The 70,082-nt window shown below is 34.4% G+C and overlaps 11 protein-coding genes, 1 long non-coding RNA gene and 1 other non-coding gene across 19 annotated transcripts; 9 read left to right on the plus strand and 4 right to left on the minus strand.

Moving 5' to 3' along the window:
• The first annotated feature begins 2,016 nt into the window (after positions 1–2,016).
• LOC102627890 (calcium uniporter protein 2, mitochondrial) lies at positions 2,017–4,920 on the plus strand. Its single transcript, XM_006466652.4, has 2 exons — positions 2,017–2,819; positions 4,274–4,920. The coding sequence occupies exons 1-2, from the start codon at positions 2,247–2,249 to the stop codon at positions 4,796–4,798; spliced, it is 1,098 nt and encodes a 365-aa protein (XP_006466715.1). The 5' UTR covers positions 2,017–2,246; the 3' UTR covers positions 4,799–4,920.
• A 5,914-nt stretch (positions 4,921–10,834) lies between these two features.
• Positions 10,835–12,047, minus strand: LOC102627597 (elongation of fatty acids protein 3-like). Its single transcript, XM_006466651.4, has one exon. It carries the CDS (start codon positions 11,885–11,887, stop codon positions 11,030–11,032), a length of 858 nt encoding a protein of 285 aa, XP_006466714.1. The 5' UTR covers positions 11,888–12,047; the 3' UTR covers positions 10,835–11,029.
• A 5,620-nt stretch (positions 12,048–17,667) lies between these two features.
• Positions 17,668–21,556, plus strand: LOC102626834 (uncharacterized). 6 transcript variants are annotated; one of them, XM_025098839.2, is made up of 4 exons: positions 17,671–17,981; positions 18,378–19,071; positions 20,988–21,076; positions 21,193–21,552. In XM_025098839.2, exons 2-4 carry the CDS (start codon positions 18,407–18,409, stop codon positions 21,204–21,206), a joined length of 768 nt encoding a protein of 255 aa, XP_024954607.1. In that variant the 5' UTR covers positions 17,671–17,981; positions 18,378–18,406; the 3' UTR covers positions 21,207–21,552. The 6 variants fall into 6 exon arrangements, with proteins under 6 accessions (XP_024954603.1, XP_024954601.1, XP_024954607.1 ...); XM_025098835.2 differs by having other exon boundaries at positions 17,668–17,981; positions 18,404–19,071; positions 20,988–21,556; XM_025098833.2 differs by having other exon boundaries at positions 17,670–17,981; positions 20,988–21,554.
• A 5,280-nt stretch (positions 21,557–26,836) lies between these two features.
• LOC102626537 (probable galacturonosyltransferase-like 1) lies at positions 26,837–28,436 on the plus strand. The gene has a single exon (XM_006466647.4). It carries the CDS (start codon positions 27,037–27,039, stop codon positions 28,105–28,107), a length of 1,071 nt encoding a protein of 356 aa, XP_006466710.1. The 5' UTR covers positions 26,837–27,036; the 3' UTR covers positions 28,108–28,436.
• A 7,869-nt stretch (positions 28,437–36,305) lies between these two features.
• On the minus strand, positions 36,306–40,033 carry LOC102626245 (probable vacuolar amino acid transporter YPQ1). The gene is made up of 11 exons (XM_006466646.3): positions 39,415–40,033; positions 39,112–39,138; positions 38,232–38,330; positions 37,985–38,088; positions 37,644–37,833; positions 37,444–37,548; positions 37,265–37,360; positions 37,131–37,151; positions 36,980–37,038; positions 36,779–36,869; positions 36,306–36,645 (listed from the first exon to the last, which is right to left on the minus strand). The coding sequence occupies exons 1-11, from the start codon at positions 39,682–39,684 to the stop codon at positions 36,541–36,543; spliced, it is 1,167 nt and encodes a 388-aa protein (XP_006466709.1). The 5' UTR covers positions 39,685–40,033; the 3' UTR covers positions 36,306–36,540.
• Positions 40,034–44,332: 4,299 nt separating this feature from the next.
• Positions 44,333–45,350, plus strand: LOC112499318 (uncharacterized). Its single transcript, XR_003066965.2, has 2 exons — positions 44,333–44,618; positions 44,930–45,350. It is a non-coding gene; the product is annotated as an uncharacterized LOC112499318 (long non-coding RNA).
• Positions 45,351–47,130: 1,780 nt separating this feature from the next.
• Positions 47,131–48,026, plus strand: LOC102625955 (probable calcium-binding protein CML41). Its single transcript, XM_006466645.4, has one exon. The coding sequence runs from the start codon at positions 47,294–47,296 to the stop codon at positions 47,906–47,908; it is 615 nt and encodes a 204-aa protein (XP_006466708.1). The 5' UTR covers positions 47,131–47,293; the 3' UTR covers positions 47,909–48,026.
• Positions 48,027–52,046: 4,020 nt separating this feature from the next.
• On the plus strand, positions 52,047–54,463 carry LOC102613212 (lysM domain receptor-like kinase 4). The gene has a single exon (XM_006466685.3). It carries the CDS (start codon positions 52,222–52,224, stop codon positions 54,190–54,192), a length of 1,971 nt encoding a protein of 656 aa, XP_006466748.2. The 5' UTR covers positions 52,047–52,221; the 3' UTR covers positions 54,193–54,463.
• A 756-nt stretch (positions 54,464–55,219) lies between these two features.
• On the plus strand, positions 55,220–56,694 carry LOC102625665 (cold-regulated 413 plasma membrane protein 4). Its single transcript, XM_006466644.4, has 4 exons — positions 55,220–55,634; positions 56,034–56,141; positions 56,222–56,292; positions 56,416–56,694. Exons 1-4 carry the CDS (start codon positions 55,534–55,536, stop codon positions 56,640–56,642), a joined length of 507 nt encoding a protein of 168 aa, XP_006466707.1. The 5' UTR covers positions 55,220–55,533; the 3' UTR covers positions 56,643–56,694.
• An 809-nt stretch (positions 56,695–57,503) lies between these two features.
• LOC102612603 (lysM domain receptor-like kinase 4) lies at positions 57,504–60,577 on the plus strand. The gene has a single exon (XR_003064016.2). It is a non-coding gene; the product is annotated as a lysM domain receptor-like kinase 4 (transcript).
• A 151-nt stretch (positions 60,578–60,728) lies between these two features.
• Positions 60,729–62,927, plus strand: LOC112495563 (protein LYK5-like). Of its 2 annotated transcripts, XM_052444349.1 has the most exons (2): positions 60,729–60,865; positions 60,989–62,927. In XM_052444349.1, exon 2 carries the CDS (start codon positions 61,000–61,002, stop codon positions 62,788–62,790), a length of 1,791 nt encoding a protein of 596 aa, XP_052300309.1. In that variant the 5' UTR covers positions 60,729–60,865; positions 60,989–60,999; the 3' UTR covers positions 62,791–62,927. The 2 variants fall into 2 exon arrangements, with proteins under 2 accessions (XP_052300309.1, XP_052300308.1); XM_052444348.1 differs by having other exon boundaries at positions 60,733–62,927.
• Positions 62,928–62,975: 48 nt separating this feature from the next.
• On the minus strand, positions 62,976–65,439 carry LOC102624645 (serine/threonine receptor-like kinase NFP). The gene has a single exon (XM_025095497.2). It carries the CDS (start codon positions 64,934–64,936, stop codon positions 63,089–63,091), a length of 1,848 nt encoding a protein of 615 aa, XP_024951265.1. The 5' UTR covers positions 64,937–65,439; the 3' UTR covers positions 62,976–63,088.
• A 746-nt stretch (positions 65,440–66,185) lies between these two features.
• On the minus strand, positions 66,186–68,611 carry LOC102624931 (pentatricopeptide repeat-containing protein At5g66631). The gene has a single exon (XM_006466641.4). It carries the CDS (start codon positions 68,190–68,192, stop codon positions 66,240–66,242), a length of 1,953 nt encoding a protein of 650 aa, XP_006466704.1. The 5' UTR covers positions 68,193–68,611; the 3' UTR covers positions 66,186–66,239.
• Positions 68,612–70,082: the final 1,471 nt, after the last annotated feature.

Below are 70,082 nucleotides of genomic sequence, written 5' to 3' on the forward strand. Positions count from 1 at the left end.
GTAACACCACCATTCAATGGTGACTCATCTAGGTAATCCACCATTCGGTTTCCCATCTTCGGTAGCTGATGAGATTGATGTGGGTGGTGGTGCATAGGGATGGCAAATTTTTTTGATGCAGGATCTCATCTCATTTTGGACAGTGTTATGACATATTTTTATCCCATAAAAAAAATATAAGGATGAGAGTGAGACTTTTTTTCTTCCACCTGCATATACATGATGGGGCTGTATTGGCAAATCTCGTTTCATTGTCGACTAACGATGAAAATTTTTTCAATTGAAATGGGATCCTACATTTGGGACAAAATTAGGACATATTTTTATCCAAAAAAAAATATATAGACAGAAATAAGATTTTCTTATTTATCCAATTTACATGTACAAGAAATGACTGAAATTAATAAATCTCATCTCATCCTTCACATTGCCAACCCTAGTGGTGCACCTCATGGAGTCACCATATGGCGTATTTTTCGATAAAGTTACCCTTGTTGGACAGATTGATAAATTTAAAATCTAATGGTATGTAATTTGTCACTCTAAAATCATTTTTTGATTGTCGACGATGGCGACGTTGCAATCATTGGCGTTGGAATATATAAGAGTCCAATGGTAAGGTCTTTTAATTTTAATTTTAAATTTATAAAATATGAAATTAAACTAAATTTGTCATAAGGTTATTTTTAGAAATATATACTATTTTAAGGGTACAATTGGTATTGTATCTTATAAATTTTGGTTTTCAAAAACCACTCAAGGTAACTTTTAAAAATCAATACAAAATATGATTTTTAAAGAATCGGATTTGTTAACAATCACTTTCAAATTGAATTCAACAAACACTTTTTAAGTTTTAGATTGTCAAATAATTGATTATTTAACAATCTAAAGCAATCCCAAAACATACATGCAGTTGATTTTTGATATTTGCTAGCACAAACAAAGTGAAAATTGTAATTTTAATGAATATTTTATACAACTATTAGGATGATATATGACATTTTCTATTATCAATTTTGCCCATAATTAAAATGTGTTATTAATTTAATTCAATGACTAAGGATGTATACATAATTTTACTTGATTCATATATCCAAAATATTTAAGTATTACGGCTGATATTCTAATCAAACAATTATTTCCCCTAATATAATCTCCATCCCCATTGAGGAATATAGAATATAAATGATATTTGTAATTTGTCCTCCTCCATACGTAAAAAGAGATGGGATTTTTCAAAAACATATTTCAATTAAGCAAACCCTAGAGATTAACTAAATTTAAAAACAATAATTGCAATTAATTTATTTCCATAAAATAAGGTCTAAAATTGTTCTATTGATGGCAGCTCTATCTTAATTACAGAACGTTCCAGACATTTAAACCACCCGAACTGCGAAGTTAACTAACCGGGGAAGGTCATATCTATCTTGTCATTTATAACTAACGCCCACGCGGCAACACTACTGTGTGTAATTAATTAGCCTCTACGTAAAATAAAATCTCTCTCCGTCTTCAATGGTAATCAAACTTTGATAGATATGAACAATATGTGGCGACACGTTTGCGCAAACGTAAGACCAATCAATGACCAGTTCTCGCATAGCGGCCGTATGAGCGGCATTACACTACATGTAAACAAACAAGCCTATTATATTATATATTTTACTTTTGACCCTTCAAAATAAATAACCATCGCTCTCCAATCTCTCCCCCTCACACGTGTTAAACGTGTGATTTCCAACATCACCGGTTAGAGTCAACGTCAGTTGCCTACTCTGATCAATAAATTTTCATATGATCGGACGGTTGTGGCGGCTTTGGTTTACAATCCTCAGCCAACCACGTGTACCTTGCTCAGCTTAAGTTTACGATGTACATGTCCCCAATTTATCGAGAAATTGTAGCAGATGGGAATATTTCACAATGTTCCTTTGAGAGAGACTCAAAAAAATTGATAGAGCGAATATTCGGGAACGTGGGGCATTAATAATTTATCGTCCGTTGAAGTTGTCTCGGTTTGTCATTCTTAAAATATCGCGGTAAATTGAATATCAAAATTTTAATCTTCCTCTCGTTTGGGACAGCTATATAATGATTCCAAACAACGCTGAAACCTTCATCGGAAGACAAACGCGTCATTTTTTATGAATTCTTGGAAGCTCTAAAACGCTCGCGCTTTCTCTCTTAATTCTTTTATTTTTTTTTTAATTTCAAATTTCTTTAAAAATTTTTATTCACCAATGGCGTTGAGGAAGACATTAGCTGAACGTCTCTTCAACATAACGAAGACCTCAAGGCGGGCGCTAACCAATTACCGCATTTCGTCCACCGCAGCGGCGGCAAGCCGAATCTCTCAAAACCCGACCCGAAACAATGCTCCGGATCCGGGAGACAACGGCGTATTCCGGAGGTTTCTCCACAAGGCAGCGATGTTCCAACCGACAATCTCGCCGGTCGGGGGCGAGAATCTTATGGAGAAGCTGATAACAATCGATATTGCTAGAGATAGGATCCGACTGGACGGGTTGAGTCCGCCGCCGACGATGAAGGCGGCGGAGAAGGAGAAGGAGAAGGAGAAGGCGGAAGGATTGACGGTGGAGGAGGCGAAGAAGGTGCTTCGGGCGGTGAAGATGGAGATGGTCAAGGATAGGCTGAGGATGATCGAGAGAAATTGGATTCCGTATTCGGAGTTTGTTAGGGTGTGTGAAGAGGCTTGTTCGGATCGAGAACTAGGGTTGCAGTTTGCAAAATCGCTTGATGATGCCGGAAACGTCATCGTTTTGGGAAATGTCGTTTTTCTAAAACCTGAACAGGTAAATTTCGTTTCAATTCTTTTACCCCTTAAATTTTTAATAGTACAAATAAAGTTAATCGAAATGTAATTAATATAATTAGCTGTTATTACTTGATTATTTTTATGACAGCAATGTTTTGTTTACAGATTAAGGTTAAAATTATAGCATGCATCATGCATGGTCATGAAGAAATAGGTTCTGGATTTATGAGTGTTTTTAATTTTTAATAATTTGGGCGATGCTGAGAACTGATATGGGTTTTTGTGGTTATTTTTTTTTGTGTTTTGTGTGTTCTTTCTTCCACAGGTCAGATCTTGAAACAGGGTAGCCCGTTAGAGATGGTAAATTAGGGGCTTGAAGGACCATAGAAGCCCCCTTCTTTGTCCTTTAAATGATCAAATTCAAGATTTTTTTCAAAGTCCCTCTCGGGTTAGGTTTTGGGGTCACGCCCATGCCTTTGCCTGCCTTTCGTGTATGGTTCAACTACACATTTAAAGGATAGAATAAGCTAAATTAATTAAATCAAAGGAGATTTACCTTAAAAGGAGTTAAATAATAAATAAATATATAATTAGCTTTAATGAATAATTTCATGAAATAATTGATTGTATTTTTAGGGCCTTTTCAATGTTATTTTATTCAACTATTGAATAAATCATAACATTTTAAAATTTAAATGGTTATTTTTTAAAAAAAAAAAAGGTATACTTTTTTTTTTCTTAAGTCATTATCAGTATCAATTATGAAATAGATTCTAAAAATTATCTTATTCTATGATTATCTTTTTTAAAAAAATGGTTTAAATAATTTGAATCAACGTTACTGGGGCTGAAAACTGATTGTTGTGTTCTAGTTGTTTTTCTTGTCTTGTGGTCATGTGATGTAATATATATATATATGTATGTATATCTTCAAAACTTTTGTTGGTAACCTCTGGAATTAGGATTAGATGAAGGAAATCAATTAAATGTTAGATGCCTAGATTATTCCTTCTCAGTTTTCATTCAGTGTGAACGGTCTAGCTTCATTTGTTGACGCATCCTGGATGGTCCTTTAACAGTCATGGGTTGGCTACAGCTTTACATAATATTAATATCTCAACCTGTTTGATCCTTGTCCACAAGATAATCTCACCTTGAGTCACATAAATGGGAAATTGTGAATAGACTGATGGACTCCCATTGGGTGGTGGTGGCCTGGTGGACGTCAGCTTCATTTTTCATATTTATATATATATATATATATTCCCTAATTTAAAAAATTTTCTATAGCTCAATTCATTTTCCATTTTAGTTAGTTTTGGAGTCTAGCGGCTGGTCGAGGAAGTGTTTAACGTTTTAGTCCAAATTATTGGTTGGAAAATGCATATTATTAATTCATTTACTTTATACACCATGTATGTAATAGCCCGTAAAAGAAGAAAGCGTTACCCAAAAGTTGTTTTTTTTCCCTTCCCATTTTGCTGATTGCAGGTAACAAAAGCTATCGAGGGTGTAATTCCTCTGCCATCAGCCAATCCAAATCAAAACCACCCAAGAAGAAAAGAATACGAAGAAATGGAGAAACAAAAAGCGGTGATTGACAAAAAAGCGGACGCCCTTGTTCGTCGAGAGCTGTGGTGTGGACTCGGTTACTTTGTAGTACAAACAGCCGCGTTCATGAGATTGACGTTCTGGGAACTCTCGTGGGACGTGATGGAGCCTGTGTGTTTCTTTGTCACATCCTCATCCGTCATTGGCAGCTATCTTTTTTTCCTCAAGACAGCAAAAGAGCCTACTTTTGGAGGGTTCTACAAGAGCAGGTTTAGCACCAAGCAGAAGAAGCTGATGAAACTTCACGATTTTGACGGGGAGAGGTACAATCAGCTGAGGAAGATTTTTTATCCCCACTACTCCCCACCGTCGACAAAAGTTCCTTTCTCCGATACTTATACTGATACTCATACTTCTTCTGATTATGACGAAAATTTGAAGATTAGTGCTTTAGATAGTCATTGATTAGGCAAACACTAATTCGTAAACAAATTGAAAATGTACAATTTTGTTTCATTTGTATGTACACTGATTAACTTATCCTGAAGAGGGCGGCGTTCTTAATGGAGGTACAATTTCAGTCGTAACTCATGATTTAAGCCAGCCATCGGACATCCTCAAATTTCAGTTGATATACGTATATGTGTGTATATATATATTCATGTGATTTCCATGAATAAGTGTCTCTAACTTGCCGTCGATGTCGAATTTAGGAAGAATAAACTTTTGGTTTGTCGTTAGCAGAAATAAAATAAATATATGAATACCAATGCTGTACATACATAATTAAACATTTCTTAATTAGTCCCTCAACTGATAAGTAACGGTCAAAAATGGCAAAAAAAAAAAGGGAAAAAATGTCCAAACCCTCCCAGGTTAGAGCTTCACCAAAAAAATTTTTAAATAAGATTTTATTATTTATTTGAAGAGGTATATCAATATTTAAAGTTTAAAAAGACATTTCAATTAAGATTTTTTAAATAAAAATTGATTTTTTCTCTTTAAATTTAGAGAGTTAATTTTTTTCTCTTCAATTTATATTTTATTATTTTTCAATAAAGAAATAGAGAGAAGTGTTTTAATTGTTATTGATTTTTACTTAAAAAATAATTATTTAATTAAAATAATATTAATTTATTTTTATTTAAAATTTAAAAAATATTATTTTTTATTTTTTTATTTACTACATAAATAAATATTTAAAGAATAAAATTTATAAAGAATTTTAAAAATGCTCTTACCAGTAGGCTCTAGGCAAGCAGTGTTTAACTGAGGAAGGTGCTCGTGGCAAGGCCCAAACCAATGTGTGTTTCCTTGAACTCTGTACAAGGACAGACACATGATGCGCATGGTCAACAAAAGCATGCTGCATTTATTAATTATGAATCATGACGTATGCTGTGATGCGTATGGTTAGGCCGTCCAAGTTGGGTGGTCCTCTTTGAATTTGAAGGGAGAGGGGTACATTTCACATGATCATGTGCCGAGAAATTTTAGAATATATTGAAACTATTACATTAATTATATAATAAATAATATTATTAATATATATATATTAATTAATTAATTAATTAATTGATTAGATTACTTTTGATGTATTTTAAATTAACAGGGTTAAGGTTCGTGTTATTAGTTAAATATCAAACAAGTCCCAGCACTGTCAGCTTGCATGCTGTAAGAAGTGTCCGAAAACTTGATCTTGGTGGGGGAAAAAAAAACCCTGTTACTCAAAAAACCAAATTAATTTAGAATCTCGATTGGGTTTCTGCTACCCACCGACTTAATGCAAATAAAATGCTAACCAAAACCAGTAGAAAAAAAAAAAGGATGTTTTGTTATTTGTGTATATTTTAAGAGCGACTTATCTGACCAACTTGAATTTGAAGTTGCACACAACTCAATCCTCGTGCACTCGCATGTTTGGGTCTTGGCGATAGTCTCCACTTTCCAAGTCCCTTCCGGCCACTGTTCAAGTCTAGATGTAAGGGACGACCAATATTTTATATTTTTATTGGGCGAGCGTGTATGATTATTTATTTTATAAGTATTCATTTGTTTGTGAATTGATTTTGTTTTTTTTTTAAAAAAAAAAAAAACCACCAAAAGGTGGGGGTAAGGCAGAATCTCTACCTGTAATATAAATCAAAAACTGAAATGTATACATAAGAAGGGAGACATAGAGCATGAGCTCCAGAATTGATTTTGTTCGATATGTATCTCTCACCAAATTTGTTTTTGCTCCCAAGAAAACTCACTCTATTATTCTAACTTTTTAACCTTTGGAATGCTTGCATTACTGCCTGGCTGTTGGAAAGAAATAGCTGACTGAAAATATTTGGAAATTGAAACTTTGACCAGATAATCTAGCACCCAACCCAAAAACAAAAAAAAAAAAAAAAAGAAAAGAAAAAGAAGAAGAGAGATTTGTGTTCTGCTAAATGACAGAGCTCTTTGCAGTTTGCAATTAGAGTGGTGCTATTTGGCACAACTCTAATGACTAATATCCTCTCAAAACGCACGCGTGTTTACTTCTGTTTACAGTATCAACCCTAACTAAAATTACCCTCCCTGCACAGTGCACACTTACAGGCAACACAAAGTCGCAAATGAGGTTTGAAAGAAAACACCTCTTGCAGTTACAGCCTTGCATATGTTTTCTTTTACTTCTCAAGAGTTTGATGAGTACGTGAGAAGGGAAAAAAAAAAAAAAAAAAAAAGGGATTGTCTCTTTGCCCGTGGCAACACTAATTAAAATAAATACATGGTATTGATCTAGCAATTGTTCTTGATTATCTATGAAAATGTCAATGTCGCCACTGTGTTGATCCACGGAGGCGTCCAACTCTAAAATAGTAGCCTTTTTGAATAGAAATAATGATGAAGATGAAAAAGTATTAATCTTTTTTTATATTGATTATTTTTATTTTTGAGAATTTAGTGTTTTTGAGTTTTGTAAGGAGAGAACGTATGATGAAGGAAAAAAAAAATTATATATATATATATATCAGCTTCGATGCAAGAGCCGCCGCAAATAAACTGTTTTTGTTCTCATGGATTAGGCCCAAACGTATCAGCATCAATCCTGCCGACAGGCCTGTTATGATTAAACGCACTCCAATTTTTGTTTGGATTGGTTCTGTTAGCACCCTTTTAATTTCCTTTATAAAACCACTTGTATATTTACAACGTCATCCCTAACTAAAATTACAATAAAAAGACAAACAAAGCGCAATGATAGTCACATCAGAATTTTCCAAAACAAAACATCATTGGGAAGATACATGAATCATTAAATGAAATTTCTCTCAACTTATCCAAAAAATATAATAATAATAATAATAATAATAATAATAATAATAATAATAATAATAATAACAACGTAATTCTACACTTAAATTTGAACAGTAACTTTTTATTTTCTAGTGAAGAATTATTATTAAAATTCTTAAAATTTACAGTAGAGCTGGCAAAATTTGACACGACCCGATTACCCGACACGAACACGACATAAATAAATGGATATGGGTCGTCAAATTTAACACGATTATTAAACGGGTCGGGTCCGGGTCAACACGATTTTTTTCTGTGTCGGGTTTGGGTTAAAATTCTTGACCCATTTACCCAATCAATAACCCGATTATATTTTTTATTTTAAAATAATTTACATATTCTTATCATTAAAACTCATATATTAGTAATGATTTTCTTTTTTTATTCTTTAAAAGGGTGAATATAAACACAGTGTTTTATTTATAAAATTTTAAATACATTTAGATCTTCAATAGTGTAAATGTGTAAAAATTGATAGACATCTATATTTTATAATATTGATAGATAATATAATATTATATATATATATATATATATATATATATATATATATATATATAATTAAAACCTCAATAGTGTAAATGAGTAATATATTGGTAGATATGTATATTTTATAATATTGATAAATTATGTATGTATGTATGTATGTATGTATGTATGTATGTACATAGTGTATGTATGATAATGTGTAAATATTTGATGTAATTTTTGTTCAATATATAGATATTAAATAGGTTATTGGGTAACCCGATTATTTTTCCGTGTCGGGTTTGGGTCTCAATATTTTGATACGATTATTAAATGGTTCGGGTTTGGGTCAACTTAAATTTGACACGATACGAAACTGACACGACACGAACACGACCCGATGACCCGTTTTGCCAGCTCTAATTTACAGTAAAAGAATCTATTTGTAAGGAGGCAATATCTGAAAGTTTTTTTAGTGCAGTTTTTAATACTGAGTAAAAGAAATTACCTTTTTCTTTTTCTTTTTTTTTTAACTTTAAAAATGAATTAATAAATATAATAATTTTCTTCGTAGAGAGAGTGCAACAAATTTTGTAACGTTGAATAATTAAGTGTTTTGTAAGTAAAAAGATAAAAGAATTTAAAATTTCCTTTGAAAAACTAATAATGAATTAATAATTAAACAATGCTATGAATTACAGCTTTTTAAGTTATCAAATGTAAAATTAGTATAAAAATCTTAATTGTAATTATCAATTTTGGAGAGGCTTAAAAAGTGCTTTTCTAATATAAATAACTTCAAAAGTCTATTAACTTGAACATTATTAAAAAAAATGAGGTCTTTCTATATATGGACCTTAGCCGACTGACTGATTCACAAATTCTTGAAGCCATCCCTATCTGATTTAATCATAATGTTAAGGATTAATTAGTGTTCCTTGTGATCAATGGACATGCAAATATATAATAACTCATCGCAAACTCATGATTATTAATCAGTTATGCAGTTCTTATTGTCATTATCGAACAGTCCAGTCCATTGGTCCAACCAGTTTTGCCAACGCAAAAGGTTGGACTCAATGAAATTATGACGTGTACGCAGGTTGATGTGACTTGAGATTGAGAAGTGAGAAGCTAGTTACCTTGCCTTAACGGCTTAACCTGCGGTTGGTGACCCAATTTGGATGCTATTTATTGGCTCATATTTGCTCCAAATTTCTCACGAATCATGATTCTTAATCCCGAGTCCTGACTCCTGACTAGGAAGTAAAAACTTATTTGTCAAGAAATACGAGGGAGCTAAAAAGGACTAATAAGAATAATATTATAATTATAGTGGAGTTTGTTAAGTGTCCATTTTCTTGTGTGCTGGTAAATGGTATTATTGACTGTGATACTGATGGCTGATCAATTACCAAAGTTTCTTGACTTCCTCAAAATTCAGCAGCACTCACTCACCCATCACTATGTAAATTGGAAATTGTACATCTTAATCGCCGGGCAGAATGTCAGGGATTATGGGTCTGGGAGTGGTAAATATGGCATAGCAGCAAGCAACAGGCAGCAGCTTAATATGTATGCTTTGTAGTAAAGACACTTGTCATTCTAGAAACTATAAAATACATATTAGAGATACTATGTCAGTCATGCAATAAGTAAATGATATTATGGTATGTATATATTTATCTTGAAAGACCAACGTGTAAGTGGTAATTTTATTAAATTCAATTACGCATATCATACATGCATTAGTGATGTATTCTAAAATTCCTATTTGTCATACACCGTTACCACTTTCCTCTCTCAAATACTTTATTAACTTTTATTTTTGTTTATACACAAGAATGTGAAGTAAGATAGATTTTTTGTTTCTCTCTCTCTCTTTATAAGAATATATTTTTAAATTAATCTCAACTAGATTTTTAAGTTATATTATAAATATATTTATCTATGGTCTCAATACACTCCAATTGTAATATCTTTGCAGATTGTAAATCATTTAAAAAAGATCTTCTCTAATTTACATTTAACGTAACTTACCATCACTAAAAGTAAGGTAAAAATAAGACGTTGACCCCACATAATTCACTTACATATTCCTCAATTTTGTATTATTTTTATTGATTATAAGTAATAACGAATATAAGTTAGAGATTTCTTTTAGAAACAATAGTTTTGTTTTTGCCCGAGGATTTCTCCCCTAACTCACTCCCGCGGACATCAAGCTGATTAACAGTAGTGTTGGTAGGAATGTGGGATGCCAAAAGTTCGTTTGGCATTAAGATCCTCTAGAGCCCCAGAATGATATGCAATTATCACAAATAAGAACTACGTTTATATCAATAATTGGGAAAGATTACTATGCATGATTTCTAATTCTAGAATAGGTAAAAATATTTAATGACGACAAATTAAGGACAGTTATCAAAATTGATCACTCTGCCCACTTCATAAAATGGTAAGAAACCTGAGACTTGCGAGAAGAGAACATGCAGTTCATACGGGTTGATTTTTTATCATGGACCAACAAATTAATCACTCCATGAAGACGACAATCATTAATTGCTTTATACACACACACACACACACACACACATCTATCTATCTATCCATAATTCTTCTATATATTCATTCAGTAATTAGGAGAAAAAAAAAACTAATTACTTAATAACCTACGAACTCGTCTAGAACTAGAGAAATATATATATATATATATATATATATATATATATATAGCCTAAATTTCACACGCACAAACTTTTCAACCATTTACAAGGGAAGTTTCCTAGAGTAGTGAGTAAAGAGAGAGACTTAAAATTTGAGGGAAAAAGAAACAAAAATAAAGTAAAACACGAAAGAGAGTCCAGGACGCACTTATGGAGGTGCTGTGAGAAGCGGTCAAAGCTCCTTTGTGGCTAATTTGGCGAATTTATTCTTTCTCTTGTCCGAAATCATCTTCACATAAAACTTGAGAAACAGCAACAAAATGGCACCATTCAACACAGAATTAAAAACCCAAGCACGGATTCCATTGCAGCCACCATTCTTCATGAAATGAAGCAAAAGCACACCCACATGGCATACTAAGTTGCACCCCATCAAGACCATCTGACAGTTGACGACGAGTGGAAAACACGCGCTCGGCAACCCTATCCCCGTCCAAAACCTGTACCCGTATACCACTGAACCAACCAGCGTCGTGAAAAGTATTGCCAGCACCTGAAACGACTGCGAAAACTCCAGCCACAGAAACGACGTGAACGTTAAGATGGAGTTGTAAAAGAGCTGGAAGAAGACGATTCTACGACGTCGCAGGATTGTGAAGAAAGTACGCAGCATGTGGACGAAGCGGGAGAGGTAGAAGATGTACGACCAGAAGAAGACGCGGCCCGAGGGGCGCGTCCCCAGTGGGAAACAGAGAAGCCACTGGAACGGCGTCGTCTTCGTTCGGCGGAAGAACCATCGGGTTTCGCGGATTTCCGAGGCGGATGAGAGCAGGATGCCGGCGAAGATGGTGGCAGAGATGACGGACATGGAGAGGCTGTGAACGGCGGGGATGGGGCCCAGCGAGACGGACCGGTTACGGCGGAGGAAGAGCGACAAGAGGAAGTGGAGCAAGAGGGCTAGGGTGAGGTACAGGGCTATGGAGGAGAAAAGGAACGACCACGTCGACCCCCATGATTGGGCGTGGCTCCATCGGAAGTTTATGATTGAAGGGTGTTCTGATAGGTAGTAGGTTAAGGTGCTGATCATCATCGTTGGCCGGTCAGGTGATAATGATCGGATGGTGCACCTTGCTTTCTGTTCGATCAGGAGGTCATTTTGGTAAATACGGATGTTTTTTTAAGAAAGCAAAATAAGAGGTGGGGAGCGACACGGGACAATGGGAGATTAAAATAGCAGGCAGGAGGGACGTGAATGACCTGACTGGTTGGCATCAAGACTTGGAAAATCAGTTGTGCCAACACGTGGAGCAATATTATTTCATGCACGCGTGCCTCGAATATAATTCGCACGTTTGGTTTAGTCTTAAGAATTTATTTCAGATGGATTAAATTAACACGAATGACAACATGCAGTCTATGTCTATGATACAGTAATTTTCAGTTGTAAAGCATTGGATTATATATATATAAAAGTAGTGCGACACATTCTAAATTTTTTTTCTCAAAAAGTTATCCCAAATGATATGTTATTAATTGAGTGGTTGATAATTCTTTACAAGATTTAAGTGAATTAATTGTATTATCTCACCAACCAATTGATAAATGACACATCATTTGGGATAACTTTTTGAGATACATATAATTATCTCTTAACTTGTGTATGACTATAATTTTAATATGGTCATGAATCTTTGATTGGTCCGGAGTCTTAAAACTTTCAAAGTTCAGAAAAGTTATTAAATTATATAGTTTAATAGTGTAATAAATAACATTATACAATTAAATTATATCACTTAAAAGGTTTTTTTAATTCTAATAAAATTCAGGATCGTAGACGACTATACCAATACTCTAGATATACAAACAATAATTATTATTATTATTATCTAACGAGAACATTCTTACTTTAATAAGAAGATGTCCTCAATAAAGAAAGATTATATATATATATATATATATATATATATATATTGTGATCTCTACAACTAATTCCTAATTTCTAATTCCTAGATCATAAGCACAAAATCGGAAGGATATGTCCGTAAGAAATTAAATTAAAGAGTTGGCTGGTTGGGTCATTGCAATGATGCGGAGGACACGCATGGGCGGTGCCCGTACCTGCAAGAGAGACGTACCGTTACCCCATCCTATTAATGCTTACATTTCAACCCGTAAGATTCCATTTTTGCTGTCTCAACAAGTAATGCATACATTTAAATTACTTTTTTTTCCCCCTTTTTATAAACATCCACTTACCACCTAATGTTATAGGCTTTATTGAAAATATATCTTCTTTTTTTTCTTTTTTTTTTGGCTTTTGCAGCTTTCCACTTAAAGTTTGCAAAGTGGATCATTTTTTTCATTTTATATTAATACTATTAGATGATTTAACAAAATATTGACAAAATAACTATTTTGCTCAGGATTGTAAAAATATTATTTATTAGTTTTTATTTCAGATACTTTCATAATGTATTGCTATTTTGGATTAATGACCCAAATTATAAACTTTAAGTTCTTCATAACTGATTTTATGTTGTTACTTTTTTGTGATAGGAACAAACTATAATATACCAAGTTTTTCATTATTGGTTATATGGTTGTTTTGAATGTATTTTGGATAATTATGATTGCTTCCGTTGGTGATTTATTATTGTTGAAGATTTGTTATTGTTGTTGAAAATATATTATTCAGGATGAATTATATGAGTAGGGATTCTTAGTTTATATTGCAAATATGTTATAAATAAGTTAGGGTGTTTATTTTGATGATTCTATATTAAATTAGCAGGTTTGATGAGTTTATATGACTAATTTTGTAATTTATTATTGGTTCCCACAGCTCTACAATTAAATGATTTTTTTACATTCAAGAGTAAAAAATTATTTTTTTAATATTTTGTTAAATCATCTTATATTGTTAATGAAAAAGCAACAAAATAATATACTTTATAAACTTTAGCTGAATAACTATTAAAAAAAATTCTCATATTTTTTATGAAATGCAAAACTTATTGATGGATATTTTTGACATTTCCTTTTTGGGGACAGGATATTTATGTTTTTAAGGCCGAGACAGGTATGCGCGACCAATTCGAATACTAGTGAACTCGTTTGATTTGATGTGATCTGAAGTGACAACAGCAGCTTCCTCCATTGGAGATTTGGAGGTCGTCGATGCCATTATATGATTTTTTCTCAAAGTCATATAAGATGTTTATTGTACTAAAAAATAATAATAACATTATAAACAATTATGTCCATATCCTACCAATTTACATTTGTTTTATTTAACGTGGATATTTTTTTTAACATGGGTCTACTAAGATTAGTGTCATTTTTAAAAAAATTTTAAGCTATTTATTTGATGAAAAATACAATGAATTTACTAATCAGTAATCAGAATAAATTGGAATTAGAATAGACTAAAATTAAAATATGTTAAAATTAAAAATGAAAATGAAAATCATAATAAATTATTTTCTTTATCTATAAAAATTAAAATTAAAATAAGTTGTATTATCATTTGTAATCAGAATGAGTTTTTATAAGTTATTAAAATATTCTTTTAGTTTATTATTATCATTATTTTTATTAATTATTATAATTATTATTATTTAAGAGAATTATCGTTAATCATAATAATAGATGTTATTGTTATTATTGTCGTCGTCATCGTCGTCGTGGTTATCACCATCACCATTATTATTATTTTCTCTTTTTTTTGTCTTTTCTTTTTGTCTTATTCTTCATTACTTCTTCTCTTTTCATTTATTTTTATTTTTCTTTTCTTTATTGTTTCGTATTCTTCCTTTATTCCTTTTTTCTTTTATTCATATATATATATATTTTTTTCTCTTCTTTATCTATTCTTCTTCTTCCTCCTCTATTCTTCATCATCAAAGCAACAAGTGAAAGATACATACAATGCTGGGCGATGATTGATGACGTGATTCCAACATGCCGCGTGACAAGATCTCAATTTTGGTTGCTGTGACTTTCAATTTTTATTTTATTTTTTATTTTGTATTATTTAAAAAGAGGATAAAGTTGTAATAACACAATTTAAGTGAGGGTGTTTTAGAGAGCTCTGGGAATGTAAGCCTGATTCCCAAGCTCAAATTCTCAATTTAGTGTGGAGCTCGCCAAAATGAATCTCTTTCCCTTTTTTATTTCAACAAGTAAACATATATTTGATTCCAATTTTAAATTTTGATTCCCCAATCTAAGAAGTAAACGCACCGTTAAACTCATGACTCTTTGTGAGTTAAGTTTCGATGTTAACTTGAAGTTCATTAGAAGAGATCGAGTACTCCAAACGAGCCTGGTTATTGTAATTACGACATGAATAGGGCCATTATTTTTAATTTAACTTGTACAATTATTCAAAAAAGAAAAAACGATTTGAACAAAACATAAAATGCATCTAGCTTAATTAATCTAAATTTGATTTCAGGCATCAATAAAACAAAGCGAACGCCACGCATGCAATCAGTACCCGCGTAAAAACAAAAGGGGAAATTAAGATGTCATTAAGAAATATAATTAAGAGGTTGTCATTGCCTCTTCAAGTTTCAACTCTCTTTATTTTAGAAAGAGGTCGGTGAGAAGAGTTTATCTATATTACGTTAGTAATATTTGGTATTATATCCTCTAATAATATAATTTGGGATATGTCACCTTTGTTTCCCCTGCCCGGTTATGTCATTACGACTCCGGGTAATCCTCGCACCAGCCGGCCCAGACCAGTAACTTGTTGTGAGTAGGGGCATCGAGATAGAGGGAAAGAAACCTTATTGATAGATATTTTAATTTTTTATCCTAAATTTGATGGTCTATATCTCCTTCCAATTACATGCATCAATAGTATTTTTAGTTTACCCGAGTCATTGCTATTTGTGTAAAGAATAAACTCAAAGGTAAGAGAGTTTTTTTTTTTTAATTACTCCCCTGAAATCCTTCTAAATCAATCCAATATTATTTTATTCAAGTCCTCGCAACTGAAATTTAAGCTAGTAAATATGTTTACACAATCATAAAAAGACGATAATATCCCTATTTCTCACATTTGTTTTAAAGTTTATTTTATCTTCATTAATTAATTTTATATATATATATATATTTCCAGGTTAGAAATCTAATTGTCTATTCAATGATTAGCATGTCAAATTATTAGTGGGACAAGTTTGCTGTGGATCCGCAACCGCTTAATTATAATTATCATAATGATATGACTATATTGGAGTAGATTCACGGTGAAGCACGAATCTCAGCCACACACGTAAAGTGATAAATAATAAAAAAACTCATTATAATTTTGATCATGTAGTTATGAAGGGGTGCTCTATCTTAGAGCAACTTCAACATAACCAAACTCTTATCATAAAGTATGAGGCTGCTATATTTATATATGTGTTTTTTGATACATTTGTAAAATGTGCTAAACGGGAACGTAAAAAACAAATATGGGCATTCAGATTGACGGTGCAATTTAAAAGAAAAAAGAAAAAGAAGCCAATCAGTGAAAAACATTGTGATTACGACAGCCGGTGGAGATAACTTTGGGGAGACTTGTTGGACTGGGTTCGGTGGCCTTTGAAAAGGACTTTATAGTTTACATGGCCCCATTATTAATTACATATTATTCGCATTGTTGTTGTCTACAGGTACGTGAAATTAAGTGAAGTGAGCATGACAGGGGCATTATACATACACGGAATCCTTTTAATTATTTTGCAATCAAATCAACTCGCAAAGGCAGTTGTCTTGATCGGCCATTAATTATTATGATCGCAACTTTGCTAGTTACTTTCAAAGTCTCAAGGAGCAAAGGGCCATGCATCTATGACTGAGGACTGATCGCATTTTCAACGTTTAGCTTTTACTTATCAAGTTGATTACAAAAATTAACCCCACCACAAACACGTGACACAACATGATTCTAACGTTCTTTGTGTGTTAAACTGATCTTGTTAAACACCAATCGTATGACAAAGAGTTATTATTATTATTTTTTTAAAAAAAGATAATAATAATAATAATAATAATTAATAATAAATTTTGGACAAGAGAACAGGAATGACAAGTTACCTACCAGAGCCGAGCAAAATTCAAGTGCTTTACGCCATACGCAACGTGTCTTTAAATCCTAAAACTTCCAACTAAATTCTAAAGAAAAATGTAAAAAAGAAAAAAGAAAAAAATTGTGTAACCGGACTGGTGGTGCAGCAGGGTGAAGGAGAAGTGGCATGCAGAAAGCAGAGGCAGTACACTTTCCTTTTTAAGTATGTTATCTGAAAGTGAAAGGGGTTCTTAGCTTTTTGCAAACAAAAGAGAGTGAAGTTAGTACCTGACACCTTTTAAAACTCTTATGAAATCTCATTTATTATTATACATGTATGTAACTCTTATTTTAATGAAAATTATAGAAAAAAGGACAAAAATTGGTTGCATTAGAGTTTAATTAAACGTTAAACAAAATTTTCTGTAATAAAAATATGATCATTATATAATTTGTTATTTTATTGCTTCAAAATTATTTTGATTTTAAAATAGTTATTTTTTTTTTATACGGATTTTAAAATAGTGACTTAAATCATCTAAAGAAGGAAGGGTTCATAAATTTAATTAAATTCATATGTTGTGGTAAGCAAAACTCAATAAAAGGGCAAAAAAATAATAAGTCGTTCGGTTCGACCCAAAACTGAGTGAGCCCAATTACTATCGGCCCACCAAATCAGTATCATCTTCTTGTTGAATGTTGAGCCTTAAGGCGCTAAATAAGTGGGCAAGTTATTTATTAATGATAAATAAATAAATAAATAAATAAATAAATTTATATAGATCGGACGGTGAGGGAAAAAGAGAAAAACCCATTAGATCTGTGTGGGTTCTATCTAAGAAGAATACGACACGATCCCATGGAGCATAGATCACGACCGACCAAGTCAAAACAACAGATCCAGCAAGGACTCTCAAATTAAAGAATTAAAGTGACAAAATTGAAAAAATTAAAATTAAAATAAACGAAAGGGTTGGTAAATCCGAACACCCTCGAATCTTCCAGGGCAGCAGTATTATTATTATTATTATTAATCAAATTGCAGGCGGTTCGGGTTTTGTCATTTATCCAATATCACCTGTCTTTCGTTCTCTCATTTGAGACTAGCCGATCAATCTAATTGGTGAGTTTCAATTACCTAACCTTTACAATTTTGTATTATCATTTGGCCTTTTTTTATTTTCCCCTGTGTCGCTTCCATTGAATTCAAGATTTTTTTTATTTTAAATGAATTCTAATCCTGGATTCGTGTAGAATTCTTAAAACTGATGTCCTTGTCAATCAATTTTCAAATAGTTTTAATTCAGGTTTAGGGTTAAGTGATGGGTGATTTTGTTTGATTTTCCAGCATTAGTTAACTGAATCAGGTTGATGAATTTCATGTCACAACACTTACTCAAAACTTGGTTTTTTGAGATAACCTAGTTTATTTGTTTGCCGCGGACCTAGTCTTATTGTGGGATTGTTCTGCATTCTGACTTGTTCCGGACTTTTAATTTAATTATCTGCGTGATTATAGGAAGTTGCATTTACTCTTGATTTTAGGAGATGGCTAGTGGTTTTTCGGAATCAACAAGTGTGCCGTCTCAAAACCCATCTTGCGTAGGCAATAGTGCCAATGATGCTGGTGGTTTTGAATGCAATATCTGCTTTGAATTAGCTCAAGACCCAATTGTTACTCTTTGTGGCCACCTCTTTTGCTGGCCTTGCCTATACAGATGGCTGCACCATCACTCTCATTCACAGGAATGCCCCGTGTGCAAGGCTGTTGTCCAAGAGGAGAAATTGGTTCCTCTTTATGGTAGGGGCAAAACCCAGACTGACCCACGATCAAAATCCTATCCGGGCATTGATATTCCTAGTCGTCCCGCAGGGCAAAGACCCGAGACAGCTCCGCCTCCGGAAGCGAGTTACTTTCCCAACTTGGGATTTGGATTAATGGGAGGATTGATGCCGATGGCGACTGCAAGGATTGGTAACTTTACCATGGGTTTTGGTGGTCTTTTCCCTTCATTGTTTAATATTCAGTTTCATGGGTTCCCTGATGCCACAGTTTATGGAACCACCTCTGGTTTTCCCAATGGCTTTAGTGCTTTTCATGGTGGTCATGTTCATGGATTTCCTCAGCCAAGTCGAGGGCAGCAGGCCGACAATGTTTTGAAGAATCTTCTTCTGTTGATTGGCCTCTTTGTGATCCTTGCTCTGCTTTTTTGGTAAATAAATTTTTTGATTGAACTCAATGTCATATTGGTTGTTTTGACTGTCTGTAAATACTTTAGCTGGTGACTAGTTTTGTGTTTGCGAAAAAATTATTTATAAGAAACTATGTGTTGGCGCACATTTGCATTTGTGTTAATTTTGGAAGCCTTCTTTCTTAACGTAAGGAGATTCATCTTTATGATTTTTTTGTATTAGTTTTTTTAAAATTTAATGTGTTGTGTTCATTTGCAGTCGATATATATATATGAGTTTAGAAACTGAATCATGTAAAGGATGATAAGAATATTTCACATTATTGACACAAGAGTCATATATGAATTTGTAATCTCCCTTTCTTTTCTTCTTAAATTTGTTTTTAAGGTTAGTTCTTGTAATTTAAAAAAAGATAACCATAAGAAAATTTTGCTTGCAAAAAGTGTTGTAGACTGACTTCTCTTCTGTTTTGCCTATTTTCACAATTTTGACGTTGGGATAAGGATTGGGAAAAATTTGTGTGTATGGCACGTTCGTTAGCTAAGTTTGGCTAGGCTTGTTACTTGGTTTAGATGGTTTGGATAAAGCCAAGGGTCTATTGCCTATTTGTTATATACTGATTGACTGGGCTGTGTTTGAAATTGGATGATGGAGTGAACTGCCATCATCTTGTAACCTATGAGCTATTACATAAAATTTCTTTCTCTTCTTTTATGTTTATGGCAGATGTGAACAGAATTCAGCATCACTGGCCCTAGTGTTAGTCCTAACTAGTGGTAGATCTTTTCCGTTTCAGTTATGATATGAGGATTTGTTTCCTTTTCACATGTCGCCAGAGTTATAACACAGACTGAAAAGTTCAAAAAAATGATAATAAAGAGAAGAGTTATCCATAGAAGCCTTGGATATATTAGGTGGGAACACTTGGATTTCAATTCTGTGAAGGTGTACTTGCTAGGTTTTGTTAGTTTAAAAAAGTTGATGGCTTTTGCCAGAAGTCATTTTCTTTGGATTTAGATTTTTCCTCAGATCCAACATATTTGGTTTGAACTGGCATTAATGCGACGCTTCATTCACTAGACGGCTGGTTTCAAGCTCTGTGGTACATGTAGTTGGAACTTTGAACACATCAAATGGAAAATGTTGGTTTCATGTAGAGATGTATTTCTTCACATCCCAGTGAATAGTGATAATTTTTTTGGGTATCATGATGTAGACTGTTTGATGTTTGAAATTAGGTGCCATGGCCCGGTAAGTATGCTAAATAATCCATCTCTTGCATAAGTTAATTTACAGTTCTATTTACTTTCAATAGTTTGTTTGGCTTTGGCCGATCGTGAAATTGTTTTCCCCTTGTTCAGTTGGGAAGAATTCTGGCTGTATAACATTTGGTTTTTCCTGTCTAGGCATGAGGCGTCTGTCTTAGCTTTGTTCTGCGTCGTCTAATATGGGGGACATAGTGATGCAGAACGCAATTGATTGTGACATCAATTATGAACCTGAACACTCAGCCCAATTGACAACAGACTTGACCGTATGCCTGTTTTAATATCTATTTTGGCCCAAGAGTATTTACTGTTAAAATGAAGAGTGGCTTGGTTTGAGTTGAGCACCCAATGATTGACGGTGAAGCAATGTGCCGTGTTATCGGCAATCTTGAATGTGGCTTCTGATTTTCTTTCGTGCAAGGGCTTAGTAAAATTATCATCGTTCAGAAACACATATTTTATTTAATGTGCACATAATTAATCCGCCTTTGCTGTTTTCCCATGGAAGCAAAAGCAATAAGCTTATTAGCGACTAGTAGATATCATATTAAACATTAATAACTAGTTTGATGTTGTGTTAGAACATTAGTTAGAATTCCAAAATTGAAATTTCTGATATTTTGTTTCTTCAACGATTTGTATGAACTCTGATAATCATTAAGCAATAGGACGGCGGTGACGAGCAAGCAAATTGTAGGAGTATCTTGCTGGCTCTTCACCGACCTAAAAAGAGGTGGGGATTGGCGAGGGAACAACGGTGAGCCTCTGCTGCTGTTTGCGTATCTTCTTCTTTTTGGTTCTTTTGACAGCAAATTTTTTTATTAATTTGACATCATCACATGGATTTGTGGACACACTCATTGGGGATTAAAGAATGGAAAATGTAAAGAATCTCGTCTCTATGTAATGAAAGTGATTATGAGTTATGACATTTGAGTGTGAAAGCGGTCTCCGCTATGAAAAGTCGTTGGGAGTTCACTGGTGGTGGCCGGAACAAGAAGAAAGGCGCATAACATGGGTACGGATTTGAAAGGAGCCCGATAAGTGATAATGATACATGCTATGGCCCCAACAACAAACAAAATTCTTCCCCCACATTTCTAAAAGTTCCAACTCAACTGTAGCACCTATTTAATATTTCTCCTGTATGTATATTATGACATTGAATTGCTGCCCATTTGTTTTCGTTGCCCGTGGCAGGCCAATTAATCTGATAAAGCAATCCCACCCACCAAATGGGTCTACAAAAGCAGAGTACACAGTACTCAAGTTTCTTTTGGTATAATATTTTAAGTAAGTTGATTTCATTAGTAGAGCTGTTGTAACTAATATATTAAAAGTAAGTTTTACTAAAAAAAATAATTTAGTTGTTTAATTGTTAATAAGAATTTTTAATTAAAAATTATAAAATACTCTAATAGATAAATTTTAAAAAAATTATATTATGAAAGAATTGAAATAAGATTGTTAAATAGGTTATTTTAATATTTTAAAAATTTTAGCATTTAAGAAAAAAAAATTAACCTCGACTCCCATTTGAGTTTTGCTAATAAAGGCAATCTTTAGAATCTCTACTCAGAAAATAACAAAACAACAAAAAAAATTAAAAAAAGAAAAAGAAAAAACTTACGCAATTAAATTAGTATTCATAACCGTTAAATGTGTCATACCAAACAAGCATTTATTTAAACCATTTTCTCTTTATCTGTCAAAACTCCTGGGCCTAAACGTTTGGTCGCCTTTGGTTGATCTTTGAGAAAAGAGAAGAATGTTGCAGTTCATTTCATGCAATAGCCAATAGATGACTTAAGTTTTAAGGCATAGGCATTAAATAAGATTGTGTGAAATCGAAATCAGATGAGCTAAAGATAGCAGCCAGCAGGGATACAGGCTCTAGTTTCTTTGGGAGAGGACAGAAGAAGAAGAAGATGTATGATATTTAACTGATGGTATAAATTCCTATCTATGTAGTATGACCAAACCTAATTTCAATTTTCAGTGCAGGATTTGCTGATGAGGTCAAAATGCAGAATACTTATATGCTTAAATCTAACTTTTAAAAACCTATTAATTATTTTCAATGCAAGGTCTTTGCTACCATGAAAATTAAGACGGCCTTGTCTCTTTTCACATCATCAGAAGAAGCTTTTGTCCCTTAAAGTTCTCAGCTTTTGAAAGTCGATTTATAAAGAAAACAGTGTAATTAGAGCTAGAAAGTCTTCGATGCATTCCGGTAATGATTGCAATGTCAATGTAAATGTAGGGAAAATACGAAGCAACTCCAAAACCAAAGGAGTATCATCAATTAGACAGATTCAGATGGTGGGGCAGAATTCTTTGGCTCGGTTTGCCAAAAAACAAAACTTGTACCGATGAGAAAACAGGTACCGAGACTTTATGCGACTAAGCTTAAACGTTAAAAATGCCTTGATTGCTGTCCATGTGGCCCGGCCTCTGCAATAATACTGTGTGTCATCCTTTTTTCTTTTGTTATGCTCCACCCCTGTTACTCTTGTCGAGTTTGGTTGTAAATTGCATAAATTATTATAACCTTGATACAACTTGAATGGACCCTACGCAAACGCATTCAATATTTTTACGAGTTCTTGCGGTTAATTAGGAATCATTTCACATCACGATTACGGGTTAAATAGATTTGAGTTAAAAAAAAAAAATTGACAAACATAATAAATGGATCAAATTTGCATCACTTACTTAGTGTTTGTGTGAAATACTTATTGATTTGTTAATTCATTTATGGATATATAGTAAGGGTTTCGGAGCTTCAAATATAAAAATATGTTGGAATTTTTTTTTTCTTAGGATGATATATTTGTGATTGTTTTTGTTGTTTATTATTAATATTTTATATGTAGATGAGTTTTATTATTCAGGACTGTTTAATTAAACCTTTAATTGATATTGCATATAATTTTTAAATTAAATTAAGCTTAAAATAAAATTTAAACAAATCGAATTTGGGTCATTTCCTATTGAACAAGTCTAAACGAATCAAATCACGTTAAGGTTGAATCCATATTTTAATATTAATTCTAACATGATTAATAAATGGATCAAATTCTTGAAATACAAAATTTAACACTATTCTTTTAATAATGATATGAATTCATGCATCAACCTATTTAGGTGACATTGGACTGGGGTTGCCATTTTCTTTTAGAAAGGATGAAAAAAATAAAATGACATGCTTAGGTGACGTTCAAGATACTAATCATACAGTCATACATACATACATACATGTATACACTACACATACGCCTATTTTGTGCAAACAGACGACACTGCGGCAATCAGCTTACATATTTGAGCTGACTTCTTTCCCGCCCTCGACCAAATTCGGGTGTCGGTGACAGAGTGTAGGGTCATCCATGATTGATTGATGAACATTCAACCACACAGAAGAACAGTTATTTTAATTTTTTTTTTTTTGTGGTCAAATTTTTTGTCAAATAGTTGATAAAAGCGGCCCAAAAACGTGATTGCGGGTCAAAGGTGGCGTATGTGGAGCTCGCCATTTGCCATTTTGCTTTCACGAAAAAAGATAAGAAAACAAGAGAGGAAATTAAAGTGAAGGCCCCTTATAATTGGGATGTTTTCTGGGGGGCTTGTCCATGTGTGGCACATGCTTCTGGCCATAAAAAAAATGTACTTCTATTAAACCCTAATAACGGAGCAAGCATTTCTCCACCCTGTTCACGTTGTGTGTGCATATATAGTCAAGAACTTATTAACGAGCATGTGATGTGCACATGCCATATTCAATTATGCGGTTGAGCTTGTATTTTTGCTAAATGGAAACTACCATTTCTATCTGGCAAGACATTGAATTAAAAAGAAAAAATGGTCATAATATGCAGATATCTTTTTTGCATAGACACATATCCTGCATGTCTAATCTTTCCTTCTTTTGTCTTCAGATTGAAAGTCATTTTCTGCTTAAAGCTTGGTAATGAATTAAAGTGTTATTAGATCACATGGAAAACAAAGGAGAGAAGTTAAATGTAGCTTTAAAATTAAGCACTCACAACTAATTTTAAGCTTCCCTTCCCCGTCTTTATCAAAATTCCGGACAAATCTTTACTCTTTGTCCATGCATTAACAATCTTTGTTGCAGGTGGCACCAATGTATCAATCCCAGCTTTGTCATTCATCCCCGATAATTAAGTCATTTGGCAGATGGGGCCCAACTTTAAGGTGATGTGGCCTATACTCTTAACGTAATTTTTGGGGATTAATAAATTGATGAACTGCCCTGTCATGAGAAATGGTTGGTCAAAGGAAGAGCTTTGTATTAAATGCTGAATTTACGCAACATGTTCTTTTAAAATTGTTCATTAATCTCCAAACCCGACTGAGAGTAAGAGATTGGGAGCCTTAAATTGTTTGCTTCTATATATATATATATATATATATATAAGAACGGAACAGGGTCTCTCATTTTTGGAAAGATTCGTGAAGTATAATCAATGACCTGATCACCCAACTAGAAAATAAATGACTATGATCCAATCTTACAGGTGATGATATAATGATAGTTAGGGAAAAGAAAGTCCTCGATAAAGATAAAATTTGCTAGATGATGAAACTGATGGTGATGATGTGGTTGTGGTGGGAAGTCGATAGTATTGATTTTGAAAAAAAAAATTGTTCTTGACTTATTTGTGTAATTGATAGGCTTTTGGTAGAGTGGAAGAGTATTTTTATCTCATAATTTGAGCCTCTATAAAAGTATTATTGGGATTAGTTATAGTCTTCTCTCTAAAAAAATGTGAGTTAAGTAGATACTCCTATATTAAGGAGGATAAAAAATCTAGACAGATTTTCAGAAAATTAATGTATACTAGTTTCAATAGTATAATCTACGGTAATATCAATAATTGTTCTATATATCAATATTTAAAAAAAAAAACTTCTTTGTGTAAATGTATAAGATTATTTAGAGCGTACATGCTAAGTCACAATATGTACATAATCTTTCATAGATAATCAATATGGGTAGAGTTTTTAATTTATTGTTTTCTAACTATTCTATGTAGGATTAGCATTAGATAATGACTGACTCTATAGATACTTCTAACAATATTTTGAAATTAATTTCAATTTAAAATATTAGTATCGGGTTAGATTCGGTTAGAGAATTAATAATTATAGTGCCATGAGTCGTATTAAATGTGTACAAATATTTGATAAAATTTCAACACTAGCTATTGTTCTATTTTGATAATTAAAAAAAAAAAATAGAGGAAAGGAAACAAAATGTCTTGGGATCTCCTAGTTACTGCCAATAAGTGAAACTTTGCATGGAGAATCACGGAAGTTTGGATTTTTTGGTTGGTACACGTTGCATATCCAACTAGTCCAAGTTTCCAACCACCAACATAAGGCATCCTTTTTACATTTGATCAAAAGCCATCCCTTCTTACAGAAACTTTCACTATATGATTAATAAATTAATTGTAAACCTTAGATGTAAGGTAAGAATGCTACGTTTGAGCTTTCATGGACATGGATTGCTCAACTAAAGACACAGAGAGTCAGTTGATATATCAATAAATGTTGAACCTTTCAGATGATTGACTATTGAAGCAAAATTAAGCTCAACCAGGCTACCCCTAGTCAGGTATTTTGTTCCAATTTGAATATATATAGAAAATATTGTTCGGCAATAAATGGCTTACTCATTTAATTTGTATTCTGAGAAAAAAGAAAAAAGAAAAGCAGAATCCCATTAATTAAGCTACCCGTACACGATTGACCAAAGAAATACAGTGCGTGCTTTAAATGATATTTCATCATAGCTACCACGTACTGATTTAAGAAGAAGATGTAATACAATTAATTAATGGAAATTTTTAATCTATTCTCAAATGAATTGACATTTTATACGGTGTCTTCAAAAGATTTGATTCGTTACACTGTGCCTCTAATTTCGTTTATTTTTTAGTTTTTTTAACAGTTCCGTCTAACTTTTGATTGAATGATAAAAATATCCCTCTATATGAAATTTTTTTAAAGCTCATTTAATTTTTTAAAGGTTTTTATTTCAATTGCAATAAAAAAAAATTCTTGTTATATTTACATTGTTACCACTATTATTTTTTCTTTTTTTAAGATTTTTATTTCAATTACAATAAAGAGAATTTTCATTAAAATTATTTGAAGGAACAAAATTTTAATTTTACCCTTCATCTGAAACTTCACTAAGAAAATAACGGAATTAGGGGCGCGGTGCAACGAATCAACTTTATTGAGTGTGCGATGCAAAATATCAATTCATTTGGGGATAGGTTAAAAATTTCTTCTTTAATTAATATATGCATAAGTGTTTTTGAATTTTATATAACTATTATTTATATGTTGATTTTTAAAATAAATACGTATATATTATAATATTATTTATTTATTTCATTTCTGGCATTAAAACTTTTATTTTGAGAGAGAATAAACAAATGAGTCGAGGTCATAAATTAATTAAATCAGAGGGCGGGGGAGCTAGCTGGGTTTTCTATGAGCTCTCTTTGAGTTTGAATCAACAACGTGGGTTCAAAGTGAAGTAGAAACTAGAAAATTAACCAACAACAACAACAACACTAGATGTGTCCTATTCTCTTTTTAAAGCTCTCTCTTTCTCTTTCACCTACCCTCTGATATACTTTCATAATTTCATTCTCATCTCATCTGCACAAATAAAAAAAAATGTCCAAAACCAAACCTCCACATCACCAGCAGTTCCTCCTCCTCCTCCTCCTCCTCTTCCTCCTCATCGTCACCGCCACCAATGCCGCCACCAAATACAAATTCAAAGAAGCCCCGCAATTCTACAACTCACAAAACTGCCCAAACATCATCATCAACCAGCAAGGTGATGAGGATCATCTCATAAATACGTGCTCTGCAGAAGCGATCCACGTAGCCATGACTTTAGACGCCCCATACCTCCGTGGGTCAATGGCCGCCATTCACTCCGTCCTACAACACTCCTCTTGCCCACAAAACGTCCTCTTTCACTTTGTCTCCTCCGACAAAGACGCAAACAACCTTCTTCATGAAACAATCTCCCACTCCTTTCCTTCCCTCAGTTTCCAAATCTATCCCTTCGACGACACTGCCGTTTCAGGCCTCATCTCAACATCCATCCGCTCAGCTCTCGACTGTCCACTCAACTACGCCCGCAACTACCTGGCCAATCTCCTTCCGCCATGTGTCCACAAAGTCGTCTACCTAGACTCCGACTTAGTCCTCGTCGATGATATCTCAAAACTCGCCGCTACCCCACTTGGGGACCATGCAGTTTTGGCTGCACCCGAGTACTGCAATGCTAACTTCACTTCATATTTCACCCCAACGTTTTGGTCTAACCCTACGTTATCTCTAACATTTTCTGGACGCAATGCGTGTTACTTTAACACAGGAGTAATGGTGATTGATTTGGAGAGATGGCGAAAAGGAGACTACACGAGGAAGATCGTTGAATGGATGGAGCTGCAAAAGAGAATGAGGATCTACGAGTTGGGTTCCTTGCCTCCGTTTCTGTTAGTGTTTGCAGGAAACATAGCGCCAGTCGATCACAGATGGAACCAACATGGCCTTGGAGGTGACAACTATAGAGGTTTGTGCAGGGATTTGCATCCGGGTCCGGTGAGTTTGTTGCATTGGAGTGGCAAAGGCAAGCCCTGGGTCAGACTTGACGCCAACAGGCCCTGCCCTTTGGACGCTTTGTGGGCACCTTATGATCTTTTGCAAACACCCTTTCTTCTCGAGTCTTAGATATATTAATTTTGTAGTACAATTGTATCATATATATCATATATTAGTCTTAGATACACTAATAAATGTTCACCCCCTCCCCCACCACCACCCTTTTTTCCCTTCTTGAATATACATATATATGTTTGAGGTGTTTGTTCATGTACAATCTCAGCAGGAGAGGAAAGGAGAGGAGAGGAGAGATCTAAATCCAAGAGTACGTAGCGGAATTCAATTAGAAGATCTCTGGGTCTGTAAATTTGAATCTGATCGATGGTGATGAGGGAAGACGGTATTCATATATATAAAAAATGTACGCAGGTACAGCAGCCATAAAAACGTTTACAATATTTTTGTTTTGTTTTTGTTTTTTTTCCATACACCTGAGAACTATTAATCATAGTCACAACTAGCCATTGAACAAGCTTTTCCATTTCTGGCCGTGACGTCTGATCTGTATTTCTGATTATTTTCATTTCATCAACGTTACATTCTAAATCGCACCTTTGTGTATATTATAATTCTATAAAGATATCGGAGAATTTTATAGGATAATAGCTTGTGTTCGGTAGGGAAGGTCAATATATATTTGAATAATATGAAGGATAATTGGGTTGTATTTAATTTTATAAACGGCTTTGTGTTACTTTCAAATAATTAGTTATGAATGATCACTGTTTTAGATTGGATGCTATATAGATTGATTGTAACTTTAAGCTGATTTGATGATTTACTTCATTGATTAGGATGCTTTTTTCTTTAGCATGCACTCGGCGTCGGCTGTCTGGCCAAAGCCAAACAAACAATATTAATCTACTTTGATGGATTGACTAAATTATGAAACCTTTGAGAAAAATTGCAATAAAGCCGCGAATTTGCCTTGATTAATTTAAGAGGGAAGTGTGGGATGATTTCATAATTAGAAGTTTCATTTAAGTGCCGCAATTAACTGTTGCCAAATTCCTGCGTTTAAAGATTTAAGAAGATCAGTGTGGGGCCAACTGTGTGGACCTTTTAACTCCCAATTGGTTGGCTTTGGTGAATTAACAATGATATATAGATCCCACAGATAAAAATTGCTAGGAGTCTAAGCATGATGGGGAGCTGGAAATGCATATATTCCAGCAAATTCAGGGCTTTGCAATTGCATCTCGTTTTAGGCCCTCAGCAGAAGCTTAGTCAAATATATTTAATAACATGCTTTTTATTTATTTATTTTTACTTGGGGACATTTTGAAAGAGAAAGTAGCAGCTCCCTCAGTATTTTTTTTTTAAAATGATATATAAGACCGCATGATTGACTTGTTCTACGTTATCGGGGAAAAAAAAAAAAGGTTATCGAAGCCGGAGTTTGAGAGTTGTCAGATTCAGACTATATAAATTATTGTTTTTGGAAAGATCTGAATTCAGGTTTGAGTGTGACGTATGCCAAGCCAAGCCTGCTGTTCCGCAAGATCGTGCTCTGTACGCATCACTAATAAGATAACCCATTAACGCGTTTTCTGCTTTTCTTAAAGTAATTGAACTTCTACTTTACAAATAAGTCCCCAACTCCAATTTGGAGGTAACGGATTCAATCCCCTTTACTTGGAGTAAATTCTTCTGAATTCAGGGATGATTTTTCGGATTGTAGGAGTTGTGCTGATTATCGTTGGTTTTACTTTTAGGACAATGGTATGTAGTTGAATAGTTGATACTAAAAAAAAAAAAATCAACTTTACAAATAATAACATATATAAAAGAAAGAAGGAAGATTTCAAACTATATAACATTAGATTCTGTCGGTTACTTCTTTCGGAAAAAGCAGAAATAGCTCTGCTTTTAGAAAGGTTACCGATACACCTCAATTGGGCTTTGACTGATTAGTAGGACTGAAAAATGAAAGCACAACTTAAAGCATGCCCAATGTGCAATACAAACCAGTAAAATGTCTTCTGAACTAAGCCAACTCTTTTGTTGCTGTAATTGGAGCATGCATCTCAGTTATTAAATTAATCTTAAAAAAGATTGACATAATGTTGTTTAATTAATTTAACTCCCCCCTCCACTTCTTCTAAAAAAAAAAAAAAAAAAAAATTCCCCTTCATTCGCTTTAATCTAGGAGTAGGAGTAATCCAAGGCTTCAATGGCTCGTTGAATTAAACTGTCCCGACAACCCAGTTGCTCTGCCTGCGAGATCTATGGCGTCTTGGAGTTGCAGATCTTCAAGTTTCTCTCCTTCAGCCCATTAAGGTCAACTCTTTGGGATTTAATAAATGATTAACTAACTGCTTTTATGTAAATAAACAACTATTTAAACTTATTATATTCCCATGTATAAGATCGATTCACATTTTACGGGCAGCAGTAGATCTAACATGGGAGATTTGAATGTGACTCTTCCATTTTTCCACATTTATCTCATTATTAATACTAAATTTTGTGAAAGGCTTGCTCCATCTACCAAAGGACCAGAAATTCCAGATAATTAATTGTCACTGACAAATTAAAGGCAAATATAGCCTTCGTGTGGCAATATATGCTGAATATGCGTATGGCATAATTTATTCAGCCCATCAGTCAAGCTTATTGATAGAAATCAGTGCGTTGACTGCACTTGTATTTCCATACATATTTCCTTTGCTCATAATTATTGCTGCACTGTCAATTTACCTGAGAACCATGGAATTGTGACTGTGAACCTGTTGATGTGTATTGTCCAACCAAAACTATATCTAAAATCAAACCGTTTTAATCACATTTTTGGTGCGATTACTCATTAGATTAGGGAATGGGAATCATTCCTATTCTTTATTTATGGTGTTTACTTGTTAAAAGGAATAGGGATGAATTTTGGATGAAGTCCACAAATTTAAAAAAGAATTGGAGAGATAAGAGTAAAAATGAGGAATGAATAGGATGAATGAATTGACTTTTTTTTTTTATAATTTTTTTTTACGTTGTTATAATTATTATAATTATAATTACATTTATAATAAGAGATGATGATGACGATGATAATCAAAATAATAACAGTAGTATTAATTATTAATAATGTTATTATCATTATTACTACTATAATTATAATTATAGCAATAATTATTATAATAATAGGTATTATTATTATATTAACTGTCATTATTCTATTATATTATTATAATAATTATAATAATGATAATGGTAAAACTATTTACTTTTTGTTTTGTCAATGAACAAATACATAATTATAATTAAGGGCATTTTAGTAACCTCCAACAATTTATTCTGAAAGAAAGATAAAGTAAACACATCAATGTAAATATTTCTTATTTCATTTTCGATTTTTACAGCTCTTATAAACAACTATTTATGATTCTCATTCCTCATTTCGATTCAAGTCCATTCCGATTTTTCTGTCTTTTTTGATATCGAAGAAGCAAACACACGATAAGTTTCTTAGTAGCAAATTTTACATTAATATGAAAAATTAATGTTAGACAAAGTTGTGCTTCTATAAATTATGTTCTATGTTAAGTTTTTCAGATACATGCATGAGATATGATTTTGTTCCTTTTTTCACATTAATGTAACTGTACGTTTTTCACATTAAGAATACGATTAGTTTCTTTAATTGTTCAAAATAACTGCACGTTTTCAAATGTACATATCCAGTAACAAGTAGTTCTGCACGTTGTTGAAACATTTTTTAACGACGTTTATGCTCTTGTTGTTAATTATTAGAAATTTAATTTTACCAACGCGCTTTGGCAGAACGTTATGAAATTTGAAACTTTTAGAAGCCTGCTTCTTGTCAAATATCAAAAAAAAATTTCACTACATATTTTCACCGAACGTTGTCAACTGAAGAAGATTTTGACATTTTTAATTAAATATTGCTTTTATAACAGTAATAATATTATAAATTTTCATTCTTTGTTAATTATTATTTTAAATTGGGAGCCTCTAAGTTACAATAATTGTACCATACATCTCTCATGTGAACCACACAAAATTATAGGACCCACAATTTGTGTGGTTCACATGAGAGATGTATGTTACAATTATTGTAACTTAGCATTTGCCTTTTAAATTATACAAATTCATTTTTCACAGAAACTGAAATCAATAAAATTTTAATTACTTTAGTTTTGTTCAACAAGTTTATCTTCTTTTATGATTTTTAATGTAAACCATATACAAATATGTGAGTAGGTGGCTATTTTAGCGCTCAAGTCCAGAATGCTTAAGTTCATTTTTTTTCCCTCTTCTGGTTTGACTAATGACTATCACCAATTGTGTGATCTCTTCCTTTTGTATCAACTAGTTTATGAAATATTCCCAATGCTCTGGAAAACGAAGAAGATAAAGATGCAGCTCCAAAACAAGGGAGCTGAAAAGCAGTTCGTAATCAATCTTCTTTTTCACAAAGTGAAGCTGCAGATGTTTCCATGACTGTAAATGGAATGCAAGCAATGGTTTATCAATCATAATCTAAGGTATTCCCTATAAGTTGGTTAATTTAACGTCCTTCTTTGTCCACTCAAGTTTTCATTTTTGTATGAATAATTTAGTGATATAATCATAAATGGGCATGCCATAAATTTAAGGAGGTGAACAGCATATAGTCTGAAATATTTGTTGAATGAGACCTTCAAATGGTTTAATTGCCCATCCAATGTTTGTCAAAATGTCTATTTAGACTGTTTCTACATTCAATCATTTTCCTCTGTCTTTTTAGGATGATAATTATTATTTCATATTTTGAAAAATTGATATTTCATTAGATATTTACATTATATAATCTATTTACAACCAGACAAATAACTGGGATTACAATCAAATAATGACAAATAACCCTCATAAATATTCGAAGGATGTATCTCTCCACTCGCATTTCACAAGGGAAAAGAACTACAAATTAGCTCCACTCAATCATACTTAATTGAGGGAGAATTTGAGTTCATAAGTGCTTGAACTGCTCCTCTCACAAAGCGGTCCACCACTTGACCGCATACGTCATTTATTGTTAGTTCATAGATTTAAGAAGAAAGTCTCCCAATTTTGCCTCATTGGCTTCCGTTGTGTGAACTGTTTGGGAAGGAAACAGAAAGCCCAATAACAAAGTGTCACGTGTCTATATTAAGAAATTGGTTTATGTCGGGTACCCCAAGTGTTTCGGAGGGTACCTCGGGTACAGCTCGTTTAGGTATAGAGGTCAGAAAAATATTTGTAAAAATGTCAAGAGAAAGGTGAGCCAAAATCTCAAAAAGATCAGCTGATTTCATGTCAAAAAGTAAGGAAATCAACAAAAAAAATTTGTGCTGCAAAAGAGGGGACAACCACTTGTCACGCCAATAAATAAGACAAAAAGGTTAATGCTATGACAGTTGGGATCACCAGCTTTCCCCTACCACGCCTGCAAATTCTCAATAGAGTTAGCAGAGGTACGTGAGACCACCCCACTACGCCTAACTCGTATATACGCCTCAAATTTACTCTTCACGCATATTTTTGAAACCTCCAAGCCGCCATACGCATGAAAAACAAGAATATTCCTGACATGACAGCGAGGAACGCCAATTAAATAATGCTAGGTGGCACGACAGCCGGGGTACACCTTATAAATGTGGTTTAATTTTTATCAAAACAACCAACACACACCACAAAAGCTAAGGTTTCTTCCACCTCAAGCCTCCGTCACTAAGAGTTTGCAAGCTCTCTAACCTGAGAAAACCCAACTCTAACTTGAGCGTCAGATGATCGCCGGCCATCCCCAGCTCCACCTCTGACCTCTTTCTCATTGTTTTGCACATTTAAGGCGGCCTTTGAAAGTTCTCCACATCTGAAGTCGAACTTCCCACCATATTCACTACCTTCTCAGTCCTCCTTCACTCCATAAAAAATCGAGACAGTTCGTACACTTCGAACAAGCAAGGCATCCTACTTCCCAACAAAAATAAATTTGTTGTTTTTAACTTGGTTTTGTGGTGTTCATACATGCACCCAAAATATACTAAAAACATGAACAAATTAGACTTTTTATAATTTATTATATATATATTGTGGTTCTTTTGCTTTTTAATTATATTACCTTAAATTATATATTGTTCGGTATAAATTTCTAACAATATAAAATTAAAGTGTCAAAACCATTCCGTAAATCTTATATGATTTTGTTTTAGTTGTTGATGATTTGTGTTGTCAAATAATTTCATCGCATTTTTGGCATATGAATATTATAAATGCAAATTTATTTTCTGTTCAAATCTTCAAATATTCTCATATGCGATCATTAAATTCTAGTATTTGAAGTCATTATTTATATTTTGGTTAAGTGGGTGTCATAGTGAACCGAATTAATTCTATGTTGTCAGGTGTTGCCTAACTTTATGATCTCATGTTTGAATCGATGTGATGTGCTATGAAATTTTTACATATGAATATGATGAATACAATTTTCTCCTTAATAATAATAATAACAACAACAATAATAAAAAGATAATGAAATAACAGCAGAAAGCATCAAAGCCAACTCATTTTATGATGCTGACCTGATATGCAACCTTTCAATTACTATACTAAAATACTAAATATTATTGAAACATTATTCTGTTACCGAATATACCTCTTTTGCTCAATTAATCAGTGACACATGAAATTAATCTAAGCGGATAAATGGTCGCTTAATTTGAGATTAATCAATGAGATTGAAATCCCATCCGCTTTAATAATTATTGTAATACTTTTACCATTAATATAATTTGGATAACACTACGTCTACGTGGGGAATTTCTTTTCTCTTTTTGAACAAAGGCAACTGGATTTCTCATTTCTTTCGAGCAACTCGAGTGAATTAAAGACGTTGCTAATTAGAGTTTAGAAATTGCTGTTGGGTGCTCCAAGTTTATTGACAAGCTACCTGTTTTTTCTCCATTTCTTTGGTCTAATAATTTTTCATCCGTTGATGTGTGTATTTTGCGTTCTTGGTGGATTGGCATGGGCGATGGCATCGCCGCATGATGGACGACACTGAGCCCTTTCACAGTATTATAAAATTTTAAAGTTACTACTGACGGTCCAAAAGTTTCGACACAAAAGGAAGCTTGGGCTCTTATTCTGTGAGTGGGAGGCAGCCCATCATTATCTGGAATTTTTTTTCAATGACACTGATGTTTTACAATAATAAATTCAACGATACTATAATAAAAAAAATATATTGGGACTACCTTAGATTATTAAAAACAACAACAACAAAGTGTATTTCTAAAATTATTGTAATTTTATACATACAATTTGAAATCTATTACATTCTAGTTCAATAATGTTATACTTACTCGATTGAAATAATGAATTTATACTTAATTAATGTGACAAACAATGTGTTACTATTTGATGAACTCAAGTAACTGTTAATTATATAATAAAAAATAATGCTCCTTTAAAATTTAGGAAACTTGAAGTCCTACAGACTTGACCCATGCCCTCAATTGACATGGATTACCACTGAAGTGGGATTATTTAACCCTCCATATTCTCTAACTCAGCAGCCCCCGATAGTTAAATATATTTAATTTAAATTCTTAGAAATAAATAAGTTTCCTAATGCATCTTGTTAATACCAAAATTACCGTTATTCTAGTTCACTAGCATTTCAAATACTAATGGCCATTGTTCATGAAGTCTCCCACGAGTGTGTTTATAACAATAAAGGATCAGTGAAAAAAGATTAAACAAACATGGCTGCTCATATCCTTGTTTTTTCTTGAATGCGCTAGAAAAGGGCATAGTTCCCAGCCTCTCACACAATTGTTTTGGTCTTGGGGTGCTTTTGGATTGGAAACAAGAATGCAGCTACGATTGAATAAAAACCAAGATCATAATTTAAATAAAAATGATAATGGGGTTTGATAAGATATAAGAAAGGGAGTCAAATAACTCTTCTCTTACCACCGAACAATAAAGCTCCGATGTGACTCTTCAATGTTTTAAACGAACGATAAACTGCAAATGTCATATTTATTTGTATTTAAAGTAGACCGAAGGTCCGAAACGATTTGCTGTATAAAATATGAATGACAAATTATCTTTTACCATCTCAAAACCAGCGACCACAAATCATTTCACAAATAAGTTACAGTTTTTTTTTTCTTTTGTTTTGGAATCTCTCATTCTATGATTGTATCCTATAATCAATTTACTAAATTACTAGATCATCCCAATCACAAGGGACAAAAATCAAATGAGGTTTGGCTCGGTAACAATGAATCAATGATGAATGGGTTGATCATTCGCATTGCTAGCTGTTCTGTTCATATTTTTAATAAACACTTGAGAATCCGAATGGAGAAAACCAACAAAAGATTAAAAGAAAAAAAAAAAAAAAGAGAAGAAAGCATTAATAATTCTCTGGATAGAAGATCCCGAGCTCTTTAGCTAGCCAAAACGGAAATAAATAGACGTTAAAAGTACCAATAAATACAAAAAGAGCAATTAAGATTAATCATTTGCTTTAGTTGCATCCATATAGTCGCCGTCGTCATCTTCTCCATAATCCGTACTTTTCTTTCTGAAATACCTGTAATAGATGTACTGCAGTATAATCTGTTGTGATATTCGTTAAGGCATATATATATACAAATGTGTGTGCGTGTGTGTGTGTAGAGATAGTTTAAGCCATAGCTTAGGTTGATTAATTGCTTGACTGTGACTGTGAGACGAAAGTAGACAAGGATACAAATAAGTCGAGCAACACGCAGACAATGGCATCCAGCAACCATGGCATATTTGCCTTTATACTTTCCCATTCCGTGGTTCTCACAACAATACTGCACACAAAATTCAATAACTTATCACTCAATAAATGAATGGAATTTCTTTTTGGAAAAAAAAAAGAGGATTGAGAGATAATGGAGATGGAGGGAACAGAAAATTGTACCTTAAAACGTAAGTGACATTCGCGACTAATGCAAACACGAACATGAGAGGATTGAGACCCTACAATTTTCAAATTCATATTGAAGCAATCAATTCAAAATTATTAAGTAAGGTATATATTAAAATAGAGAGTGGTAAGAGCATATACATACCTCCACGCTCCCTCTTTTAATCTGGAAGTGACGATCAAATTAGAAATGAAATTAATTAGTGTTTGTTTTCTTTTTTCCTCAAAAGACGAAATTAAAATTGTTATACAATTATTGTAGCATATGATAACGCTTACGTTTAGCCATATTTGGGGGAGACGGCCGCCCATGTAAATAGCTGCCATCAGCCATCCCAGCCATTGTCCAAAAGCACTGTGCTCCATGTTATTTCCCTGCTAATTTAGACCCTAATTTATAAGTAAGCACTGAACTGGAAAAAAAAATATGTAAAATATATAAATTAAGCAAATATTACGTTTAAAAGTGTTCTTGAATGAAACCCAGCTGCCATAGCTCCCGCCAGTGCATTACTTTGGAAAGGAAGGTTAACAGATGCAGCAAGAAACGTTCCATAACCAGCCTGAAAGGAAAATGTTTTATGTTCATATATCATGGCAACTCTATTAGTATTGTTTATTACAAGAAATTTAGAGGTTGACTAAGTAATTTAATTACAGATCTTGGGATGGGCCTGGGCTGGCTAGTCGGTGGGTTCCCAGAAGATGAAAGCGTGGGAGCCGCTGCTGCCGCCTCATCATCCGACGAGGAATCGTTGTCAAGTCCCAAAGCTGAAGGCCCACTTTGCGCTGCTCTGAGAAACGTGCGAAATGGAGGAGTGCCACTGCTTGCTAACGATCTTGCTGACCTGAAATTCATATATACATGTGGTCAACATAACATATTCTTAATTACTAACTAATAACCGCACAAATCGAATGAAAATGCACACACATATGCTAGGCAAAATAGGAGAGCCATATTAATTAATGAGAGGAGCTGATTAATCATATGCATACGTGTAGTAATACTCTCTTCGAGGAGATGATTTTACTGATGCCTTGGGAATGGGAATGGCCGCGTCACCTGACTTAGGTGCCAAAGGTTTTTTCTCTTCCTCCTCCTGCAGTATCATTTTTTATTTTTTTTTTGGGTGGCAAAACAACAGAAATTAATAATGTTCCTTGTACACAGGACTTGTAATTAAAATTAAGCAGAAAAAAATAACCAAAGGAAAAAAAAAAGAGCTGGATTGACTATATGTACCCTTCGTGTAGCTTTAGTGTGGCGGCCTTTCAATCTCTTGAAAATATGATCGTAGTATACACCTTGCAGCACTAACACTACAGTACTTATGGTGTAGAGCTGTCAAAGAAATGCAGAAATAGTGAATGCGGGTGTCAATTCAACTAGTTAATTCTCTTATGTGATACAAAATATTTGGGTCAAAATTAAATGAGAAAGAAGAAATTTAAAATAAAATAAAATAAAATTGGGGGAAAAAAAGTTTCATTGAGAAAGTAACAATTAATGAACAGTACTCAGAGAGGCCATTGATCGGCAATTGGACCCAAAAGCGAATTCAGCCTAAAGGCTAAAGTAGGCCTACTCATGTGTAAAATCCTCATATAAAATGATTCAATCGAACTCTTGAAGTTGACAGGTGAATAATATATTATTATATTTATCCTCCAATATGATGATGTGAAAGTGAATTTTTTTTTTTTGTTTTTGAAAGAGCGTGAAAGTGAATTTACTAGTAGTAAAACATTAAAATTTTGGACCGATTAAAACTGAATTTTAAATTTCGATGTGATAATATCTGATTAAAAAAATTTATAACTAAGCTAATATTTTTTTTAAACTGGATTCGAAAGATTAGAGGAAAAATAAAATTAAGAAAGGATCCGAATCCTAAAATTTTTTCATTTGATGAACTAGTTAATACATTAATTTCTCTTTATCTGTTTAATTAATTTGGAGAACCTAGATTTGAATTTAAAAAGTTCTATGAAGCATGTATGATGAAGTGTCAATAATCATAGGGATAGATAGATGTAGCTAGTTAGGATGGATTTTATTTTGAAAATTGACAAGATATGTAAATAGGATTAGCTAAGGAGGAGGAGTAAGTGAATTAGATTACCAGAGCCGTGTAGAACTGGGTAGGCAGCTGCATCCAAAGATAAAACAGAAATGAAATCAGACAAAAGACTTGGACGAAATTTTTTAGTGCACAAGAAAAAGCTGACTAGCACAACTGCACAAGTTGGGTAATAAGAAATGAAAAAGAAATGGCGTCAAGATAAGTGGCAACTGAACATTAATACTCAGGGGATTCTGATCTGGACCACCATCACCAGCAGCAGCAATTAACAACAAATTTAAAGAGTATTACAGATACATCACCGGCAGTTGAAAGGCAGAGAATTCTCAGCCTGACACTCACCGTAGCCGGTTCCAGAAGACAACCCGTCAAATTAAAAATATCTCCAGCAACCCAAGTGAGGAGGAAGAGGAGCGAGACGCCGTGGCTGGACTTGGTTCGAAAGTTGGTTATGATTTGAGGGATTTCCGCAACTCCCCAACAGACGAGACTGCTGAGACCGAATCCAAATGAAAATTCATCCTTGACGTTGCAAAGGCAATCTTTGAAATACCTTTCAATCCAGCCCACACACCCTTTCCTCTCCTTCACACAATAATTTATACTCGACATCCCTTGCCCTCACCACTACCACCAACACCTTTAATTGTTCTCACTCTCTCTCTTTCAAAATCTGGTGGATGGAATTAATACAAAGTGTTCTCTTAATTATATGTAGATATATTTCTGGTTATTTTTAAACAAGAAAATTAAAGAAACAGAGAGGGCGTTTCACTTGTACAGCGGAAAGATTGTTTGTGTTGTTGAGACTCTCTGCCCTCCGCTTTGAGTGAAGAAGAGCTACCGAATCCTTGGTTATATATAGGACTGACTGAGGGGTGCATGGGAATGGGATATGCGCGCAAAATATGCTGTCATTTCGACTCGAGGGGCCAATTGTGAATTGGAAAAATGTTTAAAAGATAAGACCATTACTAGCCCAACAATAGTCTATCATCCTACGAATTGTACATGCAGATTCTACCTCTTAGTGCAACCAATATTTGTCGCCTTTCGAGTACCTATGGAGAGAGAGTGAGAGACTCAGATACATGTTATTATGTGGTACGCATATTCTCCTGCGGATGCTTTCTGTTGGTCCATGGCCAGTGCCCAAAGCTGCCCCCAAGTTAATTAACGGTCCATATTTTATATATATATATATATATATATATAATGCTCCCTCGGTAATTGACGGTCCCAAATTCAACGTGACTTTGACAACTTTCCTTAATTCTCGAGTTTTATTGGCAATCGGCATTTTCTAATTCGTTTAACACCTTGTCTTTCTCCCAAAAAAAAAAGAAAAAATAAAAAAAAAGCTTATATAGTCTAAATATGATATATCCCCTAGATGAGTCCACTGATTAATAGTAATTAGATGTAGCTAGTTTTTTTTTTTTTTTTGTTATCATATATATGTCGTCATTATTTAGTTTAAAATTATAGATTATCCTTGAGGATATATATCCGAGGGCAACTTTATTAGTGCGTGTGTTTAGGTCTTGTATCACATTATTTCTTTGTTGGTGAGTTATTTGCAAAGCTGAGCGGCCATTAGTAAGTTCAAAAAGCATGTCACTGTACCGACAGTATGTTACGTCAACACAGAGTATGTTAAAAGAGCATCTGCCGCAGGTTCAGTTTTGAACCAAACCCAAAAGGCTGACTAAGTTCAAAATGGTAGAAATGACATGACAAGTATAAATATCACGCGCAAGCCCTACATAAATTTTCTTTTTTTCTTTTTTTTTTCATGTCAATATTTTATCAGCCGTAGGCCTGCAGTCCTTTTTTTTTTTTTTTTTTTTTGCCCTTTCAGTTGAATTTAACCTCGGAAACTTCTGGGTTATGAGGTAAATAATTTGATCGAAAAGCCATATTGTGATGCTTCATTTTCATTATCTCATCTGTTAGAATACTATTTCAAAATTTTGATCATTTCTTTCTTATAATTTTTTTCATTTCAAGAGAAGTATCTGTTTCCAAGCTTAGGGCCTTGCCTTGCTCCTCTAGAACATATTCGTCACATATGTTTGTTTGTTTTTTTCAATCTAACGATCATGAATAAAATTCGGCTACTTGATTGATGACTTTCCGTGATGTCGTTTGTTATATATCCGAATTCAAGTCAACAACTTCTTCATCAAGAGTTTATCTGCATTGTGGTGGGATATACTTGTAGATTAAAATTTATAGGTATTAAGTATTTGAAATATCTTGCTACTGCATTTTGCAAGTCAAGTTAATTTTATTTCGAACTTACAGGATGAAAAATTATAATTACCTCATACTCTCAACTTTTATAAGGTCAAGGCTATGTTATATTATATTTAGCATACATCGCGTACAAAAGTTACATCCAATAGCTCAAATAATTATTGCACAACCAAATAACACTTTTAACTTGTTAGGTGTATTTGTTTTGATGTATGTTATATTATCATGATCCTAGATTTTAATCTTACAACTACAACTCTTTTTTTTCCCCCATAAAATCACTACACTTCGATACTAAGAGAGACTTAAGTTGGCTAAACACCTCCCCATCTCATACTTGATATTGAAGATTCAAGTAAGTCTCTGTGTGCGTAAGTTCATTTATTTGTAGTTTATTTTGCAATAATTATAGATGCACCGAAGTTAGTGCAAAAATAACACGCCATTACCATAAGAGTACAATATTTTTAATAATAAAAAAAAATCACTACTAGACAAATTTTTTTTTTGTCTGTTATAATTTTTGTGCGAGTTTTTAGTGCATACAAACATCATTACTCTTTTATTTTGGTTTCACATTTAAGATCGGGATTGGGATCCAGTCGGATCAGTCCTAACATACATACTATTGTGCTTTATTAACCAATATCTGATATTATTGTAGTCTCTAGACTTTAATATATATATATATATATATAAAGTTGAGACTTGAGGAGGTGATGTAGCATCACCATTTCTCATCTTTGTATATTCTCTATTATCTAATAAATAGAGAAATTTTCTTTTAGATTTGACTTTTCATCTTCTCATAATTAATTTGATTGTTATTACACAATAACAATTATGTAAAGATTTTAATGAGGCATATTCTTTGTAATGAACATCCAAGGGGGAGTGTTATGATTTTATTAAAATAAATGTAGATGTTCATAATATATATCTCATAGTCTCTCCACTATCTCTATAATATATTCTCTCATTTTATTCTTTATCTTACGTTACTTATTTATTTGTATTGCTGGCTAATAGTTTTTTTTGTTTTTTATAAGGTTGACTCATCTTAAAAAAAAATCAATTCATATTTTTTATCAATTTCATCAAGTGTAAAGTAAGAAAAAAAAGATAATACTAAATTTTTTTTTTAAAACCGCGTGAAGCACGGTTTTATTTTCTAATATCTTTATATTTTAAATGTCCAAAGTAAATGTTCCTGGTCGTCATTTTCCGAAGTGTTTTAATATAAACAAAAGCAGCATACTGCAGTTACGTGTCCGTGAGTTAATTAGGCGATTTGCATTTTACAATGCACAAAGCCGAAGGAAAGCGAAAGCAAAGGCTAAGCATATCCGATCCGATCCTCGACGATGAGATGGTGACATATGACACTGCAACACTGCGCCGCGTCTGGGACTATATATGTCAATGTTGTGTGATACGTGTCGTTTTTATTGTCGCTAGCTTGTGTGTTTCATGTTTATCCTCGACCTCGCTGGTTGATGGTGTTGAGACTTCGAGCGTTTGTTGTATCAATTATAAAGTGGAAGACGTCGTGTCGCATTATTCTACTTGGATGTAAACGTATTTGGACTCATTGCACTCCAAACAAAAAAAGTAATAACAATTCAGTATAATTACGAAATTGGTCTGAGAATTAAGGAAAGGGTTATGGTTTGAGATAACGGAATCAAATATATTGTTTATTACTTTTCAAAAGGCAATTTCAGTAATATGATATCATTAAAAGTCCACGTGTCGCGCAATCTAGCATGAATGGAGCCTCTAATGACTGATAAGTCACTATCCCTTAAATTTTTTTTTTATTTTTAAGGGAAGTGGGTATTAATTTGTTTAATTATTTATTTGTGATAACCTATACAAATGGGAGGTTTAAATCCTAAATTTCTTGTGTTTCAAAATAAAGTGACATTACAGATACATTAACATTACCAACACAATTAATTGTCACCCATTATTAATTATTCTATGTTTTGATATAATTTTAGTTCAGGCCAAAAATATTAGAGAACTTCACTTTAAAAGGTGGTCTGGTGAATGATAGTACCTCTAAGGACATCATTATATCTTTTTTAACAAGTAGCAAATTGTTATTGGCTATTCCTTTCCTTAGGTAGAGACTATGGAGCATTTTAATTACTCATCTTGAGTCTTTTGGGCTCTTTAGGATTGGACATCTGTCATATGTGAGATTGTTTATGCCGATAACATGTCTCAACCTTTTATTGGCTTATTTCAAATCAACCAATTGGGTTAAGGGAGCTATTGTTCAAATAGTAGTTGAGCTAGCTCTCTCTTTTATTCTTGGTGCATGTAATTATTGGAGAGATATTTTTTAAGGGAGTCCTGGTGGTATTGCATTGTTCGTATGTGTAGTGATTTTGGTGGAGGGGTTGTCACTGTGACATGTGGCAACTCTAAAGTATTTTTGGAGACATTTTCTACATTTTTTAGGATATTGAGGTGGCTCACGCTCTCTTCTTGAGATTTTCCTATTTTATCCTCGTCTTTTCAATTTTCTTTTCATATTTTGTAACGACATATTGGAGATGCGGCTATTACACACGTGTCACACTCTAATTGCATGACTGAATTTTACCATCAACAGTTTATTAATTTATTAAGCTCTTGACTATACAATACTAGTTTACTAATTAATAATATCTTAATTATACAATGCTTATGGCAATCCCACCAATTGAGCAAAAGTTGAAAAGAGAAAAAGAATTTAAAAGGAAAAAAAAAAAGGACCGTCAAATTTTGGAAAGTCTTCGAAAGTTCAAAATATTATATAATTATATATCTATATACATCTATGGTCCGCGAGGAAAAGTCTTGGCTGGTTTCACTGGGAGTTTTTATACTCCATCATCATTCAGTCATTCACTCATCGCTGGACAAAAGATGTTTCTTAAAAGGCTTTGTTATTTTGTAATTGTAAGGCTATTGGACCAAAGCTACATTAAGTTGGCATAAATGGGCCCATTCTCGTTGTGCAGACCCAAAACCGAAGAACTTGCCCAGTGTGCAGACGTAATAATATATTCCGAGTTGGATATCTATTCAAGATACGGTGCTGATATTATGAAACTAATGAGCACAACATTGAGCACGTAACGTTGCATTTCTCGCTCCCTCCCTCTCTCTCTCGGCTCTCTCTCAGCTTTCCCTCTTGTCTCGCTCCCTCACTCTCTCTTCTCCCAAATCTACAGCTATCATGTCTCTCTCACCCCCTTTGCTCAGCCATCGTTGTCTGATCTCCAACAATTGCCGTAAGATAATTTGTTTCAATTCATTACATTAATATGAAATGTGATTTGTCAAGGGTTTTGAATTAGTAAATTATTTGTTAGGATTCAAAGTGTGCTGTAGATTATTTTAATTTGAAATTTGGGTTGTTTTGAAACAAAGAATCGATTTTTTTTTTTTAATTGGTATAACAATTTCATATTGTTAGAGGAAACAAATTATCGGACATTTTTGAAATCTATATAATAATTTGCAATATATGATTATCTTTTCATAATTTATAGCATATTTTACTTGTATGTGGCTGACTTTACCAATCTTCTGTTGTTACCAGTTCGTTACTATGAATTATACTCATTTTGTAGAAAAAAAAAAGCATATGGAAAAGAAAGACAGAGTTGAAAAGCAGGAGAAATTCAGAAGGACAAATAGCGAAGGGAAATTGAGAAAATTGAGCGAGACGAGAGAGAGATAGAGAGTGAGAGAGAGCAAGGAAGCAAGACAAGAGAGAGAGAGAGAGTCGAGAATTTTGCATTTTGAGCACAACAGTAAGTTTTTATACTGAGTACAAAACGTAATTTGCTGCGCTAGTGTTGTTCTCACTATTGTGAGAACATTAGTTTCCATTCAAGTTATCATCTACTTAGATTAGATCGTACTCATTCAAAATTATTTAGATTGTGAGTATGGAGATTTTAAAAATTATCCAATTGGATATTGGACGGACATAAATATTATTTATTTTATCTATTGTAGATCCTTATATTCAGTTTTAAGATTTCTAATTTGATGAAATTAAAATTGAAAAAAAGAAACAAACCTGCTGTGTTTTTAAAAACAGCCTTATTAAATGATGATGATGATGATAATACTTAATTTTAAAAATTGTATACAAAAAATAAATCCAATAATGTTATGTGACATTGCCGGTAACACTATTTCGTACCATCAAACCTTTGTGATCTATGCAATAGTACTGATTTCATTAATTAAAAAAAAATTGTAATGTCCAAAAGGGTGATGGAAGCTTAGCGCCAACATCAAATAGGAGTAGAGTACTGTAACAATGATCAAACTCATTGGATGTCACCGACATTGATTCAATTAGCGATGCATTTCGGCGGTGCGAAAAATGACTCAAGTTGTTGCCATCCTTTAGGGTGACATTTGCACCATCATCATTTAGTTTCTGTCGTCAAATTTAGTACTGTTGCATAGGATTGGGTCTATGGGGGGTTAAAAACCACTCTTGGGACTACCGAGAGATGAATGAAGTTAAATAATTTAATATTTATTCTCTGAGCACCAATTGTTTTTTTAGAAGAATATGCATCTAAAACTGGATATGAATATGACCTATTTATTATGAATAATTAAGAATTTATCGCATATATAAATAATATTCATAGTCATCCATATCCGGCTTGCCAATCCTCGTGAATATAATTCCTTGGCAGGAATCAGGATTAATTGATTACTTAGAGAAGTAGATTCCACTTGATGTCTGGATTTGACCCTCTTGCTCGTTCCCGTTTCGTGCGATATATGAATGAAACTGTTCCCATTAATTCACAAGGCTTAAGCCTTAAGCTGCTAAAATTCATTCCAGTTTCTAAAATTTTGCCCGCAGATTATGCGCTCTTAACATATTGCCTTTCTACAACCTTGCCAAATTCTCCGTATATAACGCCCGTAATCGGTCCTCTGACGAAGGGCATCTGTTAATATTGTTTATGAATTTGTGTCAAAATCTTAGACAAAGGTTTAAAGCTCTCGGCCAAAAATTTGGGGTATGTTGGAGAAAGAAACCCGACACGGCGTGAAACACACGCATACATACGCAGTGAAGACAGGAACTTATTGAAAATGGAAACATCAATTATACGTACGTTGAACCACTTGCAAGCACATTGCGCGTTAGGCATCATCCATTTCAATTCCAATTCCCATTAAAGAGCAGTACTAATAACCAAACCTAGCTACAGGGTACATATGCCTAGAGAAGGCAACGTCTGGACAAACACATTATAATTTAGGCAATTGTCAATTATAGACAACTAAAAATCAATTAGTCAATTAAAAATGTTTAATTTTTTCAACTTTGTAATCTAACTGGCATACAGCCATTTACTTGGAAGAACAATCTGTCACTTTGTCTTTGAGAGCAAAGTGAACCTAAAAAGATACAACGGATGCAGCTTTTTTATTTTCCTAATCAATTAACTCAATGGTTAGGCTCGTGATTTTCACACCCTGTATGCGTGCGTGAGATTGAGACACACGCATATGCATTATTAAAATGGACAGTGGTCAATCAACGTCGGGACCCTTTACGAAGCTGCCATGCAATTTCCTCGCCACTAAAAGTCTTTAAGTTATTATTCACTCTTTTCAGTATCAATCTTCCAAGCAACTTCATGCCAACTATATTGGTTAATCTTTCAAAGCAGCAATAAAGATTCACTGTGATGCCAGTTCATACATATAAATATAGAGTATTGATCTGGTCCAATTATATTGGTAAATCTTTTAAACTTTATCAAAGTTGAGAATTTTTTTCAAATTTTAATAAACTTGAGATCCTAAATTAAAACATTTCTTCGGTATACATATATCACTATAAAAGCAGCTGTTACGTGAATCTATATTAATTGTTAAGAGTGTTATATATTGACATATCCATTAACAAGGAAAACATATGGCAACCGATGATAACAAGGTTGCAGGTTCTAAGCCATCTAATTCTAAGTGGTTCTTTTCTAACAAGGGTCATGGGTTAAGCCTTCACCGTCGTCGATCAAAGTCAAAGTCTAGTTCTTCATCGTCAACAACAACAACAACATTAAGCTCTCCAAACTCCTCCTTGTCTGCATGCGAACCCAAAAAGATCACAAAAGAAGATGAGTTGAAGCAAGTCTTTCGTCATTTTGATGGTGATGGAGACGGGAAAATTTCGGCTCTCGAACTTAGGGCTTACTTTGGTTCCATTGGTGAGTACATGTCATACGAAGAGGCTCGAGCAGCGATTGATGATTTTGACACCGATGGTGACAGTTTATTGGATTTTCAAGATTTCACGAGGATGCTGCTCAAAGACGATCGAGGCGATGGCGATGACGAGGATCTGAAGAAGGCCTTTGAGATGTTTGAATTGGAGAAGAAAGGGTGCATAACTCCAAAAGGTTTGCAAAGGATGTTGAATCGCCTTGGAGATTCTAAATCTTATGACGAGTGCGTTGCCATGATTCAAGTCTTTGATACTGATGGCAACGGAGTTCTTGATTATCATGAGTTTTCCCAAATGATGGCTTAATTACTATTTATTTGCTACCTACGTGCCCACTTTCGAATTAAGTTGTTGTGTAAATTAATTTATTATTATAACCATCTCTCTCGTGGTTAAGACAAAAAATAAAAATAAAATTATCATATCTCTCTAAATAGTTTCCTTAATAGATTTTATATAATTTATTTGTATAAATAAATTTATATGTATTTCTTTTCTTATGATGATGATAGACTCACTTTTTTTAAAAAAAATATAAAAAATTTTTGATTTTAATTTATTAAAAATTATTATTTTTATTTGTGAATGATATCTCCATTTTATTAAAATAAAGATATCTTCGTTAGAAAAAATTATATATATTTATTGTTTAATAAACTAAACATAAATATATTCTTTCCCTTTGAGTCATAAAAAGGATATTTGAAAATAATTGAATTGAAATATGATATGGTATAATTCTACTAAATTTTTCATTCTTTTTCTTTTTGTTGTCTGAACCACGAGGTGGCTCCAAGTAGGCCTCAACTGTAAGAGACACTTTTAAGTCCTTATCACAACCCAAATTAATTTCCGTTCGCACCGGGTTGACCCATAAAGGATAAAATGCTGGTCAAAGAAGTGATTCTATACAAGAGCGAAGCTTGAACTCTTAACCTCTTTTAAAGAGTGAGAGTGCCGAACCACTCATACCAACCAACTTTGGTTAATTCTTTTTTCTTTTTAAGAGATAAGGTAAGGTATAAAATATCGTAAAGTTGTGCCATCGTTGAACTAAAAGAGCATGTATATATTCATGTCATGCCATCTGTAGAAAAAATCCTTAATTAACGCAGAAGCAAGTTTGGCGGGTATCTGTATATTAATATTTATTAGGAAAACTTATCGAAAGAAACAACATTATTAGCTTTAAGCAAGACATTTGCCCGGGGCGAGTGACTTTTTTAGAAGCTTTTTCGGTTGCCCATCGGACTCCAGCTGGATTGTCGGACAGGTAACGACTAAAGGTTAGATGCTGCACAGGTAAGGATTAGAATTTTGTGATACACAAATTTTTAACCTTTAGAGGCTTTTTTGTTCTTTTTAAAACCTTAGAAAAGCAAAAGAGAAATTTTATTTAAAAATATTCATTAAAAAAAAAAAACAGACAGATGAATAAGTTGATAGTTGGGAAACTATTTGCTACGGTGAGCGACCGACTCACTGTTTTATTGCGCATTCAGCACGTGTCCATTGTATTTTCTATACTTTTATTAGTTTTATTCTTTTTTTTTCGTATCCAATATCTTATATTCTTATTTGACTTAAATATCATGAAGTGGAGTTATTAGAACCCATCAAAGTGCTCTCTAAACTTATTTTTAAAAAATAAATTCATTATAAAAAATTTAAAATTTGAAAATCTTAAAATGACCCTTCACTAATCACTTTCTCTTATTACCTTATAACTGAATATTCTCTCTCAACTCTCATGTTCTACAAAATAAACACTCAAATTCACTCTTTTTTTTAATTCTTTTTTTTTTTTGCATGCCATGAACTATATTTCATGCTTTCTATATATAATAACTTTTTTTTCTTATATTCATTAGCTCTTGCATTTGGTAAAAATTAATTTCTTAATATTCATTAACTTTTATAACAGTTAAAATTTTGTTGATGTTTTTTTCAAATGGTAGGTTTTGTTCCTCTTGACTAGTGATAATTATTTGCAGGTAAAAGAATACATCTTAATGAATTTATGAAAATTTGTAAAATTAAAAAGAGAAACAAAATAAATGGTTAATTAAGTAATTTTCTAAAAATTATTTACATAATAAAATTCTTAATTGAAAAGAAGGTGCAGAGAAAAAATTGCCAGGTTCAAATAACCTCACCTAAAATCATCCCATATGTTTATGATAATTATAGCCATACCACTTCCAATTTTACCCCATTACCTCTTTAAAGGTCAAACATAATGTATTTTGAGCACGTCTCCTAGTTACTTCTCTAAGAGTATTACTAAAAGGCTAATCAAATGAAATAAGAGAAGAGGAGAAGAGAAAAAAACCCAAAAAAAAAAAAAGAGGAGATATTCATTGTCAAACCAAACAATGTATATTGAAATTCATCCTTAATTTCTCTTTCCTTTTCTTTAAACGTCTTACCTCTCCTCTCATTTCTTCCCATGAAAAATGAGAAGGATATTTGTGAAGAAACAACGACAATAAGCAATGCAACTACAATAATTACGTTGACTGTATTCTTTGAACTTTAGGGGACAATTTTTTTTTTTAATGCATCATGTTTACATTAAATAAAAGAAAATAAATGATATAGTATTTCTCAGTAAAAGAATCATACTTTAATCCATCAATAGGAACATATTCAAATAAATAGAATTGTATATGTATAAAAAAAAATGAAGAGCGGTTAATAGGAGAGTCGAGAGATGACATGGATCCTCAGGGATTTCCGGGCCTTCGGCCATGCAAGTTCAATTACAACTGCCTGTCTGAGACCATTTCAGCAATTTTCTTTTTCGTAGGACCAGGATTTGCAGGAAGGTGTCCAAATGTCGGCGTAGAACAGAATTCAGAACTGGGAGGGAGAGTCCTGAGGATGTAAAGTCAAAACAATACTGGAACGGTTGTTCCGACGCCACGTCACCAAGGGGTAGGTTAGAGAAACGACTTTATGTAATTTGGACTTTGTATTGCACTAGTATTGTATTGGTATAGCCAGCTATATTGGTCCTTTTTGTGTGCTTTAATTTGTTCACAAAATCTATATCTATTTAATATAACTATCTAATGAAAAAGGAATTTCCTTTGCATGCTTTAAAAGACTCTGGCCCCGTTTGGGATTGAAGTTGAAACTCAATAAGCTGCTTATTTTATAATTTTTGATAAAAATAGTGTTTTGTAAATTTTGTAAAAGCAGCTTATTTCATAATTTTCTCCATTTCGTCAGCAGCTTTTAAAAACAGGTAGAGGGTTACTTTTCGTAATCAACTTATTCAATAAGATACTATGCCTTTTTAAAATACTTATTGTAACCTTAATATTTTGATAAAAAGACAATTATATCGTACTTATCCATAAACCATAATATATCAATCATTAGATATTATATAACTGCCACAATTTTATTGCAAAAAAATTATTGTGAATGTAATACATGTTACTTTTTATTTTATTTAGATTATGTAAAAGTATAAATTTTTATCATATTTTATGTAATAGATTATAAAGTTTTTCATATTTTTCTTAATTGAGTTTTTTAATTAATTTTACATATTTAAGAAAAAAATGTGTAAACAATTTATTAAACATAAAATTAAAAAAATTAAAACGTATATCCATTTTGGTCATTATATAATACAACAACACTTTCGTAATAAGATTTACCAAATGCATGTACTTTACTTTTCAAACTCACAGCAGCCGTCATAGCATAGGTTACCAAACACCAAGCTACTTTTTTAATCAGCAGCTTATTTCATCTGTACAGTACAACCAGCTTATTTCATCAACCTCTGCAATCTCAAACTGGCCCTAAATATTGAAGAGAGAGAAGCACTATCTCATTTTAAAAATCTTATTTAGAGAGTTTTTTAAGAACTCTTTTTATTAATATAATTTTTAAATAATTAGTAAAATCTCATTTGAAGAGTTTTTAATAATAGCTTCGGGTGTAAATTTATATTTAGCTTTGTATAATACTATAATATGACTCGACTAATTTCTCGAATAATATGATATTTGGGAATCTGTTTCAACGTAACTACGGAACTTCACTGCATGCATCATGGTCCAAAGTCAAACTTTTTGGCTGCAGTTGAGTTTTGAGGACATTTTCCACCTATATGGTAGAGGTAGACAGCAATAGCAGCGGTACCAATTATGAAAGATATATCTGGGCAATTTACCTATTTGGGTTGGAAATTGTCTTATTGTCATCAATATCCAATTTATATATGTAGATACAATTCACCAGTGTAGAAGCACTTGCTGTACTGTTTTTTTTTTTTTTTTTTACATGCATTTCAAATTCCGTGTCTAATTATTTATTTATCAGTTGAATGTTAAGGCTGTATCTGCACGTCCGATTTCTCAATTTCGTTTATTTTCGGAATATTCTTTCATAACTATATATAAAGAGAAAAATAAAAAAATCATTTTCTGAATACGGACTTAATCAAACACATAGATAACACATAGATTTATGTGCTCGTTCAAACATGTTATATCATGATGGGAGAGGGTCAACGGTGCTGTCCCCAACTCCCCGTCATCCTACTCTGTAAGAATGATTCTTCTTTGAAATAGAATTCCATGACCATGACTGGCCGCTAAATGATACCCTGGATATTTCCTTTTAAGCAACGTTTTGGCGTACCCCCGTTTGATCTTTCTTCTAATTTCATCATGGCTTTTCTTTCTTTCGCTTATGTTTTGATCACTTTGTTCATTCTGTGCTTCTCTTCTCCGATTCATGCCCAACAGCCATATGTTGGACTTGCCACAACAGATTGTAACAATGCAGATACTACTTCCAATTCAAATTCTGCTCTTGGATACTCCTGTAATGGCCTCAACAAGAGTTGTCGAGCTTACCTTACCTTCAGGTCTCAACCTCCTTTCAACACCGTTGCTTCCATCTCTACACTCTTGGGATCTGAACCATCTCTGCTCTCCCAAATAAACTCTGTTTCTGAGACTGCAACACTTGAAACAAACAGGTTGGTTATAGTTCCTGTCAACTGCTCTTGTTCAGGTCAGTATTACCAATCAAACACAACCTATACTATTCAGAATGGAGACACTTATCTTTTCATTGCAAATAACACCTTTCAAGGTCTGTCAACCTGCCAAGCACTAGAGGATCAAAACGGTAGTCCCACCAATTTAATTATAGGTGCAGGAGTCACCGTTCCTCTTAGATGCGCCTGTCCCACAGAGAACCAGACAGATGAGGGTTTCCCATTTCTGCTGAGCTATGTAGTTGCTGAGGGTGACACTGTCAGTGGAATTAGTTCAAGATTTGGTGTGGATACTGGTGGGATTCTTCAAGCTAATAGCCTTTCAGGATCAAACATTTTTCCCTTCACTACACTTCTCATTCCTCTAGAAAACCCGCCAACAAGTTCTCAAACAGTAGAGCCGCCTTCTTCAACTCCAGTTACTCCACCTTCTCCTCCTGCTAACTCTTCCTCCGAAGATGGCTCGAACAAAACGTGGATTTATATTGTTGCAGGGGTTCTTGGAGGAATCACACTCACGTTGATCTTTGGCGCCATCATTTTCTGTAAATTCTTCTATACAAAGAAGAAGGAACCTGATTCAGTTGTGGTTTCTGGTAGCTTTCAGGCAAATGAAAAACCAATGAACAAGAAATTTGATGAGGAATCTCAGGATTTCTTGGAGAGTATATCTGGTGTAGCTCAATCCCTTAAAGTCTATAGTTTCAAGGAACTGCAATCTGCAACAGATAATTTCAGCTTCACTTGTCGGATTCAAGGATCCGTTTATCGTGGCAAAATCAATGGTGGTTTTGCTGCTATTAAAAAAGTGAATGGAGATGTCTCCAAGGAGATAGCTTTATTAAACAAGATCAACCACTCTAATCTTATCCTCCTTTCCGGGGTATGTTTCAACGAGGGAAACTGGTATCTGGTTTATGAGTATGCGGTCAACGGAACATTGAGTGATTGGGTTTTCAGCAACAAGAATGAAGGACAGTATTTGGATTGGAAACAGAGAATACAGATAGCTTTAGATGTGGCCACAGGTCTTAATTATCTGCATAGCTTCACCAACCCTCCTCATGTTCACAAAGATATAAATAGCAGCAATGTACTTCTTGACAGTGACCTCAGGGCTAAGATAGCAAACTTTTCTATGGCAAGGCCAGCAGAAGGGCAAGAAGGCGAGTTTGCCTTGACAAGGCATGTTGTTGGGACTAAAGGTTACATGGCTCCTGAGTACTTGGAAAATGGTCTAGTCTCCACAAAACTCGATGTCTATGCGTTCGGAGTTCTCATACTGGAGATGCTTACTGGAAAAGAGGCTGCTGCACTTCATGCAGAGGAAAACAATATGCATTTATCTGACGTCCTAAATGCTGTGCTTACCAAGGAAGATGGAGAGGAGAGTTTAAGGCACTTTATAGACCCTACTCTGCTAGGGAATTATCCTTTGGAACTTGCCTTATTGGTGATCAGATTGATTAATGGTTGCTTAAAGAAAGACCCCACAGACCGCCCAACTATGCATGAAATAGAGCATTCTCTCTCAAATATCTTGAATGCTTCATTCAATTGGTAATTGTCATTGTAATAGGATTTTCTTTGTTGGAGTTCTTGTAGCTTGTTGCATGATGAGTTCAATGTAATAATTAGTTTGATTTTTTTATTTGGAAATAGCGAGCAAAAGTAGAGTGCCCCCCATTACAATCAATCAGAGATAGTTTTCAGTTTCAGTTGGAACATCATCAGAATTCTGGTCATGCATTACCATTTGGCCATTTTGCATGTCTCATAATCTTTTTTTTTTTTTTTGGTGGCCAAAATTCTTTTAAACGCACACTATTTATACTTCCGAATTGTGGGTGACCTTATAAATTCTCAAACGTAATTGGCATTTTTCGAATGTGTGATTGTCACACCATTATCAATTTTATTATTATTTATTGCAATAACCATGATGATTATTACTATTTAAAAAATTGTTAATAATAATAATAATAATAATTTAATTGAGGATAAAAGTGAAAATATGAAATTTAGATAGAGTAAAATAGCAAGTTCAAGGAATGAAAACTTGCTTCCCAATCAAGTTTTCATTCTTTAATCCTAAAAATATATTGGCCCCCATATGTTTCATTCTCATTTATCTTTTTATTTTAACAAATAAACACTATCAATTATTCTCATTCTAAATTCTAATTCCCCAATCCCATAAGTAAAAACACTATTAGTTTATTATTATTTTGATATTGGAATGATTTAATTCATTTATAATTATTTATTGAATAATAAAATAGAAACCACCACTGCTATTAGGGAATTTTGTCGCCTCTGTTGAACATTCCATTTTCATCGATGGACTGTGGTCACTTAAATAACCTTTAGTGTTAAATTTTTTTACTAATAAATTTAAAATATATCAATTTAATAATAAATAATAATATAAAATATTAGAAAATATAAAATTACAGTCTACGTTAGCTATATCAAACATGAAACTATACTCCAACCCTGTATTTAATTTTGCATAGTGCATCACCAAACATCTCAATATAAAATACACAAATGCAAATACAATCATACGAATAATAAATATTATACCAATGCGGGGCACACGAAACGCTCCTGTAACAGAAACATACATATATCATTATATATACTGCAAATATATAATGATATGCTTTTCTGGGTAAAAGAAAAAGTAAAGCAAATTGGAAGGCTCTGTTTGCGCGAGGAACCAGTTCGGAGAATCCTGGATTACAAGTGATTAAAATTCAGAGATTTGATAATTGATCAGAGGCGAAAGCATTAGGTGGAAAAAAAAAGGGCGCTTACAGACGCGGAAAGAAGTTATAAAAAAGGATCTCAATCCTCAAAGTGAAGAAGAGAGATGCGGCTGAGTGATTAAGGAAGAAGTTTAATGGGATTTATGGATCTAGCCCAAGGTGTTACTCTAACAGAGTTGGGTTCCAGTAGTAGAGCTCGAGCCAGCTTGCAGTGGGGTGGAACCATTGCAGCCCTGTGAGTCACCCTCATTTATATTTTCATACCTTTATTTTATTTTATTTGTTAATTTTATGTTCTTTTTATATCTCCGCTCTCCGGCTTCCAGGATTCATGGTAATAAAAATTTTGTTTGTTCTTTATTTTTTATGGACTTCAATTCAACGAACACCACGAAATCTTGGCTCTTGATTAAAATTTTTTTGAGATATTTTATCTTGTTTCTCCGGTGTCATTTTCTTCTGCTACCTTTGATTCTCTTATTACCTCTTATATATTCTAAATATGAATTTAAAATTGAAGACAAACATGTAATAGTTTATACACTAAGAATTCAAGTCTCTTGTTCTAACGCGGCTTATTGGCATATACTAGTGACTTTTTTTTTTTCCTTTCATTTTTTATTTTCTCTTGCAGATTCTTGTTACTTATGAACAGAACAGGACGGAGATCACATATGCAAACTAACCTTCTAGTGTTGTATCTCTTCACCAGTTTCCCAACCGTGCTATTCAAAATCTTAAGGTGCTTGTCAACTTTTTCTATTGTGCCTCAGTTATATGCTTGTAGATTTATTTACTGGAAGAACCAACCTAATGATGCAGGGGTCAGTTTGGTTGTTGGGTTGCCTGTCTTGCTGTTGGAGCGAACCTTTTTTATCCTAAAACCTTTCCAGGTTTGAAATTCTTATTGATCATAACTAATTCTTCTTTCTTTCTTTTTTTCTTGGCATAAGGTATATTAGCTGCAATGTTTAGAATATTTCTTGATAAATGTTATGTCTTGCCCATATACACAGTTGCTCGATTTATCCTATTTGTCATAACACCAGCCTGGCTGGCTAATGGACTACGTGAGGGCATTGCTGCTGGTGTCTATTGTCTCATAATTGGGGTTTTAGTAATTATAACAGAGATTCGAGGTATTGGTGGATTTAGGAATTGTGAATGTAATTTACATAGCTTTAGTTATTGTCTTGGTGTAGCTTTCTTGTTCTTCTTTACTGTGTTGTATCTATGCTCGTGAACCTCTCAGAAATGGAGTTTCCATTTGGATAAATCATCATTGCTTCCTTCAAGCTCTCTTTGTGTTATCAAATGCAAATTTAAATTGCCTCATATGCTTCTTTGCAAAATTCAGCCCACCTTTAGTTGAAGTGTTCTAAATATTGCGCATACACCCTAAGGCAGCCACATTATAAGTCACTTCTACTAATGGCACATGCAATGCAAATAATAAGTCAGGAAAAAAATATTTTTCCTTGGTTTGTCGTGCTTTTGTTCAAATATCATTTTCCAAATTATAATATTCCTCGACAACCAAAGCAATTCCAAAGATGATAGAATCTTTTATTGGACAAAGTTTTCATTGGGAGAACTGGCGAACCTTGATATTGTCTGTCTCAGGCTCCACTGATTCTTTGATGGAACTGTATGTATGATTCAAAGTTCCTTTGCAAATTTAAGCTAACTTTCAGTTCACACATAGAGCATTAACTTGTTTGTGTATTTAGTCGAATATTGAAACTTTTTTTCTTTTCTTTTTTTGCAATTGTTAAATTTTTAAGGTTATTGAACTCCATCTTGCTGCAAATGATATCATGAAACACTTATGTTTATTAACATAAACTGTTTTGAATGTTTATAAGTCTGTATAATGTTTGTAAATATGTTATTTGTGTTGGATAAACAATTATGAGAGACTTTTTTCTGGACCTTGGCCTCAATTCAATGCGGAGTTTAATAGACTTATTTTTTTTTTCTAATAAACTATAAAGCCGTGCAGTTTATTAGTATTAAAAACTAGCTCTCTTAAACCACACGGTTTAAAAACGTTTTTGCATTAAAAAAAAATGAAGGCGTCCGCATTAAAAAAAGACTACACACACATATATATTAATGGGTGATTAGGAAAAATTTTCAACCCGGCATGGAGTTGGTTTGTTCAGCAATGGAAGACTTTGTAGGGCATATTCGAATGCACACCACTTCAAGTAAACATATTTTATTATTTAATATTAGTATTAGAACACATCCCAAGCCCCTACCGGCTCTAATTATTTTATTTTTTCCGTTGAAGATCAAGATTATATTTGCATCTCACGTCATTATTAACCATTTTCCAGATGTTACGTGTCTGGAAAGATCAATTTTTAAATGTTTGGAGATGGTATGAACCTAATCAAATGCAGAGCCTAATAGTTGAATCCTATCTGTAATGGAACACGTCACATTATAATGGTGATGGTCAACCAGGCTCACATTTGGCCATATATTGCAATGTTAATCATCTCAACATGTTCCCAGAAATTGCACATTCGAAACTAAGCCATTGAATGTTATAGCATTAAATTTTCTCCTAAAGTTATACCAAAATATAGCCCCATATAATGCTTGGAAAACTGGAGGAATCCATTCCTTCTTAAAGCAACATTCTGGCTTAAAGTCCATCTAATCTGGCATGTTTAACATGGGTTTTCTCCCTTGCATTTCTGTTTTTACTTTGTTCACTCTGAGTTTCATCTCTTCGATTCAATCCCAGCAACCTTATATTGGACGGGCCACAACAGCTTGTTCTAGCTTTGATACTACGAATTCCGCTCTTGGTTACTCCTGTAATGGCCTGAACAGGAGTTGTCTAGCTTTCCTCATCTTCAGGTCTAAACCTCCTTTCAACACTGTTGCTTCTCTACGCTTTTGGCCTCTGAGCCATCTGAGCTCTCCAAAATAAATTCAGTTTCTGAAACAGCAACATTTGAAACGAACCAAATGGTAATAGTTCCTGTCAATTGCTCTTGTTCAGGTAAGCATTACCAGGCAAACACAACTTATTTTGTACAGAATGGGGATACTTATTTCTTGATTGCTAATAACACTTTCCAAGGCCTGTCAACCTGCCAAGCACTCCAGGATGAGCATGGTAATGTCAGTAATTTTGGTGTTGGTACAAGACTCCTTGCTCCTCTTAGATGTGCCTGTCCCACAAAGAACCAGACCGATTCTGGTGTCCATTATCTGCTGAGCTACCTAGTTGAAGGGGATAATACCGTTTATGGTATTAGCAAAAGATTTGGTGTGGATACTGACAGGACTCTCGAAGCCAATGGTCTTTCTGAGGGAGCACCCAACATTTATCCCTTCACTACACTTCTAGTTCCCCTAGAAAATCCACCATCAAGTTCTCAAACAACGGAGCAACGACCCCTACTGCCATCATCACCTCCACCTCCACCTCCACCTCCTAACTCTTCCTCCAATAAAGGCGCGAAGAAAACATGGATTTATGTTGTCATTGGGGTTCTAGCAGGAATTGCTCTAACATTGATCTTTGGTATGATCATATTCTATATGTTCTTCCGTATAAGTTATAAAAAGGAATTTGATTCAACAATTGTATCGAGCAGTTTTGAGGCATGTGAAAAAGCCTCAAACAAAAAGTTGGATGAAGAATCTCGGGACTTCTTGGAGAGCATATCTGACATAGCCCAATCCCTAAAAGTGTACACTTTTGAAGAACTGCAAGCTGCAACAGATGATTTCAATCCCAGCTGTTGGATTAAAGGATCTGTTTATCGTGGAAAAATAGGTGGTGATTTTGTCGCTATTAAGAAAGTACATGGGGATGCGTCAGACCAGATAAAGTTGCTAAACAAGATTAACCATTCTAGTCTAATCCGACTCTTGGGCATTTGTTTTAATGGTGGAAATTGGTACCTGGTTTATGAATATGCTGTCAATGGATCCTTGAATGTCTGGATTAATGACAAAGGAGGAAAGTTTTTGGATTGGGCACAAAGAATACAGATAGCATTGGATGTGGCCACAGGTCTTAACTATCTGCATAGCTTCACCAACCCTCCTCATGTTCACAAAGATATAAAATGCAGTAATGTTCTTCTTGATACTGATTTTAGGGCTAAGATAGCAAACTTTGCTCTAGCAAGGCCAGCAGAAAGGCAAGAAGGAGAATTTGCCTTGACAAGTCACATTGTCGGGACTAAAGGTTACATGGCACCTGAGTACTTGGAGAATGGTCTGGTCTCCACAAAACTTGACGTCTATGCCTTTGGAGTTCTCATGCTGGAGATGCTTTCAGGGAAAGAGGCCCCGGCACTATATTCAGAGGAAAATATGCTATTAGTTGATGTCTTAAATCCTGTGCTTCACAAGGAAGATGGAGAAGAGAGTTTGAGGCACTTAATGGACCCTTCTATGCAAGGGAACTATCCTCCAGTAACTGCCATACTGGTAATCAGATTGATCGAGAGTTGCCTGAAGAAAGATCCCTCTGGTCGCCCAGCCATGGATAAAATAGCTCAGTCCATCTCAAGATTCTTGAACGCTTCACTGGCATGGGAATTATCAAAAAACATCTCAGAACTTTAGAAATGGCAAATGCTTAAAATTTGCATCTCGATTTTCTTCCTGCCTCTCTGTTTTATAATGGGTCCTTTTAGTTGATTGTAAAGTGAGTCGTTTGCTTCTGTGAATAAAATCAGGGAAGTCTTGTGGATTCACTTATTGGTTTGGTATGTACGCCATTTGCATGTATTATAATCCTCTGATCTGTATTGTGACACTAAAAGTCTGCTATCAATTCTCTTATGTTGCTTATCATAATCCTTGTATAGAATATGTAGACACTTTGACAGACTCTCAGGATGCAATTTTCTTGCAGTTGAAGAAAGCTAATCCCAGCTTCCACCAGAAAAAGAAAGTGGGTAATCCGTTATAGTTTTAAAATGAGCAGTGTAGCAGAGGGGACCGATTCAAAATTACTGTACTCATCATACTTTAAGGAGTTCTATTATCGTTTAGCATGAGAGACTTCAACTTATGATTTATTTATTTTTCCGTTGGACACATATATTTCTGCGACAATTAGGTGAATTCCCAGTATCTTCTGCGTCTAATTTCTGCTGCAATTCAACGCTATTGCTCGCATCAGTATGAAGCTTCCTCCCTTTTGTAAATTCTAAAAGTCCTTTTCATACCTGCAAAACTGGTCTAAACAAATATTTTACACTTGAACGAGTGAATCAGTCATAAACCTAAAAAATAAATAAATAAAATAAAAACCATTAAATTGACTAATTACTTGTTTTTTAATTATTGTAGACTCGGTTCTTCATATGCACTCTGGTGATCCAACTTGGTCAACAATCGGTTGTTCTTTCTAGTAGTAAGCAACTGGAACGCCTTACACCTTGCAGGGTTTACAAATTTGCATCACTATCAGCAAATCTTCAGGTTTCTAATCTTCCGACAAGTTCTTAAATACTAAAAAATTCCCCATGGATCATATTTTGCTGATTTCTATTTTATTTTTCTGCTTTTCAATGCCAAAACTCCATGCTCAACAAAATTATTCAGGAAACTCAGTTATGGATTGCAATGACGATGATGAAAACGGCCCATCTCCAGCTTTTCTATACACCTGCAATGGTAATAACCGACCATGTCAAGGCTTTCTGATCTTCAAATCTCAACCTCCTTATGACACAGTCTCCAGCATATCAAACCTCACATCATCAGACCCAACTGAACTTGCCCGTGTCAACAATATCTCAAATTCAGCAGCAGCCTTGCCTCTAGACAAAGAGGTGATTGTTCCTGTAAGTTGTTATTGTTCAGGTCTGTACTATCAGGCCAACACATCTTTCATTATTCCTACCATATATCACACTTATTTCAGCATCGCAAACAACACATACCAGGGTTTGTCAACTTGTAATATTCTTAAGCATGAGAATAATTACAGTGAAACAAGCTTGGACCAAGGTTTGACATTACGAGTACCACTTAGATGTGCTTGTCCTACAAGCAATCAAATTGTAAATGGAACCAAATTTCTTTTGACATATTTGGTTAGTTGGGGTGATAGTGTTCCTGATATTAGTAAGAGATTCAATGTAAGCATAGAAAGCATAGTTAATGCAAATGGGTTCACTGAAGATGATCCACTTCTATTTCCCTTCACAACAATTCTTATTCCACTGACAACTGAACCTTTAAGCTCTCAAACCATAATCCACTACCCTCCACCCCCCAGTTCGCCAATTGTTCCAACACGCAAGTACAACCAAACGTCAAGCAGAGGAATTTATCTTTGGGTTGGAATTGGAATTGGAATTTCTCTGCTAGTCATCTGCTTTGTTTTGTCTATAGTGTTATTCCATCATAAGAGAAGAAGGGATGAGGCTGCTCGAAAGGATGGAAAGAGGGAAAAGAAAAGGAATCTACCTGAGGATTTCTTAGTTAGTGTTTCTAATCTGGATCGAGGATTGAAATTCTACAAATATGAAGACTTAGTAGTGGCTACTGAAAATTTCAGCCCCAAGAACATGATTGACGGTTCTGTTTTTCGCGGGATTATCAATGGAAGTACAGTAGCTATAAAATGCATGAGAAGAAGTATATCCAAGGAGGTGAATTTGCTGAAAAAGATCAACCACTTCAATCTGATCAATCTTTTTGGAGCATGCGAGCATGATGGGGTCTTTTACCTTGTTTATGAATTTATGGAGAATGGTTCCCTATCGGATTGGCTCCATAAGAAAAGGTATCCCGAATTTGTGAGTTGGAATTGTAGGTTTCGGATTGCCTTGGATGTTGCTCATGGACTTCACTATCTTCACAACTGCACTGATCCTGGATATGTGCATAAGGACATAAGCAGTGGCAATATTCTGCTTGATAAAAATTTAAGGGCTAAACTTGCAAATTTCAGTTTTGTACGTTCGGCAGTGAGGGAAGAAAGTGGATATTCGTCTACAAAAACTGCTGTGGGAACAAATGGTTACATGGCACCTGAGTATATGGAATATGGCTTGGTGACACCGGAAATGGATACATATGCCTTTGGAGTTGTTCTGCTGGAGCTGATAACAGGAAAAGAAGCTGCATATAAGCAGGATGGGGAGGAAATATTACTAGCAGAAGCAGTTTTTTCAATGGTCGAAGGAGGAAACGCAGAAGCTAAGCTCAGTGTCTTGGTAGATCCTAATCTGCAAGCAAACAAGAAAGAAATTGCTCATCATTTGATAATGTTATGTCTTGCCTGCATTGCGCGAGAACCAGAAAGCAGACCGAGCATGGCTGAAGTAGTTTCAACCTTGATGAAGATTCAATTGGATGTGCAGAGATCACAAACCTTGCTTTTGGAGCGCATTTAAAGGATGATAAAGATGTTTAAATCATTCTACCATGTTGTAGCTTATTTTTAACAATCAAAAGCAATTACCTTCAAAAGTCATAAATGTAATATATTTATGATGGACAAGTTATTAATAATATACTTATTTTGCATCAACTGCTTTTTCCACTCATAAAAAGACCCATTGCAATCAGGAGTCAAATCTGAGAAACCAAAACAATGAATTCTCTCCTTCTGTTTGTTACAAAAACAATATTTACATGGATTTTACTGCATGACACATGATTAGGATGAAATCTAATTTGACAGACCTACTACTAGCGAGCTGTGACTGGACTAATGAACTGAAAAGCTTCTTCTGCTTCTAACCCAGAAGTCCAAGACCTTTCAAGTGTCTCAGTAGATTGAGTAAGAACAGAGAGATTAAAGACAACTTCAGCCATATTTGGCCTTGACAAAGACTTGTCCATCGTGCACGCCCTTGCCAAGGTTGCCAAGCTGAGAGCACCGTCAATTGGATAAAAGCTCTCCAAGTTCGGGTCCATCCAATTCCTCAGCCGTTCCCCTCTCTTTTCTTCAACTTTCAACACCTCACATATCTCCTTCCACAGCACAGCAGTCTTACCATTTTCTGTTGTTCTCGTGGCTTTCTTTCCGGAAAGCAACTCCAATAGAACAACTCCAAATGCAAACACATCAAATTTTGGCATCACATCATTTGTAGCAGGTGCAGCCAATGAGAAATTTGCAATTTTCGCCTTAAACCTGGAGTCTAATAGTATGTTGTTTGTTCTGATATCCCTGTGAACAATGCTTGGTTGAGCATGCTCATGCATGTATTGTAGGCCATTGGCCACATCTAGTGCTACACGTAACCTCTGGCTCCAAGTTAGAAACATGCCAGAGCCAGAAGAGGATGAAGATTTGGATTTGGGGTGCAACCATTTATCCAATGACCCATTTTCAGCATATTCATATACCAAAAAGCGATTCCCCTGAGAATCTGACGATACACCCATCAACTTCACCAGATTGGCATGGTTTATTCTCTGAAGAATCCTAAGCTCCTCTGTGACATCTTCCTTGATTTTCTTTACAGCTAAGACCTTCCCATCAATTGTGGCCCTGTAAACTGATTTTCCAATGCTATAGTGTTCACTTAGGTTCATAGTGGACTCCATAATCACTTCAATCTCGTACACAATTGGCTTGCCTAGATAGCCTGAAACCCCTGGAAGTAGCTTATTCTGAGCAAGCTTTGGCTCAAAACGATCACTTTTTGAATTTTCCTTCATTGGAATCAGATCAGCACTCTCCAAAGACGAACCATTGCGATTCAATATCCTTACTCTTTTCCTTTGTAAATGGTGATTGTAAATCACCAAAGCTGCTACAAGTAGAATCAAAAGAGCACCTCCTGCGCTTATCGGAATGATGAGAGTCAGATGATGTTTGGATCCATTTCTTTTAGTAGATGGATAAGACTGAGAAAGGGACGGCAGCTGTGATACAGGAATGAGCACTGGGAGACTCACTGCTTCACTAAAATTTCGATACCCATTCTCTGTCTCAATAGCAGCAGACGATGCATTGAGCTTAGCACCTACTTGTGAGACATCGTCACCAGGTTGCCAGACATAAGTAATTAGATTTTCAATTCCATCCTCCATATTAGTCTTTGAAGGGCACTTACAGAACAAAGGAAAGGTCACCTTGACACCAATCTGCAATAGGTTTGGATTTATACCTGGGTTCATTTCTCGCACAGCATGCCAGTTGGTGAGATTCTCAAAAGAAGTGATTGAAACTAAGTAGTAGCTATCACCTTTCTTGATCTGATAAGTTATATTGGCAAAATATTGGTTTCCAGTGCAACCGCAGATAATAGGCACCAGCAGAAGTTGTTTTGGAACTAATGGGGTATCCTCAGAGACCAAGTTACTGGCTCTTGCAATTGATAAACGACTGACACCAAACAAGTCAGATATGTTACTCAGGTCTAAGAATTCCGGTGACTGGGCAAAGTACGCGACATATGTTTTGCATGAAGGGAGGGAATCTGCTGAGCATGAAAAATCTGTGCCATTTGCAGCTGGTGATTGAGCTGTGATGTGAATGGTCATCAGCAAAAACAGAGCCTGCAAGGAAAGAGAAGAAATTGCCATTGGTACAAATGTTCTTTTGTTTGGGCTGTTGGGCAGCTAGCAGATGTTGGCCGAGTTATATTGTAGAAATTTCTATATTGAGTCCAACTAAAGGCTGATGGAAAAGATGAGCAGCATTGCTAATGTGGAGCTTTTGACACTAATGAAAATGATTCTATCAATAAAAAAATGCAAGAGGCGCTTGTCTCTAGCTTTCATTGGATGGTTCATGGTTCTCATAGTTTTCTCCTCCTGTAAAACGACTTCGGTTGACGTGTTGCACAAAAAGCTTGATAAATCAATCTGATTATTTTAATAACAGAACCCAAGTTGAGATGGCACCAGCTTGTCCGTCCTACAACTTTTATATGCAAAGTCAGCGAGCCAATCAATTAAGCAACTAATTTCATGGCTAGACTAAGATTGTAATGTATAATATAGTAAAAGAATATTCTAATGGACCTGCACTAGAGCATCATCGCTTCAAGACAAGTCCTGAATCCTGATATACAATTGCCTGGAATAAAGGATGTTTCATGGGAGTTTATTAGCCCCCAATCCCCATAAATGCCTGCAGTTTGTCCGGTTAGAACATGTGAAACATCCATTCAAGTATGGGTTTGATACTTCTTGTATAAATACAACCATAAGTGATGTAGTCCAAATAAAAAGGGTTCTACTATTTGATGACAATGTGAACCCATTCAATCGAATAGCATATGTCAATCAGAGAGAATGCGAAGGGTAAAGAAATGAGAACCCAAATACAAAGGAGGAGAAAATGGTAGAGAGTAGCGAAAGATGAATTAACTCGTATTTCTAATGCGAGGTTTGCAGATGATATTATTTGACATTGTAAAGAAATGTTAAAGCTAAGTCAAGATGCAGAAAAACACTGGTATGCTGCATTAAAAAATATATGCCAGACTGCAAAATTTAGGCAGCCACACATGTCCCCAGAGTTTTTTTTTTCTTAAATTATTAATTAAACACTCACCCACACTACATGAGACTTGAACCCAAGACTTATGTCAACTTGAAGCCACTGATCCTATGATGATAATAGAAAGAGCTGGAAAAATCTGTCAATGTATGAAAACATGCAAATTAAGTGTCAGCCATTAACAGTGCTAATGTGTTTTCTTCCCTGAAAATAATGCAAATTACTTTTTGTAAAAATTAAAAATTGAAAGAAACACCCCCCCCCCCGCCAAAACATAATAAAGAAAAAGCAAATGCATAAAGAAAAACGATGCGTAGGAAGAAGAGGTTGAGAAAAAGTTGCTGACATTCTGATTTAAACTAGGTCCAGACAATGAAAAATTTAAGTCACGATTGATGTAATGCTGTTGCGGTAAATACTATGAACTCTTGTGAGATCTGCAGAGCTGACTGCCCATATATGACCACGCAATGCCAGTGAAGGGACATCATTTATCTTCTCACATCTCTCTTCTACAGCAGCTGCCTCTTTTCGCCTACCTTCCTTCCAAAGACTCTTCTTGAGCAATTCTTTGGTGGCAGCATCAGGCATCAGATTTGAATTACTCAGATCTTCAAAAACCCTATATGCAAGAGGAGCCCTCCCACATTTGCAATAAGCTTGAATTAGTACCTTAAACATATAAGCATCTGGCTCCACACCATTCTGCCTGACCATTGAAAATAGTTTCTGTACAATTTTTTCATCTCCTTGTAGTGCAAAATGATACATCAACCCTGAAAATGTTTGAACATCTGGGACAATCCCACTAAAGATCATCTCTTCAAGAACATTTATGGCATCAAAATCCCTCTTACATTTGGTCAATGTCCGCAATAGAGATGAATACAAAAGCATCAACTTAAATTTTGAAATTGGACCGCAAAGTGTTCTATCATCATGAAAGACTTTCGAAGCAGCATCAGCTTTCTTTGAAATTCCATAAAAATCAATGATTAACCTAATGGTACTAAAAGGCAATCTCATCCCATCACTTCTTAATTTAGCTATGAGCCTGTCAACCAATTCAACATGCCCATGGCGTGCTAAAATGGTCAACATCTTTTCCAGTGCATAAACATCATGAGTGTACCCTGGCTGATAAGCAACCCAACAGAAGAAATGCCATGCTGTTTCAGGTGATTTGAAATGCCTAAGAACCTTGCAAACCAACCGAGTAGTCCAGACAAACTTAGCATCTGGCAATAGAGATACCACCTCAGGGCTCCATTCATCCAGTGTGTTTGCCAATGCTTTTGGATCCAACCATGGTTTCAACCGAACTCCATGTGCAATTCTAACGCCACTATTGTTATCATCATTCTCATCTTCATCATCATCACTACCATCCTCATAATACCGCACATTTTTTATTCTCTTATCTGGCAACATTTCCCTCAGAAACTCATTGGTCCCCTCAATAAATCCCATCTCCTGCATCCGTTCCAAAGCCACACGCATGTCTCTACCAGGAAACTTCCCATCATCCCGCATCTCATTAAGCAAACTCTTAGCCTCATCAAACCTCTCAACCCCAACAAATCCCTCCACCAAAATCAAGTACTGCTTCGAAGTCCTCTTAATCCTCATCAGTGGTAATGCACTAAAAACTTCCAGAGCTGAATCCAATTTCCCTAAATTCACAAGGTGTTCAATCATAACCGTATAAGTCCTAGAATTGGGAATTGCCCCTTCGTCAATCACCTGTCTAAAAGTCTCCACAGCTTCAAAATTCTTTCCCGTTTTTGCATAAACGCTCATTACAATGTTATAAGACTCAGTGCTCAAAAGCTTCGCCCTTTGTCTATACTCATTCCAGGTGCTTAGAACCAACTCAAGGTCTCCACTTGTACTGTACCATTGCATAAGGTTCATAAAATTAACACTGACATTCAAAAATTTGCTGGAACTAATGTCACCAATCAGGGTTTTAAGTTCATGGTTTCGCTGAGACTTGGCCAAAACTGTGGCCAGCGCATGCAGGGTACTTTGATTATGAGAAAAATTCGGGTTTGATTTTAAAGCTTCCATAATGGAAAGAGCAGAGTCCGCATTGGGAGCGGAGCGAAGCGCGTGAGTCACGATGAAGGGGTCTAGAAGGCGGTCGTTTAGGAGAGATGAGAGCGAGTTGGATGAGTTGGAACGGACAGCGAGCCGGATTGAGTCAATGAGTTGTGCTCGGCGGAGATAGAGAGCGAGTTTGTTGGCGAAAGGGGCGCGGACAAACGAACGAGTTTGCAACTGGGTAAAGGCTTTTGACAGGATTACAGCAGGCAAAAACCTTTTAGAAAACATTATTAGCAATCAATCAAAGACTGAGTTGCAGTGTATCTTGGCGTTGTCGAAGTATCAAACATGTGGTGCGCATGAAAATGCTGCCTACAAAACGTAGAAGGATGTGTCAACTCACGTGGTTTTCAGGGTTTTGGCGTCGCATGTAAATGTTGGGAAACCATATGCAGAACGAATGATGAGTCGAGGGGAAAGGTGGCTATCAGTCGGTTCCCGCAGAGTCCTGAGAACACACACAAGTGCAGCTTGGAGTGTTGTCATAACTCACGACCAAACGTGGCTGTTAGCGACCAAATGTTTCTTTCTGTCAATTTTGTAGCAATTTTACTTTTTATTTTTATTTTATAACAGTGAGCACTTCCCAACTCCCAAGTGGTCTCCGATTATTAAACAGAAAGTGATCTGGGTTTAATATTTAGACGATGGAATGAGATTATAAATAAGTAATTTTCGCACACAGGTTGCTAACTTACAATAAACATAAATATGCTCGCTTATGAACTGTCAAATATTTTTGGGAAATTTATAAAAATGGCCATAAAAATTTTGTGTTTTTCAACTTTAACCCCCCAAAGTTTTTTCTATCATAATTAGCTAAATACCCTATATTTGGACTACATTACCCTCGTCACTTTCATCAAATTTACAAAGGCATGCCACTTTTTCAATTCCAGCAAAAGTAAATACGGATTTTCCTCAACAACTTAACAAACATTCATCACTCTCAACAAACTTCATCATTCTCGATAAATCAATTGCATAATCAAATATATAATTATCAATGTGAGAGCTTCTTAAAATTAGTTTATGCTCTTATACAATGTAAACCTTTAATCTATTAATTTTATCAACTAAATTCGAAATTAAAGTGGGTTTTGTTGTAAATATTGTTATTTTTCATTTATAAAACAATGTGATTTGTTAAAGTACTTAGTTTGAGTTGAAAAATGAAGAAAAACCATTGAAAACACAGAAAAATCGGGCAAAAAACGAAGTTCAGAACAAGTGAGACATGCAAGTGGGATAGGTGCATGTCTCACATAAACGCACTGCATTTATGTGCGACAGGCACCTGTCCCACTGCCTGCCTCACATAAACTCACGGATTTTATGGAGTACATGATTTTGAATTTGATTTGTCTCGTCGTAAGCTTCGAAACGGTATATTATACGCCTAAAACGGACATATATAGCTCAAGTTATGGCTTCCGAAACATAAATGAATTTGGTGAGACAGGCAAGTGGGATAGGTGCTGCGTTTATGTGCGACAGGCACCTGTCCCACTGCCTGCCGCACATAAACCCATGGATTTTATAGAGTACATGATTTTGGATTTGATTTGTCTCGTCGTAAGCTTCGAAACGGTATATTATACGCCTAAAACGGACATATATAGCTCAAGTTATGGCTTTCGAAACATAAATGAATTTGGTGAGACAGGCAAGTGGGATAGGTGCTGCGTTTATGTGTGACAGGCACCTGTCCCACTGCCTGCCGCACATAAACCCACGGATTTTATAGAGTACATGATTTTGGATTTGATTTGTCTCGTCATAAGCTTCGAAACGGTATATTATACGCCTAAAACGGACATATATAGCTCAAGTTATGGCTTTCGAAACATATATGAAATTTAGTGAGACATGCACCTGTCCCACTTGCCTGTCTCACTAAATTTTATATATGTTTCGAAAGCCATAACTTGAGCTATATATGTCCGTTTTAGGCGTATAATATACTGTTTCGAAGCTTACGACGAGACAAATCAAATCTAAAATCATGTACTCTATAAAATCCGTGGGTTTATGTGCGGCAGGCAGTGGGACAGGTGCCTGTCGCACATAAACGCAGCACCTATCCCACTTGCATGTCTCACCAAATTTCATTTATGT

The sequence above is a fragment of the Citrus sinensis genome, chromosome 7 (genome assembly GCF_022201045.2).
Source record: "Citrus sinensis cultivar Valencia sweet orange chromosome 7, DVS_A1.0, whole genome shotgun sequence".
NCBI lineage: Eukaryota > Viridiplantae > Streptophyta > Magnoliopsida > Sapindales > Rutaceae > Citrus > Citrus sinensis.

Coding starts and splice junctions, on each gene's coding strand:
- LOC112495563 (XM_052444348.1), top strand. CDS start 60,910: ATGGATCATATTTTGCTGATTTCTATTTTATTTTTCTGCTTTTCAATG.
- LOC102626537 (XM_006466647.4), top strand. CDS start 27,037: ATGTCCAAAACCAAACCTCCACATCACCAGCAGTTCCTCCTCCTCCTC.
- LOC102627597 (XM_006466651.4), bottom strand. CDS start 11,887: ATGATGATCAGCACCTTAACCTACTACCTATCAGAACACCCTTCAATC.
- LOC102624931 (XM_006466641.4), bottom strand. CDS start 68,192: ATGTTTTCTAAAAGGTTTTTGCCTGCTGTAATCCTGTCAAAAGCCTTT.
- LOC102626245 (XM_006466646.3), bottom strand. CDS start 39,684: ATGTCGAGTATAAATTATTGTGTGAAGGAGAGGAAAGGGTGTGTGGGC. Junction 37,549..37,643: donor CCAGGCCCATCCCAAGATCT/GTAATTAAATTA, acceptor TTTTCCTTTCAG/GCTGGTTATGGAACGTTTCT. Junction 36,870..36,979: donor AATGTCACTTACGTTTTAAG/GTACAATTTTCT, acceptor TTTTGTGTGCAG/TATTGTTGTGAGAACCACGG.
- LOC102624645 (XM_025095497.2), bottom strand. CDS start 64,936: ATGGCAATTTCTTCTCTTTCCTTGCAGGCTCTGTTTTTGCTGATGACC.
- LOC102627890 (XM_006466652.4), top strand. CDS start 2,247: ATGGCGTTGAGGAAGACATTAGCTGAACGTCTCTTCAACATAACGAAG. Junction 2,820..4,273: donor TTTTTCTAAAACCTGAACAG/GTAAATTTCGTT, acceptor TGCTGATTGCAG/GTAACAAAAGCTATCGAGGG.
- LOC102613212 (XM_006466685.3), top strand. CDS start 52,222: ATGATACCCTGGATATTTCCTTTTAAGCAACGTTTTGGCGTACCCCCG.
- LOC102625665 (XM_006466644.4), top strand. CDS start 55,534: ATGGGATTTATGGATCTAGCCCAAGGTGTTACTCTAACAGAGTTGGGT. Junction 56,142..56,221: donor GTGCTATTCAAAATCTTAAG/GTGCTTGTCAAC, acceptor CTAATGATGCAG/GGGTCAGTTTGGTTGTTGGG. Junction 56,293..56,415: donor TTATCCTAAAACCTTTCCAG/GTTTGAAATTCT, acceptor CCATATACACAG/TTGCTCGATTTATCCTATTT.
- LOC102625955 (XM_006466645.4), top strand. CDS start 47,294: ATGGCAACCGATGATAACAAGGTTGCAGGTTCTAAGCCATCTAATTCT.
- LOC102626834 (XM_025098835.2), top strand. CDS start 18,407: ATGGCTAGTGGTTTTTCGGAATCAACAAGTGTGCCGTCTCAAAACCCA. Junction 19,072..20,987: donor ATCCTTGCTCTGCTTTTTTG/GTAAATAAATTT, acceptor ATTAAGCAATAG/GACGGCGGTGACGAGCAAGC.